The sequence below is a fragment of the Nelumbo nucifera genome, chromosome 2, assembly GCF_055504915.1.
Source record: "Nelumbo nucifera cultivar China Antique chromosome 2, China Antique-T2T, whole genome shotgun sequence".
NCBI lineage: Eukaryota > Viridiplantae > Streptophyta > Magnoliopsida > Proteales > Nelumbonaceae > Nelumbo > Nelumbo nucifera.
The window spans coordinates 97,377,776-97,449,864 of NC_142650.1; the positions used below are offsets into that span (position 1 = coordinate 97,377,776).

Below are 72,089 nucleotides of genomic sequence, written 5' to 3' on the forward strand. Positions count from 1 at the left end.
TGATCTTCCCATTTTCGAAAATGAGAAAGAATGGCTGACAGAGAGATGACATTGAGGGAGTTGACTGCACCGATTATGAACCAACAGCCCTTATGTATAACATATCCCACACTTGATGTAGCTTTTGAACTGAAATCTGTTTTCATACAACTATTGCCTATATTTCATGGTTTTCCAGGTGAGGACCCTCATAAGCATCTAAAGGAATTCCATTTCGTCTGTTTGAGCATAAAGCACCAAGGTATGACCGAGGACCAGGTAAAACTCATAGCCTTTCCATTTACTTTACGAGATAAAGCAAAGGATTGGTTGTATATTCTTCTTCCTAGTTCAATACACACATGGGATGAGATGAATAGGATATTTTTGGATAAATATTTTCCTGCATCCCAGGCTGCTAACATAAGAAAAGAAATATGTGGAGTTCGGCAATTTGGTGGTGAGACACTATATGAATATTGGGAAAGATTTAAACAACTTGTTGCTAGCTGTCCACACCACCAAATACCCGAACAACTGTTAATCCAATACTTCTATGAAGGGCTCCAGCCCATGGATAGAAGTATGGTCGATGCAGCCAGTGGAGGAGCTCTAGTAAACAAGACACCTGAAGTGGCCAGGGAATTAATTTCCAACATGGCCGAAAATTCATAGCAGTTCGGTGCAAGGACAGATGGTACCATTAGACGAGTTAATGAGGTAAGCAATGTTAATTTAGAAAATCAGATTTCAGATTTAACTGCTTTGGTTAGGTAACTCGCTGCAGGACAATTACAAACAACCAGGGTGTGTGGTATCTGTTCGATCCCTGGACATCCTACGGACATGTGTCCATCACTACAGGATGGATCGATGCAGCAAGTAAGTGTCGTAGGAGGATTCCCGGGCCAGCCCCAATGAAAGTATGATCCCTACTCCAATTACTACAATCCGGGGTGGAGAGATCATCCAAATCTAAGCTAAGGGAACCAAGGAGGACAGCAAAAATATCAGCCCCACTTTTTCAATCGACAGCCCCAGTTTTCAACACCCATCATAGCGCAAGGCCAACCCCCAAATTCAGGTATGTAATTAGATGATATAATCAAGGCTCTAGCTACTAATACTCAGCAATTTCAGCAGGAAACAAGAGCCAGCATTCAGAATTTGGGGAACCAAATCAGCCAACTTGCCATTTCCATTAGCAAGTTGGAGGCGCAGAGCTCGGGGAAACTACCCTCACAAATGGTAGTTAACCCAAAAGAGAATGCAAGTGCGGTGGTGTTGAGAAGTGGAAGAGAGTTGCAGCCCAACCAAGCTCACCATCGAAGGCAGCCAAGGAAGAAGAAAGACAAGGGTCAAACGACAGCCCCAATGAGGTAAAATCTGACCCCCTCTCCCTAAAGTTACTAATGCTGTTGTACCACCTTTTCCTAGCAGGTTAGAAAAGTCTAACAAAGAGGAATATGAGAAAGAAGTGCTAGAAACCTTTAGGAAGGTGGAGATCAACATTCCTTTGTTAGATGCAATAAAACAAATCCCGAAAAATTCAATATTTTTGAAGGAATTATGCACTAACAAGAGAAGGCTGCGAATTGATGAAAAGGTAAGAGTTGGAGAGAACGTTTCAGCCGTGATCAAGAGGACCCTACCAAAAAAACATGCTGATCCAGGTATGTTTACTCTACCTTGTGTGATTGGCAATAAACAAATCGAGCGTTCCATGCTGGACTTAGGTGCATCTATTAATGTCATGCCATACTCGATTTACTGTGCATTGAGACTAGGTCCTTAGAAGGAGACTAGAGTTGTTATTCAATTAGCTGACCGTTCTAATGCCTACCCATAAGGGATTGTTGAGGATGTATTGGTGCAGGTTAACGATTTAATCTTTCCAGCTGATTTTTACATCCTGAAGATGGAGGAGGACACAACCATGAGTTCAGCCCCACTTCTATTAGGAAGGCCATTAATGAAAACGGACAAAACCAAAATAGATGTGGATGAGGGTACCCTCTCCGTCGAATTCGACGGAGAGATTGTAAAATTTAATATTTTTGAAGCAATAAAATATCCTAGTGAATGTCATTCGATCTGCTCTATTGATACCATTGATTTGATTGTGCAAGAAGTCTTTGGAGAGGAGGACATGGATGATGAACTGGAATACAAGGCACAATCGAACAGGGAAGAGGAGTTCGATGCATCCTGTGATACTCCGGAACCGGAACAAGAGGTAAGTACTTCTGATATTCCATCGAAAATTTCACACACAAAATTGATGCCTTCTGTTTTGTAGGCTCCGGAGTTGGAACTGAAGACCCTACCTGATCATCTAAAATATGCATACTTGGGCGAAAAAGAGACACTGCCCGTGATCATTGCAAAAGGGTTGACTGAGGAGCAAGAGGAGAGGCTCATCAAAGTCCTAAAGGACTATAAGGCGGCGATTGGCTAGACCCTAGCCGACATAAAGGGGGTCAGCCCCTCGACTTGCATGCATAGGATCCTTTTGGAAGATGGTGCCAAACCGGTTAGAGAACCACAAAGAAAACTTAACCCGGTAATGAAAGAGGTAGTAATGAAAGAAGTGCTTAAACTATTAGATGAAGGGATAATTTATCCAATTTCAGACAGTAAATGGGTAAGTCCTATTCATGTTGTACCTAAGAAAACTGTGATTACTGTAGTAAAAAATCAAAATAATGAACTAATTCCCATGAGGGTACAAGGTGGCTGGCGAATGGTAATAGATTTTTGAAAACTTAACCTGGCCACTCGAAAGGACCATTTTCCCCTACCCTTCATCGATCAGATGCTAAAGTGATTAGCAGGTAAGGTTTTTTTCTGTTTTCTCGATGGGTTCTCAGGATATTATCATATTGTTATTGCGTAGGAGGACCAAGAGAAAACAACATTCACTTGCCCATTTGGCACCTTTTCAAAAATGCATGATGAGTATATTTTCTGCTTTTATTGAAAAATGCATTGAAGTGTTCATGGATGATTTTACTGTTTATGGTGATTCGTTTGATGACTGCCTAAATAGTTTAAGTAAAATTCTAAATATGTGTGTGGAAACAAATCTTGTCTTAAACTATGAAAAATGTCATTTTATGGTGAGGGAAGGCATTGTGTTGGGACATGTAATTTCAGCTAGAGGAATAGAGGTCGACAAGGCCAAAATTGATTTGATTGTGAGCTTACCCTACCCTACAAATGTTAGGAAGGTTCGTTCTTTTCTTGGACATGCAGGCTTTTATCGCAGGTTCATCAAAGATTTTTCAAAAATTGCCCTGCCATTGTCCAATTTGCTGCAAAAGGATGTGCCTTTCGATTTTGGTGATGAGTGCAATGAAGCATTTGACAAGCTTAAGAATTTATTAACAATTGCACCCATTATTCAACCACCCGATTGGAACTTGCCCTTCGAGATCATGACGGATGCAAGCAACTATGCAGTAGGGGCTGTTCTATGTCAACGAATAGATGGGAAGAGCCACATCATTTACTACGCTTCCAAAATGTTGAATGCTGCCCAAAGCAACTACACAATTACTGAAAAGGAGCTACTAGCTATTGTGTTTGCTTTAGACAAATTTACATCATATTTGCTTGGCTCTAAAGTACTTGTATTTTCTAACCATGCAGCTTTGAAATACCTACTAGCGAAGAAGGAGTCAAAACCGAGGCTGATAAGGTGGATACTCTTGCTCCAAGAGTTTGATTTAGAGATCAAGGACCAAAAGGGAGCTGAAAACTCGGGGGCGGATCACCTAAGTAGGTGGGTGAAAGATGAGAACTCCTCACCCATCTGTGAGTTGTTTCCTGATGAGCAGTTGTTTCACAAAGAGGTATGGTTCCATGGTATGTTGATATTGTGAACTACTTGGTCACCGGATTCTTGCCTAATGACCTTAGCAAATCCATGAAGAACAAAATCAAGTATGAGGCAAAATATTATGTATGGGATGAACCCTATCTATGGAAATTTTGTTCTGATCAAATGATTAGGAGGTGTGTCCCTGAGGAAGAGCAGATGTCGATTCTAATTTTTTGTCATAATTATGCTTGTGGTGGCCATTTTGGGCCAAGGAGGACTGCTCGAAAAGTCTTGGATAGTGGGCTGTATTGGACAATCCTATTTAGAGATGCATACTTGTTTTGTAAAAATTGTGAAAGATGTCAGCAAACAGGTACACCATCTCGTAGGAATGAGATGCCCCAAACCCCCATTCTTATATGTGAAATATTTGATGTTTGGGGTATTGATTTCATGGGACCCTTTCCTCCCTCTTGTGGTTTTTCTTATATACTTTTGGCAGTCGATTATGTCTCAAAATGGGTGGAAGCCAAAGCCACCAAGACTGATGATTCTAAATGTGTTGTAGGATTTATCAAGTCTAACATCTTCGGTAGGTTTGGCATTCCTCGAGCCATCATAAGCGATCAAGGGACCCACCTTTGCAATAGAACCGTCGAAGCCTTGTTGAGAAGGTATGGGGTGCATCACCAAATCGCCACTGCCTATCACCCGCAGACTAACAGGCAAACTGAAATTTCCAATAGAGAGGTAAAATCCATCTTGGAAAAGACAGTGAATCCGGGAAGGAAGGATTGGAGCCTACGTCTAGATGATGCTCTCTGGGCATATCGAACAACTTACAAGACCCCAATAGTTATGTCCCCTTACAAGTTAATTTTTGGCAAATCTTGCCACTTGCCAGTCAAAATTGAACATAGGGCCTATTGGGCAATCAAGCGATGCAACATGAATATGGAAGAAGCAGGGAAGGAAAGGAAGCTCCAGTTGCAAAAGCTGGAAGAGTTGAGTTAGAGGCATATGAAAATTCAAGAATCTATAAAGAAAAGACCAAATTATTCCATGACAATGTACTCTTAAGAAAACAATTTAAAATTGGACAAAAGGTCTTATTGTACAATTCTCGACTCCAACTCATGCCAGGTAAGATGCGTTCCAGGTGGATGGGTCCACTTATTGTGAATAATGTATTTCCTTATGGTGCAGTAGAGATCAAAAGTCTAGACGGTAGACATCTCGTTGGGCATCGATTGAAGTTGTTCCACGAGGATGCAAATGTCTCCTCTACGGTAGACATCTCGTTGGACATTCATCGGTATTCATTGGATTAAAGGAGTAGAGGAGAACGTCGAGCATAACAACGTTAAACAATTGCGCTTGTGGGACCCATTGTATTTAGTTAGTTTTGTTATTTTGTTTGGTTTTGATTTTTGTGTTTAGCAGGAACCCAACAATACGAACAGGGAAGTACCCCCAAATCCTTCTACTTCATGCATAATCACATACATTGGGGACAATGTATAAGTTAAGTGTGGGGGGATTAGGGAAACCTGATGGAAATTTGTGATAACCCTAGCATGCTTTGATCATCACTTCTTAACCTTACCTTTTAAAATTTTTGCTCCCTGGAAGCTTATTCTTGAACGATTTCAACTTATCAGGAATCATGTGCCTAGGCGGAATAGATAGGATAGGATGCAAGTATGACTAACTGAATCTCTCTTGGCTGCATATGGTACCTCATTATTTTAATCGATCAATAGGTAAGATGCATAAGGGTTTGATTGATTTTCACATAATTATCTATCAAACATGGTAAGTTTATTCTAGAACTTGTTGTGTTAGGCATATTGAGATCACGATCAATAAATCCATGGATCAAGCGGCGAGACCCTATGATTCTTATCCAAAAAAAAAGAGAGAGGGAAATATTTCGTGACTAATGTGAGATGGAGCATAAAATGCACTCACATCTAGAAGCGAAGGGAAAATGTGAGATGGAGCATAAAATGCACTCACATTTAGAAGCGAAAGGAAAGGGTGAGATGAAGAATAAAATGCACTCACCCTAGAACCCCAACCCCATTCTCACCTTCAGATCCTTGGAATTCATACTAAGTGGTGGAGATGTGATGCATAGCAAGCTTATGGCAATAACACACCTTGTTTTGACCTAAGAAACAAGAAAGATAATTGAATCTGGCTGAATTGGTTTGTTAAAGCAATGGGTACTTGTTCAGTCCAAGAAGGTTCAGCCGGTGGAAGGCTTGTTTCCTTGACTATCGATTTAACCTGGGACCATGAGGAATGGTGATTTGCAATCACTCTTGGACAAGAAAAAGGGGAGAAAGAGATGAAAGGGGGAAGGTTACCAAGACTGGACTGAAGCATGCAATGGACCAGGCCTCGTATAGAGAAGAAGAAAAGAAATTCAATAATTAGTTTTTCTTGTTTTGCTTGAGTTTTGCTTTGCCCGAGGACTGGCAAAGTTTAAGTGTGGGGGGATTTGATGAGACTAAAAAGAACCCTATTTTTATCCCATAATTTTCATATTTTTACATTACTTTAGCACTTAAATGGACTAATTACTCTTGTATTTCGATTCAGAGCAATAAAGAAGGCAATTGGAAGAAAACAAGGCAAATCGGGTGATTTTTCACAGTTTCGGCGACAGCCAGTAATCTGGGCATAACTCTCAATTCCAGACTCCGAATTAGACAATTCAAGAAGCTTTAGAAAGATGAAAGAAAGGCCCACAACTTTTATGTTTTGGGTTTTGGCAGATTCGGTCCGCATCGAGTACGAAACCAGGCCTGAAATTGAAGTAAGTTTGTAGCCAGACCCATTTCACAGTTGAAGCCCAACTCGCAGAAGAACCTGGAAGCAGCCCAAGTTATCAGAGAAGCCCAACTTGGATGCAAGAGCCTAGAGTCCTAATTCGAATGTAACCTCCAAGGAGGGAGAGAGTCTTATTAGATCTGAATTTTGAATGTAATCCTATAAAGATAAAAAGGTTGGGAATTAGATAAGAGATATGATAGGATTAGTTCAAAGAATATCAGGACTCCCTGAAGATAAGATGATCTCCTAGAAGGAGTTGAAAAACAGCCCTCTCCTTTGGCTATATAAAGAGGGGGGCGGACCAGCTCTAGCATCATTCACCCCAAGATCCAAGAGATCACCAAGCAACTCAAGCTACCAAGAGAGCAGTTCGGCCATAGAGAAGAAACGCATGGAGGGTTCGAAGATCATGAGCAGCTAAACTTCTCTTTTCTGGTTCAAGGGGGGAGCAGCTAAATTGAATGTACTTAATTTCAGTTCTAATTCAAGTATTCATTGATTCTGGTGCATATTTTCATTGGATGTTAATGTTAATTAGTCTGACAAACTGAATTAATGTTGATTTTCCTATTGCTATCCATGATTTCGGTGATCCGTAATTGTCACGAATAGTGGTACAAGTAGCAATTAGGTTAATATCTTTTTGGGTCAATTGTTCATGACAGCCTTTGACCAATGTATTGACATGGTTTAACCTAAAAGGAATCGATGGAACAAGATGCAATAATTGCAGCTATCTCAATTATTGTTGTTTTGGTTTAACTGTTTTCACAAATCTTAATGCCATTACTGGTTAATATGGAACGCTATCACACCCAGTTGAGTAGTGATAAGTATTGATCGAATGCTGGGTTTGATCAGTTGTATTAGGAAAACACAATGTTTATTATGGCTATCCTAATAAATCTAAGGTTAAATGCTTGAATTGCAAGATTTCCTGGGATACCTATGATCGATGGCCAATTGGCAAAACCGAACCCCTGAACCAGAATTCAGTAAGGCTGATTTCTCTTGTTTGCTTGCTATTTCTTCTTTTAATTTCAGTATTTAATTTTCCCACTCAGTAATATTATCCATTTGGCTAAGAGACTACTGTTAGGTTGGAGAGAGAGTGACATTCTTGTAATTTATAAGGAGAGAGAGAGAGAGAGATGGCAGGAGAGAGAGAAAGAGATGGCATTCTTGTAATTTGTAAGAAAAAGAGAGAATTGGTAGTGGCATTCTTGTAATTTCTAAGAAAAAAGGCAAAAAATACTGTTAGATTCCATTTCCCTCATCGTAGACCTTCTTACATACACATTTCAACTTAATATATTTATATAGATATAGATATGATGACTATAATTACAATGCAAACTACAAGGGGTGTTTTAGTTAATATTGTGTAAAGTACAAGGGGTGCCTTAATAAATGACACATAATTTAAATAAAAACAAGCATTTGGTTTAATAATTTAAGTAGAACTAATGGCCGTAGTTAATACATTATTTGAATTTAAATTGTGAGACAATGGGAATTATTGAGCTGATTTAGTCATAGTAAATCATTGGACTGATCCACATGCCAACCATTTGACCTATCCGGTTGGATTGATCAACCCTATTAGTTGGCTTATAAACTGGCTGGTTGAATCATTGATCCATTTGATTCAATCAGTGGGTCATAGATTAGATATTTGATTTTTTTTTCTATATCTTAGTCATTTCCATCATTAATAAAAATAATTCTTTTTTATCAAAATTTTGTTTAATATATGAGGCAAAATCTATGGTGCATTCTATGAAAATTGCTACAACATAATGTGTAGACATGAATAAACCAATGATAAAGTGACATATGATATATAGTGACATCTTTAATATTGTTAAAGTCTTTAATAGTAAGAACATTTTGTGAAACATAAACATATAGATTGTGTAACATGAAACAATGAAAAGTAAATAGATTATGTGATGTTTTTAACATGATTGGTTGAAATTTTGATTTTAACAGCTAGCTAATATTCAAAATGTACTATAGGTGGACTCTTAATATGATGAGTATATAATATTAGAGATATTCCCATTTTTTTCTTATAAATTTATTGAAAAAATTATGTTTTTTTGTATTTTATATACTTTTACATTTTTATTATTTAATTGTGATATCAGGGACTCATTTGACTTAAATGGTTAAATCATGGATTTATCTCCCAAATAGGAATGTTGTGTTCTATTTCCAAGTCTAATGGATACCCCAACCCAATCCATTCAGGTCATCTAATAGGTAATTCAACCGATGTCCAACCCACTAAGTAAATGTGCAAGTTATAAATGATTGGGTTGAGTGGAGCACATGGGTTAGGTCAGAAATTGCTATTAGTAATGTGATAATCTTGATGTCTATTGTCTATTCTCAACAATAAACATGCATACCAAAGTTCAAAATATCAGCATTGCATATTTTATTGGTTGAAAATTAAATCAATATTAAATTGATACGTATCACTATATGCCTTGGATATACATGGATATGGATATGATGAAAGATATGGGTGCATTTAGATACATTCAGGGAAACTCCCGTGAATCTCACAAATAAATCAATAAAACTAAATCTAATGTTAAACCCAACCCACTCTTTATATGTATTTAGCTTTATTGATTTATTTGTGAGATTTTGTTCTCACAAATAAAACTGAAAGAACGAGAGAATTAGTAAAAACTAGATTTGAAAGTTAGAGTAAAACCCAACCCACTTTATGTATTTATTTTTTTAAAGGTGATTTAGTTAGACAATTAGACACCCCTTTTGGTTTCATGTATTTACTATACCCTCTAGTTTGCATTTTACTAAAAACACCCCCTATAGTTTTTAACCACTTTACTTGACTGACCTTCCATTAGGAACCATTTATATTCCGTCACATGACCACTTAAAACGAGTGAAAAATGTGAAAGGGCATGGGACCAATGTTTTTTATTCTAAAAAATACCCTCAATAGTTCTCATATCATGCACATTCCTTGCCTTCTCTGAACCAAACCATAATTTGGGGGGATTGTTTTGTTTCCTAGGAGGTTGACATGGAATTACTAGGGTTTCTTTTAATAATAAAAAAAAGTCATGTATCCATGCCCCTTACTGGTTTTAAAAAGATTTATGACCATTCTAAGACAAAAATACAAAAGGTTCCTAAGGGAAGGTTGATTAAGTAAAGTAGTTGTAAAATGTAGGGGGTGTTTTAGTAAAATGCAAAGTAGGGTGTAAGTTTTAGAAATACATGAAACAATAGGGGTATTTACCTAAATGACTCTTTTAAAATGGATCTTTTCCTTAGAAAAGTGGCATCTTAATTTTTTAAGAAATGGTCTCCAAAAAGGGGATATTTTCTACTCTTAATAAATATAAGTTTTCTTCCTCAAACATGTTTTTACCCACTATATAAAAAAAAAAAAAAGTGAGAGTAATTAAGTTTGTCTCACAAAAAAGTACTAACTTTAAACACATAGTTAACAATAGAAAAAAGAGTATCCACTCCAAATTAACATTAGGCACACGGCTACGTATAAATATACACTCCAAATGATGCAGGGCCCATATTAATCTTTGTAATTTTTAATTCAAATAAAAGTCATTATAAAGACTTCTAAATTAGAAATTAAAACTGATTCAATTATTTAAATTAAATAAAAATTAAAATCAGATATAATTATAAGATAATTAAGGAATATCAAAAAATGATATTATTGTCAAAAAAGGAAAAAACAGAAACAAATAGATAGATAGATAAATAGATAGATATAGTTCCCCATACTTAGTATGGGGGTCATACTAGGAGGCTAGTTGCATGTAACCTATATGCATAATAGAAGGATGAAAGATGGGAGGTTAGTAGTCCTCTCACCATAGAACTCACATGTACCTCCTGCTCTCCTCCTTTCTCACATATGTGCATATTTATTTTTAAATTAAATCATTAAAAATATAATAAGTCAAAATTAAAACCCTCATGGGTCTTCATTGTCTCTCATAAAATCCACATTTACTCTCTAATAAGATCATTCTTAAATCTCTCTCTCTCTCTCTCTCTCTCTCTCTCTCACACACACACTCACACTTCTTAATAATCAATGGTTATCACATCTCCCCTCCCCATTAAATCCCTCTTTTTCTCTTAAATCTCTCCTGATCTTTTTTCTCTCTAATAAAGTAGGGATGTAAATTAGATGGATTGGGTTAGGTTAAGAGCCAACTCTAAATATGAACCCTAGCTTGGACCCAAACTAATGTCAAAATCCAATTTTTTTCCCACCCAATACTTAAGGTGAACCAATCTTTTACTTCTATAAAAGTCTAAAGAAACCATTGCCACTTTCGATGGGTTATCAGGTTTTTCTCTCTCAATATTGAAATTGTTTTTTTGAACTTGGTTATTGAACTTATTCTAAGCACTTTTTTTTTTTTTTTGCTTACAACTAGCCAAAGAACCTAGTAAAGGATTAAATTTGAAGCTCAATAACTAAAGAAGAAAAGAAATTTTTTTTTCTACTATTTTATGTGTGAAGAACTAATTTACCGAATCATTGTTACTTCATTTTCCGTTAGGCTGCGTTTGGTAGAGGTATGAAATTGAACCGGGGTAAACTTTACACCCCGGTTCGATTTTGCAGGCATTTGGTAATTTTACCGTTTAATTACATCGATTATCGATGTAATATCTATCTCTTCTCCTCTCTTCTTCTCTCTCGCTCGCTCGCTCTCTCTCTCTCTTCTTCTTCTTCCTCTCTTTTTTTTTTTCTCTTTCCGTCACTACTGCTGCAACCAGTTGCAGCTGCAGATCTGAACCCACCTACGTTCTCCATGGAAACCGGCTTTCCGGTGAAGGAGACAGCACCACCACGTCCGCGACCGCAGAGGAGCTCAAGATTGCTTTTTGGAAGTTGCATCCGTGCCAAATCGTCGAGGATCCTCGCAAGATGACCATGGAAGGAATCCGGTTTGGGAACAGAGGCAGAACCTCTGCTTGCTATTGCTTGAGAACGCATAACTAGTTAATGTTGATAGATGAAAAATGAGAGAGTGACATTTTTCCTAATTTCGCTTTTCCTTCCTGTTTTTATCTCCTTCGCTTGGGCTTTGGGAGGGGATTGTGTCATTGTATATTGGGCCCTCTTTCTCTGTGTTATTTCTTATCCCTTTCTCACACAAATTTTCCATTGCGTGTGGGTTTGAACTTTGCTCGCCGTTGGGTAGGTTTTCGCTTACCTGCTACTGTCGGCGGACGCAGCGGGAACGGCATTGTCCCGGACCTTGAGAGGAGGAGACACATGTACGGCTACAAGCTCATTTTGTGTTCAATCTGATATATCGATCGCCTTGGGATTCACTGGCTTCCTTTTCCGGGTGAGGTGGCATTATCGGCCGGAGGAATCGATTGGAGGGCGGAGGCAGTTCCATGGAGCGAAGGAGTTGTTTCTGCGGCATACCTGAATAAGTTTCAAGGTTTTCATAGAAGCAGAACGGTTCAGCAGAAGCTTCATCACTGGCTCCGGCAACCATCCGAAGACGAAATTTGTTTTGTTTCTGCTAGTTGATGTTTAGAATGAGTATTTTGTTGTGCTGATTGAATTGTCTGTTTAATTTGGTCATACGACACTGAGGAAGACCGCCCAATAACGGGTGGAATTTTACCTGGATGGGGTGTTATCCAAACACCTACAAAAGCGAAACGTATAATTTACCTTGATCCCCCCAAACGTGATCAATACGGGGCCAACAACCAATTCCCATTTTAAGCTCTCATCAAACCGGTTCCCATTTTACATTAGGTGTAAATTTGCTTTTACACCCCAAGCAAACATAGCCTTAAAAATACATTTTTGAATAGCATCTCACAAAAACCTCCTTCTCTTCTTATTTCTCACACATGTGGTTGTTTATTTTTAAACTAAATGATTAAAAATGTAATAATTCAAAATAAAAACTCTCTTAAGTCTCAATTTTCTGTAATAAAATTGATCATTACTCTCTTTAATAAGATTATTGTTAAAACTCTCTCTCTCTCTCTCACGACCCCTTTTTTATCTCAATAAATTAGATGAATTAGGTTAGGTTAAGTGCCAATCAATGACTAAACCCAAATTGAGACGAAAAACCTAAATTTATCAATCAAAACCTAACTTCTATTAAGCAATGGGGTTGATAGTAAGAAATAAGGAGAAACCCTCTTGTCTTAGGGGTTGGATAAATGAGAGAGTAGGCCTTTGGGGTCAGAGAAGTAAGAAAGATAGCATAGAAATAGTTTTATGAATGTAGATAAAGTAGGAATTTTTGAAATTGGAAGGAAGCTAAGAAGAGGTGACTAATGAATATTCATATTGTTTGAGTAACCTTGATCTACTTCAGTAGAAAATGTTCTCATTATCATTTCCTTTATGGCATATTCTTTTAGTAATATGGGATGATTCTGACAAGGAATAATTTACAGGATAATGTATTTGTATTCCTAATCCCTTAATCAGTATGATTCAAGAGATTGGATAAATGAGAGCGAAAGATGTTTCACAAAAGCCCGTCTAGCTCAGTCGGTAGAGCGCAAGGCTCTTAACCTTGTGGTCGTGGGTTCGAGCCCCACGGTGGGCGAATGTATTATTTACCTAACCTTCAAAAGTTTTTTATTTTATTTTTGTCTCAAAGCCCTTGGCCCATTAAATTTCAAACTTGGGCCCAACGCTAATCATGAATGAGAGAATGACTCTGCATCTTTGATGCTTCTTGGGGGTATTTATTGTTTTGCCAAAGCATTGAGGCAATACGAAGGAGCCCAAAAATTTAGAAATAGAGCTGATCTTTAGTGCTCCATGGCCCATGGGAGTAGGGCTATCAATGGAGTTGTCCCTGGTCCGATAAGAAAATTCACAAACCCAGTTCTTCTGAGTCTTAATTATCAAGACCAAAATTAACCCTATAACAAATCGAGTTGGCAAGTTGTTTGGCTGGATTTGGCAGATTTACTTAAGACTGGGGATCAAATTTCACTGTCACCGGGTTTGGGGGAATGGGTATGTGGGTCAGGCCCCTTGTGTAGACCCATGAAAAAACAATTAGGCTAATTGGTAGGGATGATCAGCCCAACCTGGCCCAGCCCAGTAAGACCAACACCCTGTGCTGTTGGAAGTCTACTTGGGCATGACACATGGTTATCATGTTGTGGGGGTAAAAGAGTAATTTCCCTCAAATATTCGTTTGACAAAAAAGGCAAGCAGGGGACTGAATGGGTGGGGTTTTAAGTGTAGTGAGTGATGTTGAAGAAGCTCCCCAACAGCCAAAGATTTCTAAATATTTGTAGTGGTGATGGTGTGCAGATGGTCAGCTGATGTGCTGCTACAACGAATTAGACCAACTTCAAGATATTAGCTCTGCCAAAAAATAACTGTGGCCATGTTTGTTTGCATTGTAATTTTATTTGCTCTAGTGCAAAAACACAGGAGTGCAAATTTTGGTTTACTCCTGTTTAAAGCTCCTGAAAGGATGTTAACGGTAGTCCGTCTACTTCAAAGGGGACAAAAGACCTGTGATTGCAAAATTGCAACAAGTAATTTATTCAGCTGATGATCCAAAGAGTGACTTACACGGTTATATAAGACTCTCCCACTGAATCCATCAACATGCAAGCCCACTAATAGAAATGTTACATTTTGTTTCAGTGTAGATGAAGGCATGAAGCAAAATAAACTATACAAACATTTAAAGCAAAAGCTAACCGGAACTTGCACTCTTCTGATTTACATTTCATGCATTTGTATTAATGCAATTTCATTTACACTGCAAATAGAGTTCAACAATCAAGAAAGGCACTGAACATCATCTAGAGATCGGATATAGAAGTAGAAATTTGACACTTTAAATAAAGATATATTCAATTTCCAATTTTCCATAACAAGACCGCCCTCCCAAAATCCCGGATAGCTCAGCCTGGGACCAAAAATTAGGTAATGGCAAGTAAAACAACCAAAAACAAACTAGGGAAAATAAAACAGAAAAATCAAACATTTCTGGAGTAATCGAACTAAGCAAACCAAGCAGTTTAGATATAAATATCCTCGAAGCCATTTGATGATGTCTCCTTAAACAACCTATAGGCTATAGCGAGCCAAGGAGTCATTGCTTGGTGCACTCTAATGGTAAAAATAATATCTCATATTATAATGAGAACGGAAGCTCCAGTATGAGAGTGGTCAATCTAGAAAAAGCTTCTTAGACCCCTAAAAGATATCAATGCAAAGATTAGAAAGAGATTTCTGCTCCAAAACCTAAAGTTTTATTTTTTATTTTTTCTTTGAAAAAAAAAAAACTAAGGTTTTATTTAAGTAAATTTTCATTTTGTTCCACCTCAAAATTTTATTAATTTTCTGATTTTATTTATCAAAATCTCCACCTATAATGCAACACCCCTTGTCTTTTGATAAATTCCCTGAAGAAATTTGCATGTTATTTACTTATTTTTGAAATGGGTGGGCAGGGTTGAGGACGATGATATAGGGCTATTATGAAATCACTCCAGATTTTTGCTAGAAAGAAGATATGTACAATGGCCCAATAAAACACAATCGAGAGTGAACATGCATATATATGTTGGAACATGAGATAACTGAACAAAAGTGTTTTTCCGTCATAAAATAGTACACAAGACAAATCCCAACTGATACCAGATATCAAATTATGAAAGCATAATGAGGCAATTTTACATCAAACTGCTAAAGAAAAGCAGGATTTCTTCCATCTCTTAAAGATCATTCTACTATGTTACAATAGAAGGCTTTAATGTGCGGTGAAATCCCAGGATTCCTCAACCATCCTCCAAACACAAGAGACAAAAACCCATTTGAAAATTGCCATTACCTCTCAACTTGTACCCATCCAACCCCACACAACATTAGAACAGGTTTAAACCCTGTTAGGAAATTGCTCACAATGTTATTTGCAGGCCCTTCACTTTATAAATGGCACGCCAGATGGAACCCTTTTAGCATACTCCTCGTACTCAGATCCAAAAAACTGCCTTAAGAAATACTCCTCATATCTGTTTTCTTTAAGATAAGGAAGCTTCAGGGTGTAAGAAACTTGTATAATTGCTGGAATACTGCATTATGTGTTCAAGTAAAGGAGATGAGTTACTTCCAAGTTCCAACCAAACACTAATGTCAATACAGTCCATGGGGATTCAATGGCACAAAGTAAAGCATGAAACGAGTTGGATACTTGGATCGCTGATCCATCCAAATTCAGACTCGTATACAGATGGGGAAATAGACCTGGATGTGGATTTGGATCCTTAAAAGGAATCTGCATATATGACCACATTGACCAGACTCGTTATGACTTGATCCTCACCGCCAAATTCAGACCAGAGTTTATTTTGGAATACGAGTCTTTTGAGAATCCAAACCTGTATGGGGATGGATCCAGATCCAGATCCAGATCTTGGGTCAAGCTAGGGTTGTCAACGTGTTGGATCTGGTTCGGAACAGCCTGTACCAGTCCTGTCCCAATTATTAATCAGGACAAAAACATAGACCCAGAATGTCCCGATAAGTGATCGAGTCTAACCCTATTAGACCCAATTATACTGACAGCTATAATTATTTAAATAAATTACCTAAAACTTGGTTTTTTATAATACAATCTTAATAAAACTGACAGTAAAATAACAAATTATTCATGTATTAATAAATCAAATGTTTTTAATCAAAATTATCTTATATATTATCTATCATTTTTACACTTACAAACATAAAATAGAATAAAAATTACAAAAAAATTAGGAAATTTTTATATATTATTAACAAAATAACCGGTTCGGATCTGAGTCGGTTTGGAACAAACAAGAGACAGAATCAATATAATTGGTTCAGTTGGTTCAGGTCTGTCAGTTTCGAGTAGAACCAACCCATTGACAGCCCTAGGTCAAGCTGCTATATATTGTAACAACTACCAAGAGAACCTTAAATCCAAGCAAAACAATGAAAAAGCTTAGAAAACAAGTGGCAATACAGTCTGTAATAATGAAACCAGAAATAACTTCCTGAAATACTTCCTTGGCAGGAAGTCAGAGAGGTTTCGGATTTAGAACAAATAGGTCAAAGTATGATAGAAGCAAAGAGAACTCACATTAAAGGAACCTTAGGCCCTCTTAACCCTGTCAGAAGTGTCATAATCCCTTTTACTAAACAAAGCAAAAAGAGGCTCTGTCAATATTATTACTAATGAAAAATGCAAGTCATAGAAGATATCAGTTTGTTAAAATATCAAAAAAAAAAAAAATTCTAAGCCCACATAGATAACTAATGGTACTAGAATGTATTTTGAAAGAAATCAATGCACTTGGACAGTTAGACTACTATAGCTTTTCTCTAGGTTTTTATTTATACTTATAAAAGAAGCACTAGAGACACCCATCACAAATCGACAAAATGTAAATAGGATTTTATGTGCAAAAAATACATGGACTATGGGAATGTTATATCTTGCACTGTGATTTAAAGCCTCCAGAGATGCTAGTATGGGCCTCAGGAATTATTCATGGATTTCTTCTTTTCTTATAGCATAACATATTGATTTATTTAGCTTTCTTGAAGAATACCATAGGGAGAAACAGATACAGAAGAGGAAGAAGTAAATCTCAAATTGTGACTGGGTTGATCGGCTGCTGGGTTCAATGTTCTCTAGTGTCCTCTCAATGTTTTGCAGTTGAGGAATAGGCGGAATGGTTTATCCTTTGGAGGTTGGGAGTTTGGTGGTGGGCTATGCGGTTTTATTGCCACATGGGGTTTCATTTTGTATAGCAGCAATATATAGGGTTGTCAGCATTTTCTTCTCCTTTTGCTTGCTGCTCACTGCTCAGATGTTTAGGTTTCTTGCTTGATTGGCTGGGGCTTTATTTCTTCAATAAATTGTTTTTCATTTACTATAAAAAATAATGAACAGTGGATACGGTATCCGTGTTGAGAAGAAGCGCCACGTAACCAGTGCAAAAGCAACAATGCATAAGGGATTGCAAAGCATTATCTGACTACCAGTTGCCCAGATGAAAAAGCCACAATATCCTGGATGACGGATAAATCTGGTAAGAAATGAAATGTGCAGACATATATAAAAATCATTGTTGAAAATAATGTAAAATAAGATTATTCATTCAACAATAACTGGCAAAAAGTTGAACATATCCCAAAATGTTGAAAAAATATACTAAAATGAAATTAAAGAACAGGAAAAAAAAGATCCTCCAAACTGACAAGACAAGAATTAGTTTCAATCTAGTAGAATACCATGTATTTGCATCAAGAAAATCTCTCTGCATATCTGTTCATGATTTTGTGAGTCAACAACAATTATCATACCAGGCAGGATAATGTCAACAATGAAGGTAACAACCAATTAGATAAATACAAATAAGTCTGATGGGATATTGTTGTTTATGTTCCATGTTTCAGAAAACTCTCCAAATCCCTCTCCTCTATTAATAATTTAGATTATGTATGGATAAGTTTCAAGATTTGTGCTTTTGCAGAACTCCACCAGTGTGAGCTTTGCTTGTCTTACACTGCCAGTCCCAAGCCTAGATAGAGGTTGGCAGCTGGAACTAAATTGAGGTGATTACTGACATGGTGGTTCATTGGATAAAATCAGTGGACCTATTCGATGATGTTCCTACCGTGGTTCTGCTGAATAGTTGGAAGGAAGTGGCAGATTCAGCTCCAAGCAGAAATGGCTCTCTTAATGGAATCCACCATGTTCTGGTTTCATTAAGCTGAATTCTGATGGCAGTAGTGAAGGCAACCCTGGGCCTTCAAGGATTGGAGTTATCAGGACAATGCAATGAATAAGACAAAACAGGAAATTGCTAAAAATTTGAACAATTAAATAACAAAGTATGAGCTTATTTGGAAGATAATTGATAGGAGGTAGAATGATCAAATGCACTGATATTTGCATGTTGCAGCTTATTCTCTTAATCCACAATTCCAATATGAATCCAACCGTCTTAACCATCCACACATCAAACTTGGCTTGTTAAGCTACATAGAGAAATTAACTCCAGATCCAAAGGAAAGGGAAAATGCTGGTCTTCAATTAGATGCATTTTGAAAAGCATTTAAAATTTTTGAAAAAAAAAAGTGGCAATTTCTACAAGAAAGAATAGGGACCCTGGCATGTTATAATTCTTTAAGTCTCAAGAGTTTTGACCATTATATTTGTTTTTTTTTTTCTAGTAAGTTACATTTTCTAACTTATCATTTTTTCACAGTTGATTGGTGGTTAGCATATGATGATGAAAATCGAGAGTTGACTAGGCTTGCTGTGAAAGTGTTGAGTCTCACATGTAGTTCATCTGGTTGTGAACAAAATTGGAACTCTTTTCACCAAGTAACTGGTGGTTAGTATATGTGAGACTCATGCTATGTTAAAGATTGATTCTATATTAATGAATTTATAAATTTTAATTTATGATTTTGTGGCTTGTAAAAGAATAGATCCACACTAAAAGAAGGAACCGCCTACAACAAAAGAGACTCATTAGTATATATTTTGTACAATCTCAAGTTGAGACGAAGAGAAGCAAGAGAAAAACTATAGAAGATCCACTTTGTTTAGATGACATAGAATCTGATAATGAGTGGATAACTGAAAATGATGCATCAAATGCTCAAGAGCAACTTCATACTTTTGAATCACTACTTCATGATGTTGGGATTGATCAAGATTTTATTGATGAGGTGATGGACTTATTGGTTATATAAGACACAACTTCTGGTTTATGGATTTTGGATGTTTGTATCCTCTTCTCTATTATTTTATCTTGGTTTTCATATATTACTTTTATCATCTATAAGCTGTAACAATTTTTCTTTTTATTCTTTGAGGCTTATGCCTCACTATGCCTTGAGGCTTAGACATCACCTTTTGGGGCCATAGCACCTCAACTACGCCTTTAGTCTTTTAAAATCTTGCCCATGAATACAACTCAAGCTACAAGAACCATCTCTTAGTCCAACCAGTGACCACCTAAGACTCATCATAAACCTCCACGCTCTATAAACCAATGAATACATCTTTAAAAGCAATGCCATAGTCTGAGCTCTGACAGGATCACAAATACTAACCAGAGTAAATGCACAAGTTGAAAATAAACCAAACGTTAAGTCTAGCAGTGTTACAAGGTTTAAGGCTGCATAAACTACTCAAGGGATGTTTGGTTGGAGGAATCAATTTGTTAATTCCAATTTTTAGATTTTCTACATCAGCTGGTTCCCCAAATCACGTGAAAAGTCCTCTTTGGTAAGACTGATTCCTTAAAAATCAGTGGAGTTGGTTAGTCCAGTTTTTGGTGCTTTGAATTGATTCCTAACAGGGAACTGACATGTCCATGCCAATAATTTACAAACCAATAATGCTGTGACAGTTCCATATTTTTTTGAGAAACTGTTTCATCAGCATTATTTCTACCAAATATATTTTCATGAAGAAATCAGTATTCTGCAAACCCCAAAAAATCAGAGATTCTTGAGGAAATGTATTGATAAATCAATTCTTCCAACCAAACACCCACTTGATTCCAGAAATCTGATTATGGAAGGGGACTCCAAATTTGTAATAAGCAGGCTAAGGGACAAGAGAAAAGCTTCTTGGCTTTACAGACTCGTCATGTGAGAGATCATGCATCTATCTGCAGAACTGGGTGTTTAAGTTCAATTGGGTGCAAAGAACAGCAATCTGTTAACAATAAAGTTCAATGGGCTGACTCAATGACAAAATCATTGGGGGAATAGGACACCCTTTATTTTGATAGATAGGTGAATAGGGCACCATTGTTTTGGGAAAACATGCCACAGTGATGTACACAAAGTAAACTTTTCAGAGTTGGACAGCTTAGTCTAGTCCAAAATAATATCTGAACATGCTATTCTTTTATTCTTGCCAATAAAACCTCAACCGTATTTGGTGGGATGCCCTCATCAGCATGAGTCAGCAATTGGCACTCTGTTGATTAGCCACAAAATTAACAGGGATCTATCAATGGGGATAAAAGGGAGGTGTCATCTGGCGATACCAGAGAGGTGGCTGATAATTTGGTTGTTGCTGCCTGTGCAGTGATACTTCTGAGCAGACCTCGAAATTCCAGTACGATTTGGGCGGGAACAGTAAGGGATGTAATATATTTAGATCGCATGGAAAAAAATTGGAGACAGTGGATTCTCAAGACCAGTGTTCTAAAAGGCGTGGGAGGCATACACCAGGAGGCACGACTCCAAGTGAGGCACCCCAAACGCCCTGAGGCTCATATGCTTTTTTCATGAGGCGTATGCCTCATGCACACCTCATGTAAAAGGACAGGAAAAAAAAAAGAAAAAAGAAAGAAAAAAAGGAAAGGAAGGAAAGGAAAGGAAAGGAAAAGAAAGGGAAGGGAAAGAAAAAGAAAAAAAGAGAAGAAAAAAAAAAGAGAAAAAGAAAGAAAAGATAAGGGTAAAGAAAATGGGTCGGAGGCTAAGCCCCCAGACCCCTTGGCCACCCCCAGCCCCCCTTTTAACTAGTGCTATGCATCTTCATTCTTCTTAATATAAAAGATTTTTATTAAAAATAAAGAAAAATGAGATTCTTCTGCATCTTCTTCCTCCTCATCCCCCCTCCTCTTAAGGAGGCGTATGTTCAGGAGGCTTACACCTCTTACGTTCTGAACTATGCCTCACACCTCAAGGTAGTGGAATGCCTAGCATCACGCATCCGCATTTTAAAACATTGCTCAAGACATTTGCAAGATTGATGGGTGGGATTGATGCACAAAACATTGGAGTCATTTCTTGAAGATTCAGCAAGAAAATATTGGTATTAGACTATTAGTAAAAGGATAGAGGGGAATAAGAGTAACTAGCTATTAGTACACAGTGTCGGTCAAACTGAAAAATATGGAGGATGGCTTCACCTGGGTGCTAACAAATGTTTAGGGGTGTTGTCATCTATTCCGCATTCATAAAAAGAAAAAAACAAAAACAAAAACAAATGTTTAGGGGTGGCAAATGGGTGGATTGGGTTGGGATGGGTATGGGTTGACCAACCTACCCATAATGACCCTCTAACCCATTTGCCACCCATATTTATTGATGTTAGTGGGTGACAACCCTCCCTGACTCACCCATATTACCCACTAATCCAAATTGGACATTTTTTTATCAATATTTTTTTTCTCCATCTCAAATGCTTAAAAACACAGAAATACATATTTCAACTAAGAAAACATAAAACATGTTAAAAAAATATTTTTCAAATAAACAAAAAATGCATAAAAACACTGAAAATGATAAATATATTTCATGTAAAACATCAGAAATTACAGAAAAAATAAAATATAATAAAAAATTTAAATGAAAGTATCATTTTACATAAAAACAGAAATTGTAAAAAACATAGAAAATTGCAGAAGAATAAAATATACAAAAAATGCAGAAATTCAGAAAAATATAAAAATTGCAGAAAATAGAAGAAATTATAAAATACAAAAAAAATATATAGAAAAACACAAAATTACAAATAAATAACAAAAAATACAGGAAAATGTATAAATTGTTAAAAACAGAAATTTCAAAAAAATAACAGATTATTAAAACACTGGAAATTCTAGAAAAATATGAAAATGCAAAAAACAATATAGGAAAAAATCAAAAAATATAAATATTGCAAGAAATTGAAAGAAAATGGAAAACCAAAAGCACCAAAATTCCAACAACCAGTATAAATTAAACAGGAAAAAATAAATTTTAAAAGAATATCAAAAATATTATCATACCTGTTCAATTGCAAAAAATTGAATTGGTCTTGTGTACGCCAGTAACAGCTACCCGTGATCGGATCTCTTGGTGAAAACTAGGACGAGTCAATGAGATCTGGAGGTGGAGCCCTAACCCTACAGTACCAAAGCATCATTGATCCAAGGGTTTCCTTCCCAAAGGCCTTCATTGGCAACAGAACCCTCGAAACAGCAAATGCCCTAAGGATCCCATGACAAGTGTCGTTTGTTGCGAGTCTACAACCAAACCCATGTCAATTGTTGTAGACTACAACCAAAGCCTCAGTGATGCTCAGCCCCAAGATAGAACCAGCAGCAAAGGGAATGAAAGAAGAAAATAGAAGCAGTTTGCCAGCACCTGAGAGAACAGAGGAAAGAATAGAGGCGGCAAGCTCTTTTGGTGGCAAGGAGTGTTACTGCACCAGCTTCTAGTGGTGAAGAAGAAAAACAAATGAAATTTTCAAACCTCAATCATCATCCTCTCCCAACTCTCTCCTTCCATCCGTCTTTCGAGCTATTCGAACCCTAAACCCTTTTTCCCCTCAGTTTTCGAGCCTCACTCTACAGCATGTTATGACACATGGGTACCCTTGACCAACCCACCCTGACCCTTTTTTACTTGACCCTTCGTCGCACTTGTAAGTTGTAACCCATCTAGCGATGTCATTGTCTTCTCCTGCTTCACCTTCCCATTCCAGAACACCACTTCCAATTCCAAAGCCACCCACACCTTGCTTCAAAGACCATCAGCATATAGATCTAAGCATCTTGGAATAGCCTTTGGCTTGACTCCAACAATCCTCATGCTTAGCACTCTCAAGTTACATTTGTTGTAGGAAAGCAAGCCACCTTCTTTTGCCACCACAATCTTCTCTAGTATAGATTTCTGCCACAGATTGAACGACAGCTCCAGCAGATTCAGATGAAGGCATCCACCATGAATCCTCATCAAGTTGCATGATGAAGACCATTTATCAATTAACACAGCTCCTTCCCCACATCCAGTATAGCTTTCCTTTCATTAAACAGTATGAGAACTGCTGTATCTTTGATACCCCCAACTTCTTTGTTGCATCTTCTAAAGTTCTTTTCCAATCCTTCATTTTTATCCAGTTACAACTAGCCTCTGCTCCCAATCTCCTTTCTCCCCATTTAACAAGATTTTTAGTTCCAATGCAGACAGCAACTGTCACAGAGTCCCTATTCTCGCATTGTTCTTCAAGCCCCAATCTCTCTAATATCTTCCTTCTTTCCATCAAATCCCCCTTCTTACCAATAACTTCTACTACTTCTGTTTCCTTCATTGAGCTGTTCTTTTTCAACCAGCTTTTCCTAACCACTTTGTGAAGTTCATTTGCAACTCTTATCCACCCTTCCAGGTTTTTGCCTTCTGGGATTATGATCATTTGCGTCTTCCCTTTCTTGAATCTTTCTTCTAACGACACAAACCAACCTTTTAAGTCCCTCCTTGCTGCACAATATTTCTTAGTCAAGTATCTGAAGGTGTCTTTCCAATCCACTCCCCAACTTACATGCACAGCATCATCCAGAAAACTTCAAAACCAGAAAGCTGCCTCCCCCACTAGGAGAACTGTACCTTTCCTGCCCTCTCGAACCTTGACTGTAGTCTCCTGATGATACATCTCCTCCAACAGAAACTCCTTCGTTTCCACCTTGATGAAGCTCCTCCAACCCCTTGTTGGTGAGAACTTCCCTTCCAACTTTTTCTTTGCTTCCTTTTCCTTCTCACATATTTAACATACACTCATTTCATAGTAGCCTATTAAAATGCACATGTCAACTTATTATAGCCACACTCCAATTGGCTAATATTTATTAATCTACTTTGTTTCCATGTTTGCACATTTTCTCTCTATAATAATGTCCCCCATACCTAACAAACAAAATTACACACCAAAGCTGACATTTAAAATCCTACTCTGGTTGAAAATTTTCATCACATTCATTCAACCCCTTCATTTCTAATCGATCTTTCCTATTAGTTTTAAAACTTTTTGTAGCTCCCCTTCTGTGAACAAATTGCTTTTATTTGCTAGAAATAAACACACAAAAAAACCATGGTACTAGGCCACTTTTTATGTTCTTTTCTCTTCTTTTTTTTGGGGGCATCAATGTTACTAGGTTATCTTATGATTTCCCCATTCTAGGGTCTGTCTCAATTCTGACAATACATAATTGATATTTTTACATTCTTACATTTAAAGAAAGCATGGTTCAGAACTTAAAGAAATGAAACCTGATTCTTTCACCTACACAGGACATAGCACCTAGGTATCCTGAGGCCAGCCAAGTCCAGTTCACCCAGCTTAGTCCAGCTCCTGCCAGTGGGGTTTGGTTCCTTAAAGTATGATCCCTACAACAGCTTGCTCTATATTAGCTGAAAAACTATATAATTCCTGATATACTTGTTATAGACTAGTGCCTCTGTAATAAAAGACTAATGTTTGTCCATGTTGAGCTTTATTTATTTTTATCAGTAAAAATGTATTTTATTAAAATTCAGATTATAAGCAGTTTATACAACTTGGTGATGGGATTGTTGATCCCTTTTAATCACTCTATTCTACCCCTCATTACAGTGCAGCCCAAAATAATTGCTGTCTCAATGCCCCCTGTTTTGCTAATCCATCAGCTAGCCCATTTGCACTTCTTTGGACCCATTTAAATTCAGCCTCAACCTCCTTTGTAATCTTCTCCACTTCCCTAATCACATGTTTAAACGTCCATGGGGTATGGCTGCTATTTGTTACCCATGAAATTATTACTTTTGAGTCTCCTTCCCCACTTCAACATGTCTACATCCTAGTTGTTTGGCTAGCTTTAACCCTTATAATAATGCCAATAGTTCAGCCTTCAGCAAGTTTCCATTGCCAATCGGTCCTGAGAACATGGTCTGAAGTAGCACAATTTTTGAGAGTAAGAGATATAGTAAGGCTGGAGTGGAAGCCACCAGAAGGCAATAAAGTAAAGCTGAATTTTGATGGGTGCTACTTCAAAAATTGTGCTATCCAAGGGTTTTACCCAATGGGCTACTTTCACCTTGATACTATCAATCACTTCCTCTATTGTTCTACTTTTTTCCAAGAAAATTCTGTTGTTCCTCTCTTCCCATGTTACCCAACAAATTGCTGCCTTTGTTGCTTTCCACATTACCATCCCTCCTTTCTTTCGTTGTCTCAAGAAATCATGGTTGAAGAGTCCTACCACATTTTGAGGGGGAACCCACTTGCAGCCAAAGAGAGTACAAAAGAATTCCCAAATTCGATGCACAAAAGAATAGGATATCATTAAATGAAAGGGTCTCACCACTTTCCTTACACAATGAACACACATGAGGAGATAGGCAAATATGTGGCCTTCTTTTCTGCAGCGTATCACAAGTGTTTACCTTACCAAAGAATATTTCCCAACAGAAGGTTTGGATCTTCGGGGGAATAGGCTTACACCAAATTTCTTTCACAGGGAAAATCCCACCTAGAAGGTTGGGGGAAGCAAGTACTTTGAAGAAAGAGGAGCAAGAAAAGAGGCCGTCTGGAGAGCCTACCCAGATTCTAAAGACTTCCAACAAAGGGTCCAAGTGGATTTGCCCTAGGGGGTCCAGCAATCAGATTAAAGATTTACACTCATTTTCCCTTAATCCCCTTCTAAAGCCCAAATTCCAATTCACACTGTTTGGAAACAATGATCCTAACATGGATATAGCTTCCCCCTTAAGGTTAGATAGCGCAAAGAGATCAGGGAATTGGTCTTTCAGTGGGGTTTCCCCTACCCAAAACGAAATTCTAGTACCTTGTCCCACATCAAACCGGATGGAATTGAGGAAAGTAGGGTAGATTTCATGAATTGCTTTCCTAGGAGAAGCTGAAGAACTGTGAGGGAAAACTTTTGCATCGCAACCATTTCCAGGCACCCCATGAATGCTCTCTACCACTTTGTGCCACAATTTGTCACCCTTAAAGGGAAACCTCCAAAGCCACTTACCTAGTAGAGTTGTGTTCCTTAAAAGGATGTTCCCAATTCCTAAACCCCCTTGTTCCTTAGGTTTACTAACCTGATCCCACTTGATCAAGTGATCCTTCCCTTCCCCTCCTGGGTCCCAAAGGAAATCTCTCATATACTTCTCTAGGCACCTTGCTACCTTGGAAGGGATTCTGAAAGGAAATAGGTGGGGAGGTTTGCTAGAGTGGCTCTAATCAAGGTTATTCTTCCACCCAAAGAAATGTAATTCCTCTTCCAAGGGCTAACTTCCTATCAAACCTTTCTAAAACTGGTTTCCAAAACCCAACTGACCTAGGTAACTAATAGGCCAGCTTCTGATCTCACACCCCAAGATCTCTGCAAATCTCATTAGTTCTCCTTCCTCTAAATTGATATTGACCCCTACAATTCCACTTTTGGTCCAATTTATCCTTAGCCCTGTTACTCCCATAAAATTATTCAGCAGCCCCCTAAAATTTTCCACCACTTCCTCATTGTTTCCTTCACAAAAAAATATGGTGTCATCTGCAAATTGGAGATGGGTAACAATCACTCAATTTCTACCTACCCTCCAATCTCTAATAAGGCCTTGAGCATTAGCTTTTGCCACCATTCTACTTAACACTTCTGCCACTAGGGTAAACAAGAATGGGGATAGAGGGTCACCTTGCCTAATTCCTCTCCTGGCCGGGAAGAAATCCTTTGTTGTACCATTAATTAGAATTTAGTAATGAGATGAACTTAAACATCCTTTGATCCAAGCCCTCCATTTATCTCCAAATCCCAGTCTTTCTAATACTTTTAGAAGGACTTCCCAATTAACTAGGTTGTAGGCTTTTTCTAGATCTACCTTACAAACCAGCCCCTTTTCTCTACCCTTTTTTCTTTCCCCAACGCATTCATTAGCCACTAAGATTTAATCCACAATTTGCCTTCCTTCTACAAAAGCTCCTTGGAAAGGAGAGATGATCGAGGGTAACACCTTTTTTAGTCTTTCTGCTAAGACCTTTGACAGAATTTTGTAAACACTCCCAATGAGACTTATTGGTCTAAAGTCTTTAGGAGTTTTGGCCTCCCTCTTCTTTGGAATCAAAGTGATAAATGTGGCATTTGATCCGTCCATGTTGGGCTTTTTCATCGAACGTTGAAACTGAATTTCATTATTACCATGTCAATATGTGACAATGAAATCTTTGTGCAAACCTTCAATGCCCAGAAAACCCCAATAAATTTTCAATGAAATCTTCATCGCCCAGTCAAAACTTCTAAAACCCAATAGATCAGCTTCTGGGATCCTCAAATTAAAACACCAATGCACTTTACTCATAAACTAACTTTGAGCCGCAACTTAATGACAAAGTTGAATTATTGTGTAAAGACAAAAGAAGCTACTCTCCACACCAGTGTTACAAAAGTAAACATGTGCAGGAAGCTTGTGATGCCCCATTAAACAGGTCAAGAACCATTTATTTCAAACAAGACCAAGTACTAAATGCATTCCAATCTACAAATAGGCACCATCTAGGCCGCCCAGGTTTTGCAATGCTTGGCCACCCAAAAGAGTGTAGATCTCACAATTGGGAAGAACCAGTACACTTCTCTACACCCATCTCCATGGTGGAACCACGTTGCATGCATAACTGTCAAGGCAATGCCTAAGTGGGCACCTAGGTGAAAAGATGCCTATGGAGGGTCACCTCACTTGAGTGCCTAGCTATTTTCCACATGGCACTATATTCTTATATTTTTTAGTTATTGAGATTATAATAATAAAATAGATATTTTTTTGATAAGCAACAAATTTTATTGGTTAAAGATAAGTAAGATTGCAAAGGTACTGGATAGGTGCCCAGACACCCATATTTTCAATAACAGCAATTACAGTTCAGCGCAAAACAAGTGTCTCAATACATTCCCTGTTTAGTCATATAATCTGCCATTCTGTTTGTTGATTACTTGATCTCCTAACTCAGTTGAAGGTAGTCCCCACTTCCTTGGATAAAAACTGAATTTCCTTTATTGTCTGCCTATAAGCTCATGCTCCTGGAATACTGCTGTTCAACCAAGAAATAACAACTTTAGCATGTCCCTCCACCTCCAAAGTTTGATTCCAAGTTTCTTAGCTATCCTCAGTCCTTGCAGAAGCACCAATACTTCCGCTTTAACAGAATCGTTAATTCCAATGGGGCCTGAATTGAAAACAGAGATTTGATAGTACCTGTTGAATCTCTAATTACACCTCCAATATCTGCCGGTCTTGGGTTGCCTAGAGATCTACCATCAAAGTTAAATAAAATAGACATTATTACACTAAGTTATTCATTTTGTAAGTTTATATACTAGTTTCTTTTCATTACTTTCTTATTTGTTAGGTTTTCAATCAAGACATGTGTTGGTGCATGCTGTCTTGAACTCTTGAACCCTTGAACACTTCAAAACTTAAACCGATAAGCAATGATGAACTTAAAATTTTGTCCAATCAACACATTCGCCTCTTTGGGTACTGGGATGTATGGCACTTTGTCATTCTTGTATATATATTTCATTTTTTTCAAACCAATGAAGTTACCTGTTACCAATCAAAAAATAGTTGATTTTCTATGTTTAATATGAAGTTCATTTTTTATGAAGGTCATTGATAATTACTAGTGAAAGATGATTGCTGGTTGCTATGAAACCTAGGTAATTGCCTAGTCAACTAGGCAATAAGGTGCCCAGTGCCCCCTATGACCTAGCCTAGCATTGGCACCTTGAAAACTATGGCTGCATGTGCAAAATGTGTACAGTATAGGCAATGAACATGGATTCTATCAGTGCCTATTTCAGTCTGTGTTCCTTATCTAGTTCTAAGGTTAGATTACTGATGATGAGGAGGATCCTTTCAAGAAGACAACATAATCACTGAGCTCTATAAAATTCTTTTAAGCTGTTGCAGTAAAATAGAGTTCCATGATCAATATGCAGTTACCTAACCCATTTTGTATAATACTTGCCTGTAAATTCCATGAGTAACCAGCATATGATGTTCTTCATGATATTTCCTGATCATATGTGTAAAGGCATGTCCAGCTGTTATAATTGCAGTTTTTCGTATTATCTCTCCTAATAGCACCATCACAAGGCCCAAGTTGCTTATCCACCAAAGTTCCTTGAGTCCAGGGAAGAAAGCAATCTCAAGCATGTATTCCAACAATGAGAAGCTCAATGCTATAACATAATTTTTGCTGATCAGAAGTGCTGCAATTGGATCAAGAAATATTTTCTTACTCAAATAGTAAGTAGCCAGAAACCCCACTATTAAACATAGTTGAATGAAAGTGCAACAATATAATCTGAAGGACTGTTTAATAACAGCTGAAGTTGCTGAACTGAACAAGTTATTGCTTTGTCTTATAGTGGACAAAATAACTAAGTAATAAAATATTCAAGGGCATAGTAATCTATCCAAATTTAGCATCAGTCGTTAAGGAATAAGCTTCTCAGTTCATCTACTTCAGCCGTTATTAAACAGCCCCTGAGAACTTCAACAAAACATATAAAGACAGAAAAAAATAAAATCTTCTACAATGTTAAGCCTATTTAGATGGTTTGTCCCCCTTGAGGTTCACAATTTAAGATTTTTTGCAGTAAGCCTCAGTCCAAAAAATAATGCCTAAAAGTTGTAAGTAAATCCTGAAATGGTATAAAATTGACCAATTTTGAGATAAAATATCAAGGAAATAATTGAGAAGAAATAGAATATTGGAAAGTTTATTATGGTAAAAGTAAAATTAATACATTGGATAATCTATAAAAGAAGTGGCCTCTTCTTTGTTTGTCTCCAAACTGGTGTGTTCTCTGCAAAGCTAATGGGGAGAGTTGTTAACACCTTCTAATCTCCTGTCCTTTTACTACAAATCTCTTTATTTGGATGTAGGTGGACTTTACCTTTGAAGTTACATAGGTTTTTGATCCTTCTACTTTCAGATGGACAAAAAGGAGGGGCAAAATTGCAACAAGAGTGAGATATATTGGGTAAAACAGTGGATTTATTCTCACAATTTTCATTTTGATGATATTTGGAGAAATTGGGCATCAATGGCTAATAGATCTTCAAATGAGAGGATCATCTGATGAGAAAGTAGAGGAAAGTGGCCGACTCTGCTCCATTAAGAGTTGTTGTTAGACCTTCCTGGACCCCCTCCTACCAATGGATTTATCAAGCCGAATTTTGATGGCAGTAGCGAGGGCAATCCTGAACCTTCAAGTATTGGAGGTGTTTTCAAAGATGAGGATGGTTTCATTAGGGCTCTTTTCTCAGGCCCTATTGGAGTGGGTAACTCGTTGAGAGCAAAAATTTATGCTGTGATGGAAAGAACTCAGAAGGCCAAGGAATTAAATATTTCTAAGCTAACAATTGAAGGGGACTCAAAGCTTGTTATTGGATGGCTTCAAAAAAGGTGGAGATAGGCTGGTGGGATTACATAAATGAAAAAAGGGAGTTCAAGTACCTGACACAAGGCATGGAAATTCAGCTGCATTGGACTAAGAGAGATGCTAATTGTTTGGCTGATATTCTGACCAAGCAAGGGGTGGGAAGAAGCAATTTTTTTTCGGGCTATGTTAGTATGTTGTAATTTTTGTTTTACCTTTTGAGGGGAGCTAAGAAAGTTTATCTCCCCTCTTCTCTTTGTAGTTTCTTGAATCATATTTAATGAATCCCATTCAGTTATTGATCAAAAAAGAGGAGAGGATCATCTCCAATTGGTCACCTCCTGAGGATGATTTTATTACACTTAATTTTGATGGAAGCAATCAGGGCAACCCAGGCCCTTCAGGTATACGGGGTGCTTTTAGAGATAAAGAAGGAAGTGTAGTGGCTCTGTTCTCAGGTCCAGCAGATGTGGGGAACTTGATCAGCGCTAAGTGCCTTGCTGCTCTTCAAGGAGTATAGCAAGCAAGGCAGATGAATTTTGATAAATAGTCATTGAAGGGGATGGCAAGTTGGTGACTGGCTGGCTGAGGAACATGGAGTTAGTAATCTAAACTTATAGGGAGGAGATAAAGAGATTCAAATGGCTTGCCAGTAAATATGACTTTAAGACTACAGTGGCAAAGAGGATTGGCTAACATGGCAGATACTCTAGCCAAGCAAGGGGTTTCTAGGGAGCAATGTTGTAATCTGTTGTTGCTTTTTTTGAGAGGTTGCACCTTGCACCTCTCTGTGGATCCTTGTAACCTTGATGATTTTCTTTTTTTTTTTTTTGATAAATGAACCTTGATGATTTTCTTAATAAAGTATTTCGTTATAACTATCAAAAAAATAAAAAATAGAATGTTCAGAGAAATTTTAAACAATATTAAGACAAATTTTAATTGCACAGGATATTTAGCATTAGAAAAGCATAATAAGTTCAACAAATTTTGGGAGCAAAACTACTTGTTAATCATTATATACAGATTATAACAGTAAATTCTTCACCCAGTTTCTAGCTATCAAAACTATCCAATGAAAAAAACGTTGTTTCTTTTTTTTTCCGGAAAGTATTGACAAGAACAAATTAGTATATAGAACAAGAAAGGATAGGAAGGAGAAATCCTATAATCTTCACATTAAGGAGGAAAATCAGATCTGAGATGGGATAAAGAACAAAAAAGTAGAAGAGTTTCAGATCTGAAATATAGAAGAATAGATCACACCTTTCAGATCTGGGAGGAAAATGATAATTCAAATTCTTATTCCATAATCAAGTTTTTGATCAAGAAAATTTGGACCATTTCTCAATTTGTGCATGTCATCCTTGCACAGGGGCCATGCACAAGTCCTCTACTAGCTATAATCAAGTTCTCTACCAGCCAAATTTACAAAAGCACATATTTCTCTCAAACGCCTCTCCAAGTTTGGAAATACCACGCTCCACCATCTTCAACAAATCGGGAGAAAAGTTTGAAGACAAAGCCAAGTTTGAAAGATTGGTACTAGGACCATCACGGTCTTTCTGATCATTTTTAGTAAGTTGTTTTATTTCTAGCCTTGCAGATAAAGTTTGAGTTGGGGGGAAAATGCACCAGCCATCTACAGTTATTCAGAGTTTTGAGCTTGCAAGATAGAAAGAAGAGTTACTTATAGTATAAAATTCACATGCAACTTTGGATGTATCTCTACCAACCAAGAAATTAACATTTGCAGAAATGGAGTAGCACCTCAGGGCACTATTCTATAACCGCAATGAAAAGTTCAAGACCAAACATCAATGGAAGGCATAATTGGCTCCTTTAGAAGGCTTTTAATTAAAGAATCTTAATGATACTTTAGGAAATTTTCATGTTTCACTAGAACAATTTGATAAAGGTGGAACATGGTCAATGGATTCACCATAATCACTCTTCAAGGCAAGGGTGCTTCCAAAGGGAGTGGAATGATATGCTTTATATCTAGTTACTATATCCAATTTCTATTTCATTGCTCTAGTTAGAAAAGAAGAGAATTTATTAGGATAATGCATCTTTTTTTTTTTTGATAAATAGATAGAACCTTTTATTAATTTGGAAATATTACCACATACAAGCAGCCCTCGGAAAGGCGCAAGCTGCAATATCTCCACTAAAGAAGAAAACAAAAGCAATAAGTTACAGTTGTGCCCAATACAAAACTTCCCTATCTAACCCTTGCTTGGCTAGACAGTCTGCCATAGCATTTGCTGATCTTCCCACCCATTATATTCTTAGGTCCATGTTTCTTGTCAGCACCTTAAACTTTTTAATTTCATTCCTGAAGCACCAAACTACTGACTTTGGGTCCTGCAACCAGCTTATTACAACCTTTGAGTCACCTCCAACTATTAGTTGTTCCACCCCTAATTGAACAGAAAACGGTACACCTTGCAGGGCAGCAAACAATTCCGCTCTAGTAGAGTCTCCCACTCCTAAAGGACCTGAGAAGATAAGTATCGCATTCCCAACTTCATTCTTCAATACCCCACCTAACCCAAAAGGGCCTGGGTTTCCTAGACTGCTTCCATCAAAATTCAACTTCAAGAAGCCTGTAGGAGGTGATGACCAGCTTGTTCTCACTTTAATCTTGGAAGAGGAACAACTTGCCACTGCTGCCCAATTCCTCCAAATGTCATTAAAGGAGAATTGGTGGAACAAGTCCAAAGATTTCAGCCAATGAATCACCCTAACCAAGACACAGTCCTTAATCTCTTAAAGGTTCTTCCTTTCCTTCTCCAAAAAAGTTCTAACATTCCTTTCTTCCCAAATTGTCCATATTAATGCAGCTCTTGCACACCTCCACATGATTTTACCCCTTTTTTGCTGCCAAACAAAAGTAGAGGGATCAAAAAGCAATCTTAAATATGCTGGCAAGTTCCAATTGCTCCCAAACAAAGAAAGAAGCCAATTCCATAACTCTGGAATAAAGGAACAAGAAATTAGCAAATGATAACAGTCCTCACCAAAATCTTAGGGGGAACAGGTCTGCGCCAAACTTCCTTAACAGGGAAGCCCTGCTGAGGGTTAAGGACTGCACCAAAATCTTAGGATATGCATCTTATCATATTACGGTGCTTCCAAGGGATGGAATGATATGCCCTCTATACGGTTTATATATTCACTTTCTATTTTGATTATTCCATTTAGAAAATTAGCAAATTTACTAGAAAACAAATGTTATCATGTTAGGCAACTTATTTCCTACTGTAACTTCATTCCAAATCCTATCCTTTATGGTTTATCCACTTATCCATCTTAACATTCACATTTTTCCAACATTCATTTTCTAACACGTTGTTTATTGACTGCTCAACACTCAGCAGTTTAACAACAACAAATTCAAGCAAAGCCTCAGAGTACTAAAGATTTAAGCAAAAAAATTAGAACAACAAAAACTGAATCGAGAGATGCAAAAATGAAGAGTACGTACAGGAAAGGGTTACACTTGATCTTCCGTGAAAGAAAATCGCCAGAATATACTCTGTAGTGTGAAAGAAAACAACTGCCGCAAAGAACTGGGACAATTGCCTCAAAGCCGTGTGACTGACGAAGGCCGTCACCATTTTTAACTGTACGAAAGCTACTAACTTATCTACGCTATGCAGCCTTAACTGAAATTCTTGGGTTCTGAAAGAAACCCCAACAAGATTCTTACGAGCTAATTCTAGGGTTTCTTTCACCAGCATGAAAAGACAAAATATCAATCAATGGGCACCGAATCTTCTATTTCTCCCAAATTACATCACAAAGGGCTAACGCAAAATGATGAAAATAGAAAATCTTAATAAATTCAGTTAGAAATGAACTGTGAGGTAAGACTATAACTTGAAGAAATTGTAGGGAGGGAACCAAACACATATATACCCCACAACAACAGCATCCCATAAAATTCTTCACATTGGGTTATAAGCAAATTCGTTCCTATGATACAATAAAGTCTTGGACGAGAATCTGCAACCAGCAAAATTGAAGAGTCTTTGAAAAACCTTTTATAAGACAGTAGCAGATCAAACTTAGAGAGACAAGAGAGAATTCAAAAACTTGTGTGCACAAAAGTTTGATTTATGCTACTTAAATAATTTCTGAAGGGTTATGGAGTAGAGGAAAGTACTGGTTCAAGAAAGGCTCCTTGAATAGTCACAATTTCAAATATTATGACTATTAAAAAGGTAGTTAACAGTTAATGACTGTTAACTTTGAATTGTGCCTTTTGATCACACCTGATCGAATCGTGACCGTTGATGTTTCAACAGTCAGCCTTGCACCAAAAGTGCGAGCAAAGTGCACCTCTGAAGCACCCCATTATGCCATGCACACACGTGTGTGCATGCATTGCGCGGTAAATGTGGGTAGGATTCTTGTGTTTAGGAGATCTGAATTCCTTCATGAAACCCTCCAAAACGATCATTGGGAGTATGAAATTGGAGCGTATTTGACATTGGGAACATGGAGCATTACATACCTATGAGTTCCAATGTACACTTCAGTAGAATGAAAAGAATGAAATCAATGTACAAGGCTATCTAGCTAGACTCAAATGCTACGAAAACTATAATAGCACGTGATGAAATGATCTTTCTTTTATCATTTCATGCGTGAGAGTGAGAGAGAGAGAGACCTGTTATGTATGAAGTAAAAACAACCATTAGAAACCCAAGAAACATCAGCGCAGTAGGCAAAGAAGGAATGTTAAACCATGCTGCATAGCACGTAGCCATTAAGAGAAACTAGTAAAGAAAACCCAAAAATCGTTTGTTACAATGTGTCCTAAAAGAATTGATGTCCCTTTATAAGGAGAGACCATATGAGCTTGCTTCCTCTTCAATACACAATTTGGAATTAATTAATTCATTTGTCACAATGGGTCTTAAAAGATTCTGAGACAAAAAATAATAAAATCTAATGTAACTAGTCATATAAAAATGGAAATTATGTGATGAGACAAAAATCTGATGTACCCAACTTTGAAACTTTCATTAGTTAATTTAAGCACTTAGTTAAATGTAATTAACCATGACAACTTAGTAAATTGTACTTCACAACATTAGTTAAGTAATTAAAAATAACAAAGTAAACAATAAAATTATTCAATAATTAATAAATGGAATAACTTTTAACCAATGGATTAAAAATTCAATTTAAAAATCCAATTAGATTAATTTGAAAATAACAAAAAAAACTATTGATTTTAAAAATAACATTTTGATTTAAAACCATCTGAAAATAATACAAATTTAAAAAATAATAAAAAAAACTAAGAATGGGCTTTGTTTTGCTTGTCAAAGCCCATGTATTTCAAATAATGATTAATAAAAATTAAATTTTATTTAAATTTGTATTTAAAAAATAATAAAAATACTAAGAATTAATATAAATTTTTTTCTGAAAATAATAAAATTGAATAAATAATAATAAAAATCAATACAAATTTATAAGACAATACATAAACCTAAAAATTATGCTTGAGGATGAATTCAGTTAATTGAGAATGTTATAAGACTCATTCTTCCTAAATTTTTGCTTAACAAAACACGGATTCTTTCTAGTTAGCAACCTATTATTTGCCAAGAGAGCAATATTTATTTGAATTGACTGAGATTGACTTGACTCAATTGAAAATGTCATATAAATTTGATAAAATATTATACATTTATACTTGGTGGGTGTCGGCTTGCTTGGCCTGGACCCAACCCACACTACGTGCAGGCTTGCTGCATGTCCGTGCCAAAAATATGCTGCCCAGGCCTGAAAATTTGCGGGCCAGAGAGGATCATATCTGGTTGAGATCTTTACCTTTTATTCGTGGAATAATTAATCAGCCAACAACCTCCGTATGAAGTTGTTGCACATATTGATTATTGGGTGTATCAAGTTGACTAAAAGATAAAAACAGCAGGGCACAGTTTGCATTTGTACTTCTTCCCAAATGAGTCTAGTTTACAAAGAATATAAATATATTGATGACTTTTTATAGTGATCATTGATTTTTGAAAATAATGATAGGTGGAAGAGTGTAAAGTTTTATATTGATAAAACTGATGTAGTTTTTATATTGATTATCGATTTAAAACTTTAAAGCTGATGAGATTTTATATCAATTATTGACGTAGAACTACACTCTATCAAACACACATAAAACTAAATCGGAGTATAATTTTACGTCAATAATAACTACATCAAACCAATGTAAATTTTACATCGATTCTTGATTTATATTACATCCAAATGCAGCCTAAACAAAAATAGCAAGAGTATGTATGTAAAAGGAGAAGGGAGACAAGAATTACCAAGTAAACTTTATTAAGTTACGATTTATGCCAAATTCTAGTATGTGGAAAAACATATATATCAGCACCCAGTTCCACATTAATTCTTCTGACACTCAGCCTAATTAAAATCACCGCGATCGAAAGTTATTACTACAATAAATCTATTATACAGTAGTCAGGCAACAGTCCCCGTCTTTCAAATACGTGGCATTCTAAAGTGATTTAGTGTAATAAGAAAATCTATTATAATAATAATTATACTCAATAATTAAATACTGATTATTAATAAGGATATAAGAAGATAATCATCACCATTATAAATTAAAAACAATATTAATCTTTAATTAAATAATTAAGTAAATATTACATTTTGATTTATATTTAAATTTTTATTGTAAAAATTTTGACTATAATAATTATTACGATAGTAAAATCATTAATTAAATACTTAATAATAACAAGAATAATTAATTAATTAAATATCATAATACAATTAATTTTTAAAAAATAAAGAAATAATAATAAAAAGTTAGATAGATTTTGCTTAAACAAAATAAAAATTATCAAAAAATACTAGCCCTGTACTATAGTATGGGGTCATTCTCTTGTAAAAGGCATTAAAGACTGCGGTGGCAAGCCTTAAATTGCAACCATAGCAACCATGATCCTTCTAACATACCAGTGGGGTGACACTTCGACTGTTCAAGACAATTTTTGAATCATTGTTGATCCAAATGGTCGGATCAATCGGTCCAAAAACCATCGTGGGCAACCGGTTCTGTTTCATCTCTGACCACTATGGATGAAGTAATAAGATAAAATGATAGATTTGTTACAAAAATCCCAACAAACTCATAACCCTTGTAACCTTTAGGGTTTGTTCATTTTTTGGATTTTAAGAGGGGAAAGTTGGTCAATGGGATTTTGGTCCCCATTGACCATGGATTCCGGCTTTAGTCAGGGCAAAGCCTGTTTCGGCAACCTTTTATTTCATGGGATATATTCGCAATGTAAGGTTGCGTGGGGCTGTTTGAACGGTGCAAGCACCAACTTGCCCTGATAGAAGCTGAACTCTTGACCAAGAAGCCTATGTTCCTTTTTCAGATTTATGTGGGGACGGGGGAAAAATTTAGTTTCTTGAGTACATACCCATCTCATAGGTGAGTAAATAACTTTCCCACTTTATGGAAAGTTGCCAACACTTGGATGGGAGAAAAAAGTGCCCCTTTTATATAATAATTGATCTTTATGGCTAAAATGGTCACTGTCTTATTTACCTAGGAAATAAAAGAACATAGAAAACACACACTTGAATAAGTGTATTTACCCGGATAAGTGCATTTCAACACTATGGAGAACACTCACACTAATAATATATTTGGTCTGCATGAATTGGAGACAAAATCATGGACACGACAATCGAGAATCATCACCGCAATGCGATCAAGAATCTCGTCTCAGCTCGATCAGTAAAAAAAAAGGTCGTGGTGGCAAGCTTTAAATTCCAACCATAGCAACCATGATCCTACTAACATGCCAATGGGGTGACACTTCACAGTTCAAGGCATATCTTACCCAAATGAAAAAACAAAAAAGTTCGAGGCATAGTTTTTGAATCACGATCGGTTCAGAAACCATTAGGCAACCGGTTCTGTTTCATCCCTGACCACTGTAGGTGAAGTAATAAGATAAAATGATAGAAGGTGTCTATTAGTTTGATTGAGAAGATCGACGTGATGGAGTGCACATCCTTCTTGATGTTAATCCGTATCGGGCTGATAAGTGAGACCGGTATGTGTGTCGTGCTGATCTTTTCGGGCTTTCATTTATTTTCGAGTTCTTTACTTGGTAACTAACTTGGTGTTTGTCTTGTGCGGGTGTCGAAATGGTTTGAAGCGAGTGAAGGAAGGTGGGAATCCATCATATGGATGGCCGAACCATGCTAAATGGCTGGGCAAAATTTCAAAAATTTTCTTTCAACCTTTTGAATATCATATTCCTAGTTTTAGAAAAACTACATTTTTTCTAGGATCGATCTTGCACTGAAACTGGATCAGATTTGAATCCAAACAAGAGGGAGATGTATACCTGATACGGATTCCACAAATGTAGCTCCCAAGGTGGTAGTTCACGCCCAAATCAAATCCCAAAATCAGCTTCCACTAAAGATGGCATAGCTTGAAGTTGAAGCCAATTCAACAAAGCAGTTTTCAGCAAAACTGCAATCCAACTCCTTGGATCGAACTAGGGAGGTGAGCATGAATTTTCTCTGTATTTTTCTTGCAAAAATTAGAGAGAGAACTGATCAAGATCAGTCCCAAATACTGAGACCGAATTAGGGTTTCTTGGGCAGCAAGAGGAGAAGAGAGGGTTGAAAATGCAGAGTGATCTGGAGCATTTTGATATCTTCTTCTCTTAACCTTTAAGGAGCACCATCAAATTATGAGCTTTTATCCAAATCTTTATTTGGATCTAGACTCTATCATAAGATAGGTCTTATCCCCTTAAGAGAATGGGTGCTCCATACCCATATCCAAACCTATATTTGCCCATGTTACATGACAACTTAAGCAGTCATGTGACATCTTGATTAATCATATTAATCATGGGCTTTAGACCCATTAGATGTATGACTCACGACCCAAGAGTGTTGTTGACCTATTTAGGTTTAATTTGTATGGTGTGGCCACATGGGTTCGGCCCAACCTCTATGAAAAGGCCTGGCCGAATTCACTGTTGAATGCAGTGAACCCCTGAGCACATCACTATGGGATCAAAGTGGGCCCAACATTTACACTTAAATGATCATTGAATCCAGCCATCCTATGAAGACCCAAGGATAATGGACTTAAGTATGATATAGCCCACCAGGTAATCAACCCTTAATGGTCTCTTACAACTAATCTCTCAGTCCACAATGATCAAACACTGCCTAATAAGAAAGGACCTCTCCCCTGACTGCAAGGTGTAGTGTCATATTCTCTACTCAAACGGGTCCCAGGAATTAAAACCTTTTACAAACATTTTTCTTAAAAGATAATATATATATATATATATCATATAAAAATATTTTGCAAAACAAATATCAAACACAGTTGAAATCCACTACAGGCAGTTTAGGTTTCCATCAGAGAGAGTGCAATCCCGATCATTCACTTTATCTGACAAAGGGGCCGATCCTATCACTATGATCACCCACTCAAGTGAATTCTCAAATTGCCCCAACATACCTAGGTTTTGACCACCAAAGGAGCGTGTGTTAAGCATTTACACACAATTTTTTCAAATCACTCATGTCTCTCTCAAAATGATCTGCTACTATCTCACAAAAGGTTTCTTCAGAGACTGAGTGGGGGAAAATAACATTATAAAGACAGTGTCACCAAACGCACCTCATAGCTTCTCCTCCAAGTTTCAGTGACCCCATTTTTCCAACAAGTTTAGAATGTTATTCTGCAATGGGAGGCAGAAGCAAGCATGACTTCAATCAAGATGATGAACCAAGATCTTGTTCGACTTAACCAGTTCGATGGAGAAAATTTCAATCGATGACAAAACAAGATGATATTCTTTTTGACCACATTGAAATTATACTTTCTCCTAGATCCGAATCTACAACCACTTCATGAACCCACTAATAAAGACTTAGAAAAGCTAAACAAAGAAAGGGCAAAACGAGAAGATGATTCACTTCTATGCTGAGGACATATACTGATTGCTTTATCAGACCGGCTCTACAACATCTACAAGGAACTTACATCTCCAAAAGAAACCTGGAAGGCTTTGGAGTTTAAATACAAGGTGCAAGAAGTAGGTATGAATAAGTATCTTATCATAGAATACTTTGACTTCACCATGAACGACCATAAACCCATATGCAAGTTCATGAACTATAGGTGATAGTCAATAAAATTTGATCCCTTGATATCATCTTTCTTGAATCTATCCAAGTGGGAACAATAATTGCCAAACTTCCACCATCTTGGAAGGATTATAGGAAGAAACTTCTGCACAAGGCTGAAGAGCTTACCTTGGAGCAAATTCGGCAACACCTTCATATTGAAGAAAAGTCTCGGATTAGAGACAATAGGGATAAGACCGTGGCCGGTATGCTGAACTCTAAGGTTAATTTTGTGGAAAATTGACCGAGTAAGACCAATTCGACATTACAAGTAAAGAAGAAGGACAAGACTTCAAGAAGAGCAACAATAAGAAAGGATCTTGCTATGTTTGTGGAAAGAAGGGGCACTACACCCTAGTCTGCCAACATCGGAAGGGTGGAACCAAGCCCGCAAGCATGGTGGAAGACAATCTAGTGGCCATGATTACTGAACTCAATATGACAGAATTGTTTTCTGGATTATTATTTGATTTAGGCACCACAGTCCATGTTTGCAAGGACAAGTCCTTATTCAAGACATATGAAGAAGTGACTGATGGCCAAGAGGTACTGATGGAAAACCAAACATGTGACAAAGTTGTTGGAAGATGCAACGTGGAATTAAACTTCACCTCTACAAAGACACTGACTCTCTTGAATGTTCTCAATATTCATGACATTAGAAAGAACTTGGTCTCAGTAAATCTTGTCTGTAAGAGGGGATTCAAAGTTGTCTTTGAATTTAACAAACTAATCATATCCAAGAATGGGATATTTCTTGGAAAGGGATATGATTGTAATGGTATGTTCAAATTGAGTATTAATGAAGGAAAATGTTCTGCTTATATTATTGACTCTTTCTCTTTATGGCGTGCTAGATTAGCATACTTGAATTTTAAATCCATAAAAACATGAGTAAACTTGGTTTAGTTGTAAACTTGGTTTAGTTGCTTATAAGAATGAATTAAATGAAAAATGTGAGATATGTCTAAAATCTAAAATGGCCAAGAAACATTTCCCAAGTGTTGAGAGAAATTCTCAACTTTTAGAACTAATTCATTCTGACATCTATGAACTTAGCGATGTATTAACTAGAAGAGGTAAGAGATATTCCATAACCTTTATTAATGATTTTTTAAAGTACACCTATGTCTACCTTATGAGAATTAAGGATGAAGCCTTTGACATGTTTAAACTATACAAAATTAAAGTTGAAAATCAATTGGAAAAGAAAATTAAAAATATTAGAAGTGATAGGGGTGCTGAGCACTTTAAGAATAAGTTTAATTCTTTCTATGAAGAATTTGGAATAGTATATCAAAGTTCTGCTCCCTATGCTCCTTAACAGAATGGCCTGGCCAAAAGGAAAAATAGAACACTTGCAGAAAAGATAAACTTTATGCTAATAAAAGGTAATGTACCCTTAAACCTATGGGGGGAAGCACTCCTAATAGTCTGTCATTTACATAACAGAATTGTTTCTAGAGTTAATAATAAGTGTCCATATGAAATATGGACAGGAAGAAAGCCTAACTTAGCAAACCTAAAAGTGTGGGTGTGCTTAGCATATTACAGAGTTCGAGACAAAAAAAAACCAAGTTAGAAGAGAAACTCATATCTCAATACCCATTGGTAATAATGAGACTGAAAGAAGAAATGATGCAACTATAATACCTACTCTAGAACCTAGAAATAGTCAAAGACAAAGAATAGAGAAACACTTACAATGATCAAATGTAAATGGGTGTTTAGAAGAAAATACAACACTGATAGAATTGTACAAACTTTTAAGGTTAGATTGGTTGCTAAAGGATTTAGTCAGAATGAATGTATTGACTACTTTGACACCTATGCACCAGTCGCTAGAGCAACATCTATTAGAACACTTATAGCACAAGCAATCCATTTATCACTTATTTGTTCATCAAATAGATGTTAAATCTGCTTTCTTAAATGGTGATTTAAATGAAGAAGTCTATATGGAATAACCAGAGGGATTTGTTTTTTTTTGGAAATGAGAAGAAAGTTTGTAAACTGGTTAAATCACTGTATGGTTTAAAACAAGCACCCAAACAATGGCATGAGAAATTTGATTCTTGCATTCTAGCTTTTGGTTTTAAACATAATAGTGCTGATAAATGCATTACTTAAAGTTTACTGAAAATTATGGTGTAATTGTATTTCTTTATGTTGATGACATGCTTATTGTGGGTACTAATATGGTTGGGATAAATGAAACTAAAAAATACTTTTCCTCTGTCTTCATGATGAAAGATTTAGGAGAAGTAGATACCATCTTAGAAATAAAAGTTAAAAAGCATAGTAGGGGTTATGCATTAAGCCAATCACATTATATTGAGAGAATATTTGAGAAATTTAAGTATTTAGGATTTAAAGAATATAGCAAACCATATGATTCTAGTATAAAGCTAGTAGAAAATTCTGGTAGAGCAATTACACAACTTGATTATGCTACTGTAGTAGGAAGTCTAATTTATGCCAAGCTTTGTTATAGACCTATTATTGCATTTGTAGTAAGTAAACTTAGTCGGTTTACAAGTAATCCTTGTATAGAGCATTAGAAAGCAATTGGAAGAGTTCTTGGATACCCCAAAAGAACCTTGGAATTTGGCTTATTTTATTATAATTATCCAGTTGTACTAGAAGGGTACACTGATGCAAGTTGGATTACTGGTAATGGAGATAACAAGTCTACATCTAGAAGGATTTTTGTCATTGGTGGGGGTGCCATCTCTTGGGCATCCAAGAGAAAAACTTGTATATCTCACTCGACCATAGAATCCAAATTCATAGCCTTGGCGTCTGCTGGAAAAGATGTTGAGTGGATTAGGAATTTATTATTAGATATAAAACTTTGGCTTAGTTCTATGCCTCCAATTTCCATTTACTTTGATAGCAAGGCAACTCTGTCGAGAACCTATAGTTGTACCTACAATGGTAAGTCCATATAAGTCTGAGACATGAATTTATTAGGCAACTGATTCAAGATGGAGTCATCACTATAACTTATGTGAGGTCAAGTAAAAACTTGGATGATCCTCTTACCAAAGGTTTGCTTAGAGAATTGGTAAGAACGACAACTAAAGAGATGGGATTAAAACCCTTTACTTGGTCACTTGTAATGGTAACCCAACATGAACTGAAAAAACATCAGTATTGGGTTTAATGGGTAACAACAAGTTACAACAATGTGACTGTTAGCATTGACATTGAAAAATTTTCCATCGCAACATAAACAGTGTTGTCCATTATGAAGAGATGTTGAGTTAAATTCTTAATGAAGTTTTGAAATGTGTCAAATAACGGAACACATAGTGGAACTTCACCTATGTGAACATAGAAGTAGTGCCGCTTCTCATGAGAGTTTGGGTTTGCTCTCGGGATTGTTCATGAAATTAGGAAAGAAGCACATTGCCATAACACATAACAATGCTAAGCATAACTTGAAACCCTTACAGAGACTAGACATTTTTGTGTGTATGTGTATCTCCGATCTGTCTTGAGAGTAATTGGTTTATGGTCTTACCACCAATAACTTTGGCAAGGCTCTAAGATATTTGTAGTAATAATAAGTTTAAGTTGTGAAAAACCTTTTACATGAATAACTTTATTATAGTAGTTTGGACCGAAAGGGACCTATGTAATTGATCAATCAAAATGGGGGATTGTTGGATTTTAATCTCATTAGAGATAAAATCTAATCGGGTTTGATTGATCAATTACATGAAAAGCACACCTGCCCACATGTCTTGAAAAATAGCTTTTACTTCTTGTTAAAACTAGTTTTTAACCTATCCCACATTGGAAAATTACAAGACTTGTTTTGAGTTTTTAAATAGGAGTTTATTTACACTCCTTAGATATAAAGAGGAAAGTATGGCGGCTTGCTACTGCGCAATACACGCAGCTGCGAAGGGTGACTTGCTCGCACTTCACACGCACCAACGAAAGGCGACTTTGACTTTTGGTGTGAAACTGACCGTTGATGTTTTCAATGGCCATGATTCGATCAGGTGTGATCAAGCGGCACAATTCAAAGTTAACGGTCATTAACTGTTAACTACCTATTTAACAATCACAATGTTTGAAATTGTGATTGTTCAAAGAGCCTTTTCTGAACCAGCACCTTTTTCTGCTCCATAACTCTTCAAAAATTATTTAAGGAGCGTGAATCAAGCATTTACACACACAAGTTTTCGAAATCACTCCTGTCTCTCTCAGTTTGATCTATTGCTATCTAACATAAGGTTTTTTCGGAGACCCTTCAACTTTGCTAGTTGCAGACTCTCGCCCAAGGCTCTGTTGTATATTGGGAACGGATTTGCCTGAAACCCAACAGCAAACTCAATGGAGCTGAGTGGGGGCAAATAACGTTCTAAAGACAATGTCTTTAGACGCACCTTAGAGCTTCTCCACCAACCTTAGAGCTTCTCTTCCAAGTTTTAGTGACCCCATTTTTCCAATAGGAGGTGCACTTAAGTAGTTTGTCGTAAGCATACATCTCTAATGAAGGGCAAAAGAAAGGACGGGGATGAAGAATACATACCATACCATAGAGATCATAGGGTGACGAGGAGGGGCATGTTTTTGAGTTCATGTGGGGGAAGCATTGTTTATGAATGACAACTAGCCTTGGAGCTAAAGCTCATCAATGAAATTGGTACCACCATTATAGAAAGGAGAAGCCAACGTAGTAGCTAACATAGATGTTGTGGGCGGAGGAGAACCCATGACCATGTTGTTGATGCCATTTATTCCCGCCGAGTAGGAGGTAGAGGAGTTGGAACTAGGACTTACAAGGTCGGTCTTGGTTGGGGATATCTAAGAAGGCAGAAGCAGTCTAAGGCGACGATAGTGAGGGTGATGTTTGCATAAAGAGGGAATAAGCAAGGTTGAAGCTGTCATCATTTATCCGCGAAGAAGGATCCTGTCTAAAATCGAAGGAGTTGGAGCTGTTGCAAAGAATGGAGATGGAGACAAAGGCATGGATGGTGTCGACAATATTTTAATAAAAATAAGGGTAAAATAGGTATTTAAAAAAAATACATTAAGTTGGATTTTCTATTTAAAAGGGAGGTAATTGCATATTTTATAAAAAGTATAGGGGAGGATTTTGTTAAAGTGAAACTATAAGGGAGATTTTTATGATTATTAGAAAACTCAAGGGAGGTTTTTGTATTTTACCCTGGACGTGGTTCTCACCATTACAAACTCAAATTACTTACAAAGACAATGAATGAAGTTTCACATACCAAAGGTAGAAGAAGATGAGAAGATAAAAAGTTGTTCTCCCATATATGATTAAAGGAAACTTACTATCCAGGCCAAATTTAAATACATGATGCCCATATTCAACACCATGTTTTGTTGGTAAAAGGGGTCACAAATTTTGGAGAAGCTCTAAGGCGTATCTAAAGACACTGTCTTTAGAACGTTATTTCCCCCCAACTCAGTTTCACTGAGTTTGTTGTTGGATTATAGGAAAATTCGTTCTCAGGATACAACAAAGTTTTAGGTGAGAAATTGCAACTAGCAAAATTAAAGAATCTTTGAACAAACCTTTCTGTGAGGCAATATCAAATTAGACTAAGAGAGATAGTGAGGACTGATAGGAAAACTTTTATGTAACTCAACTTGGTTTACAACCTTTAAATAAAATCTAGAGAATCATCTCAAAGAGGGACGTGTTGGTTTGAAGGGTTTCTTTGTACAGTCATGATTTCAAACTTGGTGACTTTTCTCACTTAGTTAAGGTTAGTAATCATTAATATTTAAATTTTGTCATTTGATCACACCCAATCAAGTCATGACTATTAGATCAACTTAAAACGTCAACAGTCATATTTGATCCTTCAAACCAAACACACCCTTATGTGCTGCTCATCTTGTGATTTTGAAATGTCGCAAATTCTATAATCTATGATTTGCAATTTTGTAAATTGCACATGTTGTGATTTTACAAATCATAAAGTCTATGAGTTGCAATTTTGCAAAATCACAATCTTTGCGATTTGTGATTTCACAAAACTTATAGTCTGCGATCTATGATTAAGATAAATAAATAGAAAAATAACCAAACCCATTTTTTGGTTTACTGACAGATTAAGTTTATTGATAGAATAACTTTTATTAGAAACTAGGGAAACTAATGCAAATACATTAGTTGGACATCGCACCACTTGTTATAAGTGACCTACTGTTAATTTAAACTAGTGAATGACCCCGTACTACATTATGGAATCAATACTTTTAATTTATATTTATTAACATTTTAAATAATTATTAAACTTTCAAAAAATATTTATTTTAAAAAATAGTTTTTCAATAATTATTAGAATATGGATAATTTTCTTTTGTTATGATACTTAGAGGGTGAATGATTAAGTGAGATTGCAAGAATGTAGGCACAAGTGGTTGTGGATAACCAGTTTTGCATTTTCTACATTTTTTTAGGAATGGATTGAAAATGGTAGTAGTGGGTTGTGGGCTTTGGTAGCAACTTCTCATAAAATGCCATGTGTCTAGCTTTCCAGAAAAATGGGAAGGCCATGTATCTAAATGGTAAGGAGCTTTAGCCAGGTAGTGGGTTATGGGTTTTAGTAGAAATTTCTCAGAAATTGCCATGTGTCTAGCTTTCTAGAAAATGAGAAGGCCACTTGTCTGAATGGTGGTAGTGGGCTCTGGGTTTTAACAACAACTTCTCATAAAACGTCATGTGTCTAAATTTGAAAAAGCCACGTGTCTTTGTGGTCGGGCTGTAGCCTGAAATCCTTCCTTTAATATCTATTTATCTATCTATCTATGTATATATATATATATATATATATTAGATGAGTAACCATCATACGAGTACGTAGTAGTAGTGCAATGGGGTATTAACTTGAGTCTTTAGGACAATTGTTAATTTAAGTGACCTATTATTAATTTAATTCAAGTACATTGAGTCTTTAGCACAACTATTTCCTTCAAATATAAACACCGCCCTCAAAATTCTCAATGTAGAAAGACCATTTGATAATACATGTTATGACCTTCCAGTGCATCTTGTTAGTACAACCTACATTGCAATAATACTCTTGTGATGCTTCATGGCATCCTAGCCTCTTATGGTAGGATCATCATGGTCTTGTGAACGGGTTTCCTCCTATTGGAGGGAGATTCAAAATTTCAAGAATCTCTCATCCCTCCCTTGTGCTCCTTTAATTTTGTTTTTTCCTTTTCCCACCTTTGAATGCATGGGAAGATTCCTTGTCTCACATTTATCGTGAAAGGAGTTGATTTTGAGTATATCTACAGATTTGCTCTCTCTATGGGTAGGCGCCCATAGGAGGAAAGCACTATAGATATTACCATGCATGTGAGGGGATTGGGGATGCATTTCACATGCACGCGCCGAACCAAGCCGGGCCGGGTCGGGTGGCGTCGTGTATACGGATTAAACTTTTTGACTTTTAAATTTCAAATTTATTTTTTAAAACATTTTCTTGTCTGTTTGTGTCTCTTCGAACAGGTGCATTATTCTAAATATGCCTCTATTTGAAAGGACACTTCTGTATCCGTTTGGGTGACTGAGAACACTCTATAAAAGGAGTGTTGGTCGACCCAAAAACACACACCAGTGCACAGTATTCTCTGTCAATCTTTCTTCTCTAAGCATCCATCTGAGCATTATTCTTTGTGGTTCGCAGAGGCCTGGTAAGCGAATGCATGCCTACCAGTGGCCTGTGGGCTGTTTTATCTTGGTGACTAATTTGCAATCACCTGGCTGCATGGTAGGGGATAAATGCGGTTTTAAGGAGAATAACCAAGTGGCACGACTCAACCCTCCTCTCTGCAAGTTCTCGGTTTCACAGTTCTACAACGCTACAGATTCACAAGTTCTCAGTTTGGAAAACAATTACTGATAAGTTTCATCTGTCTTCTTTACTAATTTCAACACCTCATTTCTAATTGCAACCCTAGAACTTCTCCCATATGCATGGCTCATATTTTTGTTCCATGACCTTGTTCCCTGACCGTGCCCCAATGACATTCTTTAACCTTGCCCGACAATTAAATTGGTGTTCTCTCTCATACCTTCTCTCAAACAATTGAATTCAGAACAACAATTAATGGATTAATTGGATATTATTGTAGTGGTATCTTCTGGTTAAGAAAATTAAATTCATGGATTCTAAGAGGTTTTAAAACGCAGAGGTGGACTTCAGCCTACAAATCGGCTGGATATTGCGGTGGTAATTTAATTCTAGATATTGTAATAGAACCAGTTTCTCTGTTTTTGCACTTCTGCCAGATACCATTTTGCCATGACAAAAAGCTTGCGGGACTGATTATAGTTCCTCTCAAACCAATGAACCGAATTGTGGTAGAATTCAAGTTATAAAAGTAATATAAAAGAGGGACTTTATCTCCATGCCTTCGAGTTACATGAAAGCGGAGGTGGTTTATTGGTTAAAACCAAAAAATTAGACTACTCACCAACCTCTTTCTAGGCCAACATCCAAGACCTTACGCCCCTTACATAGAGATGAAACACCCTTTACACGAGTCCGGATCCGCTGACCACAACACATTGCTGGCCACGCTCATCCAGCCATACATATGGAATGTACATTGGTTGTGTTTTTGTCACCGATATTATAGACGTGCAGCTGGACGAGTGTGGCCAGTAATGTGTTCTGGTCAGCAGATCTGAACTCCCTTTACACCTATCTCTCAATGTAGGTCTGTCAACGGGTTGGGCCATGTAGAATCAGCCCTGAATCAATTATTCATCGGAACAAAATCATAGACTCAGAATCGTCCCAATTAATAATAACTTAAATTTTAAATTTTGATAACATAATCTTAATAAAAATTATAGAAAAGTACTAAATTATTTATAATTTTAGAAATTAAACATTTTTAATTAATATTGTCTTAATTATTATTTATCAAATTTACCATTTCAAAGTTAAAATATGATAAAATTATAAGAAAATCAAAAAAATATTATATATTTAATAAAATAACCTATTCTAGGTCTGAATTAGTTTTGGACACACAAGAACCTAAATCAATATATATATGTATATATATAGATCCATTTTCTTGTAGTGATTTTTGTGATTGAATTTGGTGGATAGACATTTTTAAATGCTCTAAATTTGATGGAAAAATCATATTTTTGATTAGTGGCATGGATTAAAAGATTGGTTCAGATCAAGATTTTGGCTTATGGCTCACTAATTAATGTGAAAGATAAAAATGAAATCTTACTTGTTTTGGATGGAAATTCAAGAATTTAAGGACAAGTAGGTTATTTTGAGGATTTTGGACTTAACGAAAGATAATGAGAGGTGCTTGGTTGCTTGGGCTATAACTTCTTGTGTGATTTAATCATAAATGTCAAATTGGAGTCATGGTTGATTGGACGATTAAACAAGAGAATTTTGAGTTAAAATTTTGTGTGTGAACATGGACTGTGATGAGGAGTCAAATGAATGGTTAAAATCTGAAAAAGAATTTATTGATCTTGGTTGTCTAATTCTATTCATCCAAGGCCATTAGAAACGAAGTCTTAGCATTTTTATGATTTATTGTTGTAGATTCATGGTGGGATTTTGGGGTTTGATCGTATATTTATATCCTTAAGGAAATTGATGTGTCAGATTTGATTTTAGGGAGTTAAGGTTTGAACATTGTGTTGATCGAGACCATTGGACGTGTAACTAACTTATAGTTTCCTTTGTCTAACGATCATGTTTGATTTAAAGCCTATGTTGTGCCAGATGTTAAGGATCAACTATAAAGTTGAACATGTACAGATACAAATTAAAATCAAGATTTTGCACAGAACATATTTGCATTTACACTCTTCCCAAATTCAGTCTAATCACTCCTTTTTAGTGCCTTTCAACAGACCAATATATTGAACCATTTGTATCGATGGTACAGAATAGCATGATTATCATCTAATTAAAGTTAGTTAAAGATTATTATCTAAAACTCAAGTTCACTTTTCTATCATTCTTTAAGTTAACCTAACTTTCGATCTGATACCCCAAAGTAGAGCTGGCAATTGGCTTCTAATCAGGTCAAGATACTTTAGGGTCAATTTCAGGTCGGCTTGGGTCAACAAATGTTTAAATGTTCAAGTTAAGGTTGACCCATGGGTTAATTTGAGTCAACACTACAAATATCTAAAATTTCAAAAACTAAAGAACACAAATACATGAAAAATGCTAAAATTAAAGAAATTAATCTTAAAATTCCAAATTTAAAAGAAAAAACTTGAAAATTGAAAAAAAAAATCAAGGAATTAACAACAAAAAATAAAGACTAAAGAGTCAAAACTTATAACAACACATAAATAGTCCCTGTTAGACCTGACAATCGGGTTAGCAGGTTTACCAAAATTTACAGGGTGTTTGATACTTTGATTGATCAAAGATCTTATGGTGTGGTGTCTTTCTGTCAACATAAATTTTTCCTTATTTATAATATATATATATATATACATTCTGTTAAGTCAACGTTATTTAGCATAATAGAATTGGTGCACATGTGCCATTTTTATTTTTTAATGACAAAACTAACCTTAACCAACCAGTCTACTCTATTAACTAATTTTTATGCCACAATAAAAATACCTCTGACTTATTTCTATCCCTTATTTCATTGCATAAAATCAGAAAAATTGAATACAATTTCAGATAATAACCCTAATTAACCACAGTCCACAGACATGTGATTGTTTAGGGAATAATATTATTTCATCAGAGTATTTATTGTCCTCGTGGAAGGATACAAGCATGCATGAGGAAATAAACTTATTCAACAAGATGAAAAATGCGTAGCATGTACAGCAGGACCGACCTCTTAGGAAAGTTTGATGTGATACTTGGGCAGTTTGTTTGGAAAGAAAAGCCCAAAATGTTTCTCCCTCTCATCTTTATCCTTCTGGTTCTCATCAAACATTGCAAACAAGTAAGTCTCAATAGTCTTTCCAGGCCTTTTGGGAGTAGCCTTTCCTGAGTTCACATGTTGAATCAGGTTGGAGTAGTACTTCTGTGCATTTTCTGTGGTTGATATGGAGTCACCTGCGTTTGGCCAACCAGTTTCAGATACAACAATCTCCAAAGAGGACCCTCCCTCCTTCTCAAGAGCATAATAGAAACCATCAAGCATGGCATCGAAAAGGTTCTGGTATCCGATTTCATTCACTGTTGGGGATGTAAAGAAGACGTATTCAGACGGAATCTGAGCTTGATTGCTCAGATAAGCGAAGAAGGGATACACATTAGCAAGCAGTGGTGCTTGTTTCTCGAGCAAGAAGGCAACGATTTCCCGCATGAATGGCCGAATTTGAGAATTGAACACGGAATTCCGAGGTGGGTAGGTTGCAGAAATGTGCCCAGAGAAAACTGCAGTTGACACCTTGATTTGGTCTTGTAAACCAGCGGTTTCAAGCGCCCTGTAAATGTTCTTCATTGCAGGCAGGACATACTCCCACTCGGCCATGGTCACTTCATTGCCAACTGCAATATACCTGAATCTGATATCATTTCTGCTGGCATTCACATATTTATAGACCCAGGAAAAGGATGGTGTAGGGTCGTTTGATGCGATGTTTTTAAGTTCCCCATTTGGGATGCCTAGCATGAGTTCAATGTTGGAGCCCTTAAGAGCTTGTAGGATATCATCCCTTGGAAAATAAAGTCTCATCCTTTCTATGTTGTTTCTTGTATAGAGATCCACAACTTCATTTGCGGGTGGTAAGTCGTCGCCTAAAACTCCGTAGCAAACGCCAATAGCTTGTGCAGCTGCATTATAGTTCAGATCAGGTACGTAAGATTGTTGATTATAAAAGTAAAGCTAATTAAGTACAAATTGAATGCTCTATGGCCAATACCATCTTAAGACATGACCCTTACAGACTTAAGAATGCTCATATATTGTAGCCATTCCTACCACTGATGAAAGATTTTTCCTTCAGCTGGTATCATGTTTTTCCCGCCGGCAGTATAGATTTTTCCATATGGCTCAGTTTGCAAAGAGTGCAAAAACGAGGTAAGGTGCTGCTGATGTGTGAAAACATTGCTGCCACGTAGGATGTTTTCTGGAGCAATAACAACGTTTTCTTTTGGAACCAATGCTCTAGGAAATGTTTTCAGCACTGGTGCCTATTATCCAGTGTCGCATCATGTCCCTGTTGGCAGCAATGAGCTGCAGCTCCAGGAAACGCCAAATCCGGCGTTGCTCCAAGTTATGCCTTCTTAATTTCCATGGCATAGCTTGAAACACCATTTTTTATGGAAAAATGGTTCTAAACAAGTGCCCGTTTCCTAGAGCACCATTTTTTCGGATGTGGCGCTGATGTGACGCCATTTCTTGGAGCAACCACAATGATGCCAAACAGAAGCAAGGTTTACAAGTACTGTATATAAGGTTTTTGCATTTAACATATTTGTATTTGCACTCTTCCAAAACTGAGCCCATATATTTATTCCATTGCTTGCATTTTCATTCAGTGTAAACACTCCAACTGAAGCAATACCAAATGATACACTCCAACTGAATTAATAGTAATTGATATGTGGCTCAATTGGTTTTCGAGCAAGGAGTGGGATAGTTTACCCTCTTGTATAGCCCAATGAACCAAAAACTATAAAAAAAATACGAAGTGGGAATAAGCCCAACCCAACAAATCAACCAAATCTAACATAGTGAATCAAGGGACTGTTTGGGAGGAGCTCACATTTCCGCCCCACAAGGAGCCGTCCCATAACATCCCACAGCACATCCCCGTTGTGTATTAGGAAAATCTCCCGATGACATCATTGGGACTGGTACTATACACGGCGGGGATGTGCTGTGAGGCGTTGTGGGGCAGCTCCTGGTGGGGCGGAGATGTGATCTCGTTTGGGAGGCCTTTTGCAATGATTGAGTTCCATTGACCAAGTCACTTCAGAGAAACTACTTAAGATAGTTTCTCCAAAAAGTCAAATTTTCAGCTCATATATAAGCTTATTTTTGGCTTTCTAGTTTACAGCTTTCCAGGTTAATCAGCACATATACATTGAGAAGATTAACATCTCTACCCACAAGAACCCTATCCACACCTATCCACGCTTTACTACAGCTGGTACATTGAGAACATTTCTCACACGTGTTTGCATGTTACCACCATTCATGGGGAGATGTACCCAATGTACAGCTGTAATGTCATGTAGGTAGATGTGGGTAGGATTCTTGTGTTTAGGAGATCTGAATTCTTCATAAAAGCCCTCCAAAACGATCATTGGGAGTATGGTGTTGGAATTGGAGCGTATTTGACATTGGGAACAAGGAGCATTACATACCTATGAGTTCCAATGTACACTTCAGTAGAATGAAAAGAATGAAATCAATGTAGAAGGCTATCTAGCTAGACTCAAATGCTACGAAAACTATAATAGCACGTGATGAAATGATCTTTCTTCTATAATTTCATGCGTGAGAGTGAGAGAGAGAGAGAGACCTGTTATGTATGAAGTAGAAACAACCATTAGAAGCCCAAGAAATAGCAGTGCAGTAGGCAAAGAAGGAATACTTGCTGCATAGCACGTAGCCATTAAGAGAAACTAGTAAAGAAAACCCAAAAATCGTTTGTTACAATGTGTCCTAAAAGAATTGATGTCCCTTTATAAGGAGAGACCATATGAGCTTGCTTCCTCTTCAATACACAATTTGGAATTAATTAATTCATTTGTTACAATGGGTCTTAAAAGATTCTGAGACAAAAAATAATAAAATCTTATGCAACTAGTCATATAAAAATGGAAATTATGTGATGTACCCAACTTTGAAACTTTGAAACTTTCATTAGTTAATTTAAGCACTTAGTTAAATGTAATTAACCATGTCAACTTAGTAAATTGTACTTCACAACATTAGTTAAGTAATTAAAAATAACAAAGTAAACAATAAAACTATTCAATAATTAATAAATGGAATAACTTTTAACCAATGGATTAAAAATTCAATTTCAAAATCCAATTAGATTAATTTAAAAATAAAAATAACAAAAAAACCCATTGATTTTAAGAATAACATTTTAATTTAAAACCATCTGAAAATAGTACAAAATTAAAAAATAATAAAAAAACTAAGAATGGGCTTTGTTTTGCTTGTCAAAACCCATGTATTTCAAATAATGATTAATAAAAATTAAATTTTATTTAAAAAATAATAAAAAAATACTAAGAATTAATATAAATTTTTCTAAAAATAATAAAATTTAATAAATAATAATAAAAATCAATACAAATTTATAAGATAATACATAAACCTAAAAATTATGCTTGAGGATGAATTCAGTTAATTAAGAATGTTATAAGACTCATTCTTCCTAAATTTTTGCTTAACAAAACACGGATTCTTTCTAGTTAGCAACCTATTATTTGCCAAGAGAGCAATATTTATTGAGACCTACTATGGTCTCATTTACCCACTTTCTTTTCTTTTCTTTAACCCATTTTTTTTTTTCTTTTTGATAAGCCATTTAAGAAGTTCATTTCCGGTGTCCACTTATTTAAAGGGAGTCTTCAGAAATGCCAAAGCTATTAGTCAATGAATATATTTTTACAAAGATAATTATATTAATAAGAGAGAGAATCATTTAATGGATTGTGAGGTAGTTGTTGAGGGAACAGTTTGGCTTGCACAACCATCTAAAAGCCGAATAACTTGGTTGGTTGATTAAGAAATCAAATTGTTAATAATTATAGGGTTATTATCTAAAACTGACCTTCATTTTTTCTCATTTGACTTAAACTCACCCTGGCTTTGGAAATCTATGGAGAAATGGCAGAGATCTGCAGCCGTTAGTAAATTGGACGATTTTTTGCAAAATTACCATTTTAACTCAAAAGACGACCCTTCTCACTTGCTCGACAGTGACATGAGGGAGTATTAGATTAAGTCTGGGTGAGTTTAAGGCAATTGAAAGAAAGTGAAAGGGAGTATTAGACAATTACCTTAAGTTGTATTATAGGCTTGTATGGTGGTTGGTGACGTTGACTTTTTTTTTTTTTTTTCTTTTATAAAAGCCCATAGACAATTCCAATTCCATTCAGCTGATCATACAATTACATAATGAAATTACCAAGTAATTGGACGATCGAGAGAAAGGAAAGCCACAAGGGAAGGCGTGAAATGACTTCTTCAATTTGCAGTTATTATTCGGACTTTCGGAGACACCACGCTGGCAAAAGGCAAATAGCTAGCTTGCCATCAGTAGAAGATTAATTGTAACCTTAAGCATCGCCTAGTATTTGGAGAGGTAGAACTCTACCAATGAGCATGACAATTGCGCATTGGGAACAATTTATGAGTAGCAGATCCCGAGTGGTCCTAAACCATTATTCAAACCTATAGCTTCCCCTAGAGTGGGGGAACGAAAGGGGATGGGTAGGGGTGTAAATGGATCGAATTCGAATCGGATCAGGCGATACTTAAATTCGAATCTGATTAAATATTCGAATATTCGAATATTTGATTCAAATTCCTTTATTTAATTATTTTAGATACGTAATAAATATATAAAATAAATATTTTATTAATATAAAGTATATAAATATATAAATTATTTATATAACTTAATTATTATATATAAACTATATAAAATATTTCATATATTATATAAGAATTAAATAATTGGTCAAATTCAGATATTAATTGAATCGAATCAAGTCATATCTGAATTCGAATCCGATTAACTATTCGGTAAGAATAGGACATCTGAATTCGACCAATTAAATATTTGAATTATCCGAATTCGATTCGATTATGTCGAATATCGAATTCGAAATCGGATTTTCAAATACCGTTGACAACCCTAGGAATGGGTACAACAGATGCCAAGATGAAAGTATTGTGATGCTTAGTACAATCAAAGCAACAGTAGCATGTGATATCCCCCAGGGATGTAAAAAGACTGGGTACATTCCAATTCCAATTTGATCTGATACTATCAACCATAGATTTAATTCGACCAAATATTATAAACATTGATTTGAACCTGAATTTGAATGTCAAATATCTGAATCTGATCTGATCTGATTTAATTTAAAAAATATATATATTAAAAAGAAAACAAAATTTAACAATTTATATAAAGAATAACAAAAAATATAAATATTTTGTAACTGTTTCCATTATATATAAGTTTTTATAACAAAATAAATAATATAAAAATTTTCAAAAATGCAATATAAACATATTTATAAATAAATAAATAACACACACATATATAGGATTAGATCCTTTCGAATCAGATAGAGCATGATCCGAATTCAATCCAATTTTTAATTACATCTTATTATCCTATCTGATCCAAAAGTTCAAAAAGAGGATGTCCAAGTCCAACAAAAATAGGATCAGATTTTGGATTAAGTCGGATCATAGTCCGATCCATTTGCACCCCTATTGATTCAGTCACAACATCAACATTTATGTTTACATGATCTCCACGAGGACAACACCATCTAGTCAACTGCATTGAGAACGAGGCTATAAGAGAGTTTTCCACTTCCAGACTTGAGTGAATAGAGTATAATCCATGTAGGGATGTGATTTTGCAATTATCATTTCCAGGTCAAACATCTTTCTAGAAAGAGGTGCTCATTTCAAGCCTACCACATATGCCTAAGGACAATCACTCCTCTAATCAAACGACTGTTTTAAAAAATCAAACCAGAATTAAAACCGCCCACCAACCTTTGCGTTAATGGTTCGACTGTCTGGTTTGAATGAATAACCTGTTATAATTTTTAAAGATAAAATATTAAAAATTTAATTAACATAAAAGACAGTCAAAATTATTGTCTCGATCAAACGGATCGATGGTTTGACCGTTCAGGTTAGTGGGATTCTAGGTTAGGTGTAAAACACCATTAGTTGACTGGATGGTTTTCGGTCCAATTACGACTGTCACATTGATAATGAATAAATGTGTTGTACTCATTTTGGTTCAGTCTAATTACGAATACATGTGTTGACTACAACCTAATTTTATATATTTAGTTTATTTAAATATTTTAAATATTTAAGTAATATTTACAACATATTAAAATATTTAATAATTAATATATTAAAACAAATAAAATAGAAATAGATAATATGGAAAAATCATTATTTTATAATATAATTAGTAGTAATTTATTATTTTTGTTGCTGTTAAGGTCCTCAACTACACCCAGGGAAATGGAAACGAATTCATTGATGAAGGCCTAGTTGATTTCTGTGCAGATGGGTTCAAACGAGCTCTTGTTTATGAGTTCCTCCCAAATGAGTCCTTAGAAAAATCTATCTTCTCAAAGGATGTTAAATTGCTAATAACCCCTCCCTTGATTGGGAAAAACTTTAGAATATTGCAATTGGTATAGCCAAAGGAATAGAATATCTCCATCAGGGTTGTGATCAACGTATCTGGCCTGGACTTTGATATCAAGCCCCATAACATCTTGTTAGACCATAACTTCAATACAAAGATCTCTGATTTCGGTCTGGCAAAGTTGTGCTCCAAGGATAAAAGTATTGTATCCATGACTACTGCCAGAGGGACCATGGGATATATTGCACCTGAAGTGTTCTCTAGAAACTTTGGACATGTGTCCTATAAATCAGATGTTTATAGTTTTGAAATGTTGTATCTAGAAATGGTTGGGGGAAGAAAGAATATTGATACAACAGTAGAGAAAGCCAGTCATGTTTTCTTGAATGGATATTGTTGTTGTCAAGGATGGGGTTGAGGGCAATAAAATAAATTTTTTGTCGTTCGAGACTGATGACTTTAAATATGAGTAGGAGAAGAGCACACGTCAGAGGCCTCGAGTGTTATCTCAGGGGATCGAGGAGATTCCGATGGACAAGTCAGTCAGGACTCAGAGCTTAGTCCTTAAGAGCTCAGACGAGATCTCTCGAGAGTAGCAATGTAAGACAGCAAGAATGAGCAACCAGGTCGGATATTATAACCTTAGTTTTGGCCAGTCAACATAGACTTGTTTCCTTGCAAATAAACTTTGTAAATCAAGCATTGCAATGCCTTAGAGGCTTATCATTCTAACTTTTCGTATATTATATGTTATTTTATCAATTTATAATCTTTAATTAATTTTATTCTTAAGCTTCGAGGTTTAGGCATTGCAATGCCTTGAGGGTTAGGTTTCACCTTTTTGGGTCATTACACTTAAACTATGCCTTTAGCCTTTTAAAACCCTAATTATGTGTGCGGATCAAGTAAAGGCTTTCATAGAAATAAATAAATAAATGGTAAATACAAACATATGATTTGATAGATTTAATTATATGGTTGCCGTTGATTTTGCTTTAGAAACATAGGACAAAATAACAATAATAATGTCCGAATTATTACAAAAAATTGATAATTTACTTCCAAAAATTATCAACATAATTATTTCCATTTATTTTCTTTAATAACATTAATTAATAATAACAACATTAATTAATATTATTTTAATGAATAATAATTATATAATTATCAACATAATTATTTTTAAATTTTAAAACTTTTAAATTTTTCAATAATTATTAAGAAAATGTGAAAATTTTCAGTGTAATTAACAATGATAATTTTCTCGTAATTATGAAATAAAAATAGTGATTATTATGTTTAATAGTAATAATAATCATAGTAATTTAGTAGTGTATATTAAAACAAAGATGGCCATGTCATTATTATTATTATGATCATTTAACAATAATATCAATAATTTGTTATTCTTATTATTCAAAATAATTGTTTTGAATAGTTTCTAATAATTAAATAATAATTGATAATAATAATATTTTGAATAATAATAATAATAATAATAAGATCGGGCAGGGGTTAGCCAACCATGAACCTGATTTGGGTTAAATAATCAAAACTCTATCCTAAGACGACCTACAATCAATTAATAAGGATAGAAATAAATCATAAAATATAAGGTTAGGGGTTAGAAGTTAGACCAAACTACATGTGTGGGATATTATAACCCAATGCGCTGGGTCATCCAAACGTGCACTTAGTCTGGGTTAAATAATCAAAACTCTAAGCTAACTGGACAACCTAATAAGCCTGACCCCAATGTAATCATGTAGGGGTGAGTTAAGTCGAATTTATCATTTTACTTGACCCATTGACATCCCTGTACAAGATTAGTCACTCTTATGAGAGTTTTAATTTGGAATGTCGATCGAACGACCAAGCATAAATAAAAATTATAATATTTGAGTTGATTTAGATTGACTTAGCTCAATTGAAAATGACCAACCAGAAAGTGACCATTGCTTTTTTGAAATTAGTGATGGATAGAAGAATGTAAAATTTTATATTGATAAAACCGATGTAGTTTTTACATTGATTATCGATTTAAAACTTTAAAACTGATGAGATTTTATATCAACTATCGATATAAAATTACACTCCATCATACACACATAAAACTGAATTGTAGTATAGTTTTACGTCGATAATAATTACACCAAACCAATGCAAATTTTACATTGGTTCTTGATTTATATGACAACCAAATTCAGCCTAAACAAAAATAACAAGATCTATATATAGTGTAAAAGGAGAAGGGACACAATAATTACCGAGTAAACTTTATTAAGTTAAGATTTATGCTAAATTCTAGTATGTGGAAAAGCATATGTATCAGCACCCAGTTCCACATTAATTCTTCTGTCACTCAGCCTAATTAAAACCATTGATTTGGTACTTGGGCCGTTTATCTGGGGAGAATAGCCAGAAATGTTTGTCCCACTCATTTCCAGGCTTCAAGCTCTCATCGAACATTTCAAACAAGTAGGTTTCAATAGGCTTTCCAGGCCTCCTGGGAGTGCCTCTTCCTGAGTTCACATGTCGAATCAGGTTTGGGTAGTATGTTTGTGCATATTCAGTGGTCGATATATTGTTACCTGCACTTGGCCAACCACTTTCAGACACCACAACCTCCAACGATGATCCACCCTCCTTCTCAAGAGCATAGTTGAAAGCATCCACGAGGGCATCGAGAAGGTTCTGGTAGCCAAATCTATTAACTGAAGAGGAAGTGAACAAGGCAAACTCAGGCGTGAGATCTGGTTGTTCATTGTAGAACAATGTGTAGAAGGGATACACATTAGCAAGTAATGGTGCCCGTTTCTCGACCAGAAAGGAAATGATCTCTCGCATGTATGACAGAACTTTGGAATGGAAAACGGAATCCCATGGTGGGTAGGTCTTTGGTATGTCCAAATCCGCTGAGAAAACAACAGTTGACACTTTGATCTGGTTCGGTAACCCGACTGATTCAAGTGCAGCGTAGATGTTTCTCATGGCGGGGAGGATATACTGGAAATCACTGAAATGGTTGAGACTCACTTCATTGCCAACTGCGATATACTTGAATTTGACGTCGTCCTTGTAGGGAATGACATGTTCATTGGTCCAGGCAGATGCAGCACTACGGTCGCTGGATGCCATCTCTCTAAGCTGCTCGTTTGGGACGCCTACCATGAGCTCAATGTTGGAGCCTCTGAGAGCCTGGAGGATTTCTTTGTAGGGTGCGTAAATTCTCATCCTCGGAATGTTGTTTCTTTTGTAAAGATCGACTACTTCAGTTTCGAGTGGCGCGTTCTTGGTATTTCCCGACCCTCCGTAGCAGACGCCGATATTTTGTGCACCTGCAATATAATTGATCCAGCGATTGAGTCTCTTAATCGTCTGATCATTGTAAATTTAGTTTTTATAATCCAAATTAAATCTCTCTCTCTCCAACCTCAATAACAGCAAAGCACAGAAGGGTTTCATTTTTCTTTGTTGTTTTGGTATCTTTGAACATTAGAAGGTTAGATAGATTGATTCTGCTACACACGAGCTGCTTTAGAATTTGGAGACTTCCCGACAAAGTATGAAGTCTCTGCACTGGCTTTTAAGGTACGAGACTATAGCATCTCGTTCCTAAACAGTCTTGACAATGATCTCAGTCAATGCAAATAATTAATCTATGCCAACAGAAATATTAGTGAAACTTACTTTTTGCTGGCTCTAGACCTCGATTCTAGGTCTTCTGTCCACCAGAATTCTGCCCATGTCTACCCACAACACATTATCCCATGAATTGGGAACATCTCCCCCTGCATAATAGCATAGGAGATGAGATATTCTTCATGTGTGACTGCAATGTTATGCGTGGGTAAAAGTGGGTAGAGTTTGCCTGGGTAGGAGATTGGGACTCTTAATTCGACAATATATTCAAAGACATTATTGTCAAAACATTTGTACAGAATGAAGCAAAAACTTAGACTCAGTTTGAAAGAAGTACAAATACAAATATATAGAGTACAAAACCTTGTATTTTGTATTATAAGGGGACACAGTACCATTCTTATTGATGCTTAAATTCAATAACAGCTTGACTTTGAAATTTCCACGGCCACTGTGTGGCACATATAGCAGCCCACCCTCAACCTTTTGGATGGGATATCCTTATAACGTTCTTGGTTTCTACTTCTACCCAGCTTTAGCGGAGCTCTATGGTAAAATATACATCCAAATTAAGGTTAACAACGGTGAGATTGACGTACTCTGGAAGGAGATTAACATATGTCAGGGAGTTCAAAATCCAAATGTCATGCATATTTTCTTTTGTAGGCTTGTGATTTCATGTGTATTCACCATAGTTTTGCCATGTAAAAATAAGATAAAACAAGTACTGTTGAACCTAAAGTAAAAGAAACTACATTTATCCTGAAACAGAGTAGATTTGCTCTTTTGTGGTAGCCATAGTCTTTTTAGGGATTCAAAAAACCAATTTTTTTCTTCTTTTTTTCTTCCTGAAATCTATGCTTTAATTCATAGTTCTTTACATCTTCTATTCAATAGGCAAGATATAAGAAATCCTTATAATTAATTAATATATGAAGCATATCGAAGCTCCATCTAAACTCACTTCCAGCACAAAACTCATCCCAATGGCCAATACTGGCTTTGATACTTTGAACCTTCAAGGCAGGCGGGCCCTATCTCAGCCCCACTTCATTGCTCCATTAATCTAGGCTTATTATCGCAGAAATCATAGCTTGGTTTATCATTATGGCATTTTTAGGGCAGGGTCCGGTTAGACTATGGGACATTGCCAAATGTTTAATATTGTTCTAATTAATAAATAGAGCTATAAACAGTAATTTAAATACTTGATGTATTTGTTACCTCAACTAACATATAAATAGAATGTAATGCTTCGATTATTTCAATTTGGTTCCTGCTAGGTAATTTGTTGAATGAGTACAAATACAAATATATGCACAGTGCAAATATAGGGGATATTTGAAACTGTGGTCGTTTTTAAAAAAATGGTGCAACATTGGATCAACATGGGCATTTCAACAAATGCCCTCGTATCTCATTGTTTGATTCAGATGATTATTAAAAAATCGGGCATGCCTTGAAAATCGAGACCCCACTGGTGCATCGGTGAACCATTTTCCCCAACGGTTGACTGATGTATATCTTATGTGGTACTTACCTGTCAATACATACATAAAAAATAGTGATACAAATCACCTTACCAAGCAGCATAGTGTTACTCACTGCCAACGTGGCAGAAGCATTTTTTTTGTAAAAAACAGGTTTTGGAATCATGGGCGTTTTTTTCTTGAATATCAATCCCAAAAAGCGCCCATGCTTCCAAACACCATGATATACAGTGCATACAAGGTTTTGCATTCGACATAAAGAGGCAGAAAAGGCTGTGGGGTGTTTCTATAGTTTCTCTGCTCAAGTCAAGTCAATCGTTGGTACAAAAAAAAGAAAAAAGAAAAACAAATGAAGTGACAAAAAAGTCAGGTCAATCGGTTGCATCTCCTTGCCTATTGGACGGGCTGACGGGGACCTCCAAAGACTTTCATATATATAGTGATCCAGTCAAGTCATCTCCTGAATGCAAGTCAATAAAGACAATTCCTAATCCCAGTGATTCCAATGGCATGGAGGAACAATCTGACTCTTACCCGCCAAGCGTGGAAAGTGAAAATTTTCTCATTTATGCACTCATAAGGAAAGTGGAAACACATTGAACAATTATTTGATGATGGACAGGATGCGAATGAACAAACGTGCTAGAATGCAGAATGAAAGTTCATCTGTGGTTTAATTGATCTCGGTTTTCTTGAACGCCTTGATAGAGGACTCTGCTGCACTTCTTGGCTTGAAAATTTCCCTCACACTCATGTAAAGCACCTGAGAAGAAATGATTATCTGCTCGTTGCAATAGAAAAAAATTTAGATTTGAAGCAGCCTGGACTAAGATATCTGATTTCAATACTGATGAAGCGCGATCTGACTGCTCCCTAGTGGAGGTGATCTGGCTTCTAGTAAACGGCGGAATAGGCCGATCTACAAAAGAAGAATCAGAGAACCCAGGGTTATTTGCTTGGCGAGATCGCTCCGATGTTTAAGTTAGTATACTTGGTTGCGGGCTGAAAAGCTTTAGAGTGTAGAGGGCTAGAGAGCAGAGAAATCACGCGTACCTTGGGTCTCGGGGGTAGAGCCTTTATATAGTGGAGTCCTCGTGGGTTTCGCGGAGCGGTTCTAGGATTCTCATCACAATGAGATTCGTTTCCGCGTTAATGGGGGATAACTGATAGGGCTTATCAATTCCACCCGAACCGGGTGGGGAGGATATAAGGCTTACCGTTACGAGGCGTGATCCTATGAGGCTAGGGATTTGATGGCTAGATCTTCGGGGTTGCCATGTAATGGTCTGCCAGTATTACCCGAGCTACTACTCTTTAGATCCGACCTGGGGTGAATGCCGAAGTGCCTTGGGACTGTGGTGGTCTTGATGCGACCTTACACCGAGGTGAACTCGTCCTGAGGTGGTTTGATTATCCCAGCTCAATCTGTTGCGGACTTGGCATATCGGGCTGAGCTGTCATCTTACTAGTTAGGTCGTATCCACGTGTCCCCGCTTTACTACGACGGGCCAAATCACCCTTCATCAATTGCCCCCCACTCCTTGAGCCAGGGGTCCCAACCCAGTGCGGGGAGTTCATGACGAGCCAAGTCGATTTGGCCCGAGGTCCAGGCAGCTTGTCGGACGAATTGCTGGTCGGACCAGTTCGGCCACCTGGCTCGACCAGGAACAACCCAGGTCGCGTCTGGTCTACGCGCAGACGTCACGCGATCTATAAACTCCGCGGATGTCAAAAAACACACTAAATCGATTTCAACCTCGGGGTCGCGTAGCCGATTTTCCTAGGAGCCATTGGATTGTTTTTGATAGCTATAAATATATAACTCTAGCAAGTGCACTAGTTATCAAGTAGTATAATAATATCGTTTCCACGGGGATTTAACAAAATAAGTATTAGAATCATAGTCTTCCCTAATTATTTGGACAGTCGAAATTTAGATTTAAGGAAACAAGAACTACTGAAAATAAAAACTGGAACAAAGAAAAGTAAAAACAAGGGTGATCACTAATCGAATATGCAAATGATGGAATCGCTAGGACTTTTGGTCCACCTAACCAATGCAATGAATATTGATGGGTCCAGTTATCCAAGACTAATTGTTATTCCCATAAGTTGAGATTTTCACAAATTTATTTAATATTCTCTCTCGAGATATACTAAACCTACACTCATCAGGTAACCCTTTGATCTCTCGAGTAGAGCTCTCAAGATGGAAGTACATTAAGTCCAAGAAAACCATTAAATTCAGATGAATCATGTATATATATCTCTATATACCATTCAATTCACACTATGAATTATTCTGTCAGTTATGTGAATTCCTCTCTCAATTCATTCACATAACCCAAATCAATTAAGAGGTGGCCAAGCTCTTAATTGCATTAAGCACAATAATTCATAGACTATATGGAAATCACAATCTTGGATAAATCAAGAAAATAAAAATATATTCATTAATATGGTTAGGCTTTCCATAGCCCTAGCAAGAAACAAATCAGTTCATGATGAAAGAATTAAAACAAAGGGGAAGAAAGAACTCTTGAATTCGGCCATGGTGTTGATATCTCCTCTTCTTGAAGTTTTTTGAATTCTTGAACCTTTCTTGAACCCTTCTTGACTGATTGCTCATTGTTTCGTGATTCAAATCAGAAGTTGAATGATTGAATGATTCAGTTATCAAGTGATCAAGTGATACCTAAAGCTGGTCCGCCCCCTCCTTTATATAGATTAAAAGGGAGGGGGTGGTCTCCTACTTTCTCTTGAAGTTGATCTTTACAAGAAATAGAAAGTTCTATCCTAATTCTAATCCTATCTTTTTATCTCTTGACTCAATCCTTTTATCACTCTAAGATTACATCAAGAATTTAAATCTAGAAGGATTCTTCTTAGTTTCTTGTTCTTGGATTCGTAATAGACCTCCTCTGCGAATTGGGCATCAGTTAAGCTTTTCTGTGAGTTGGGCTTCAGCTGCGGAGACGTTCCTGTGAAATTGCAGCGACTTCGGGCCCAGATTTGACTTTGATGCAGGCCTAATCTACGAAAGCCCAAAACATGAAAGTTGTGGCATTTGCTCTTATCTTTCCAGTGGATCTTGAATCAGCCCATTCGGAGTTCGGATACGCGGGTTAGGCCCAGATTACCGAACAATGTCGTAACTGTGAAAAATCATCCGATTTGTCTTTCTTTGCTCCTGATGCCTTCTTTCATGCCCTGAACAGAAATATGAGTCTAATTAGGTGCTAATTCAGTATAAGAGACAGAATAATTAGGGATAAAATATGATAAATTCTACTCTCATCAAATCCCCCACACTTAAACTCTTGCCCGTCCTCGGGCAAGACAAAACTCAAGCAAGAAATAAAGCAAGAAAAAAAGTAACTTTCCTACCGATTTTTAAACTCAACTCTCCTTCCTCTTTCTCCACAAATATTATAGGTTAACTATTGCAAACCATTAAATCAACACAACCAAGTTATACTCAACTCATCTATCAGCCAATCCAATTTTTCCTTCTGCAAACCAGGTAGTAAATCAGGGAAAACCTCTTTTTTTTTTGTTTTTTTTCTGGGAGTGAGTGCATTTTATGCTCCGTCTCACTTTTGGATCACTCGGCCAGTAGGTGCATTTTATTCTCCATCCTACTATTGAATTTGCTGGATAGTAGGTGCATTTTATGCTCCATCCTACTATTGAATTGCTTGGTTGGTAGGTGCATTTTATGCTCCATCCTACAATTGAATTACTTGGTTGGTAGGTGCATTTTATGCTCCATCCTACCAAAAATATTCACCCTATTACTTAAACCCGAATTTAGGACTAGCTTAATTGGAAATGGCTTCAGATAGGTTGTGTACTTCCTAATTGTACCTCATTACAAGATTCACAAAAATTTTCCTAGAGCATTGTTTCAATTGATTTCAAAAAAGTTGAGGTTTTGAATTTTTTTTTTAAATGCAAAAAACATGACCTAAATCAAATTTTGAAACACCACCTAAATTCTAACCTAATCCTAAATCCCCTCCCCCACACTTAAAACTTACATTGTCCCCAATGTGAGGTTAAATGCAAAGAAATGGCAAAAAAAACTAAAGTAGAAATGTAAGAACAAAAAGAAAAAGCAAACTTCCCTATTATAAGTCAGCTCCTCTAACTCTCGTGGTTTTAGCTTTCGGTGTGCTCCCCTTCCATCCATCATGGGTGGGTTTAAATATGGAATAGGAACTTGCAAAACAGAGGGTAACAATCTCTTATTAGAAATCAACAACATATTATAATGAACCTTACCTTGTCTTGGCTTGCACCCTTCCTGGCCAGCCTTCAAATTGTTCAAAACCTCCTTAACTTCCTCATCCAATTTAGCTTTCAAGACTCTTTCAGCGTAGGGGAGAGGAAGTTTAATAGCATATGAACTTAGTTTAGGAGTACTCCCTTTGATCTCCTTTTGCAGATCGGCCACATCAGCTTCCTTATCATCCTTCTGGGGTTCGCCAACTGTCTTCCCACTTCCTAAAGCTATGGCATTTACTTGCTCTCTTGGATTCTTCTCCATATTGTTGGGCAGCCATTCCTCTTTACTTTCCGACAACATATGCACAATCTGCCCCATTTGAACTTCTAAGTTCTTAATCGATGCTTCATGGCTTTGGAATTTTGCTTCAGTAGCATTGATGAACTTAGAAATCATCTCCTCCAAATTACTCTTTTTTTCCTGTGGGGGCGGCTGTTGTTGGAATCCCATGGGTGCCTTTTGTTGATTGTTGTTCAATGAAATGTTTGGATGATCCCTCCACCCTGGGTTGTATGTGTTTGAGTAGGAGTTGAAATTTGGCCTACCAGCATGAGAGATAAAACTAGCATTCTCATATGAAGTAAAAGGACTACCTAATGGACAATAAGAATTAGTATGTCCTATTTGACCACGGAAATCACATGGGATGCTAGATAATGTATTTATTGCTGCAATATTAAGAGTATCAAGTTTCTTATTCAGATTAGCAAGTTGAGCCGATAGAGCAGCAAAGGAATCGATATGGTGTACTCCCCTTTGATTGGTTCGATCATTACTCCCTTGGTAGCTGTTTGACACCATCTCTTCTACTAGGTCATAGGCTTCCTCTGGTGTTCTTCTCATGATAGTGCCACCTGTGGCTACATCAATAATAGATCGATTAGGGGGGGTAATGCCATTATAAAAGGTCTGATTTTGATACCAAACTGGTATTCCATGATGAGGATACTCCCTAAGCATCTCTTTAAATAAAGAAGGGTTCTTTCTATTTCAGGATCAAATCTTGCTAGTCCTTCTCTTCTAGTGTGTCATGCACTAGTAAATCTGAACCAACATGAATTTGAATAAATAAAAAATAATAACAAAAATAAAAATAAATAAAAATAAAATCAAATCAAAATAATAACAGAAAAAAGTCCAAATTAATCAAGGTTAACAAGTTCTAATATTATTTTAGGATTAAATCCCCGGCAACGGCGCCAAAAACTTGATAGCTATAAATATATAACTCTAGCAAGTGCACTAGTTATCAAGTAGTATAATAATATCGTTGTTAGACAGTTTTGTATGCCCTTAGCTTCAATCAAGAATGATGTACTTTATGAGTTTATTGTAAATGAATAAAAGTGCATATTTGATTCATGTTCCCTTGGTATGTTTCTGTGTAATACCCTTAAACTGGACACTTAATGAGACTCGTGTTAGTTTAGAATGTTCACAGCCAGTGGATCGGTCTGGGGAGACCTATCCTCACAAGGCTGACACTGTGGTGCCACCAAGTCGGTTGGGGTGGCCTGTCTCAGCTGCCAGGGTGAGACCCTAGGCACATACAGTGTAGGATTAATAGAACCTTTGAACCAGACCAGATTTTAGTATTGCTCTGGACCTTGGAGATAGATAGGCAAAACTGGAAAGTTATACCTAACCCCTAGACTCGATTATGATACTACACTAGATGTCGGATTGGGCTGTTTTTGATATACCAATCAGTGAGATCCTTAGCGAGGGTCAAAACCTGGGTATGTTGGGACAGTCCGAGAATTCATTTGAGTGGGTGATTATAGTGAAAGGATCAGTCCCTTTGTCGGACAAAGGTAATGATCGGGGATGCACTCTCTCTGATGGAAACCAAGACTACCGACAACCGATTTCAATTGTTGAGATTTTGTTTTGCAAAATATATTTATATAAAGATATATATATATATATATATATATATATATATATATATATGTGTTATGGTTTCGAAATGGTTTGCAAAAAGGTTTTAATTCTCGGGATCCATATAAGTAGAGAGTGCAACACTGTTCCTCGCAGCTGAGGGAGAGGTTCTCTCTTGTCGGGCAGTGTATGATCATTATGGGCTGAGAGGTTAAGTGTAAGACCATTGAGGATAGTACCTGATGGGCTAATCTTGCATCTGCCCACAGTCCCTGGGTGTTACAAGGTAGTTTGGCCCAGGGACCACTTAGGGTAAGTGTTGGGCCCATAGAACCCATAAGATGGGATTCAGGGGGTGCACTATCCATAACAGTGTATTCGGCCAGGCCTTGTAACCAAGGCTGGGCTAAACCCATGTGGCTGATGTGTAGATCAATGTTTGGGTCCCACGCCATATAAGGAAGCCCAACTGGGCAGCAGTTTGGAAGACTAAGTGAGTACATAACCTTAAATGGGCCTTAAGCCCATTTCGAACTGGGCTGATTTGATCAGTCAATTAAAGGGGGCGAATTCTGAGATGGATCAGTTGATAGGATTGGGCCTAGACCCTATCCACTTAGAGAGTCCAAGATCTAAATGAGATTTAGATCATTTAGAGCTGGAAACCTCATAATTAGATTAGGAGATGGCTGATCTGATCTGCAGATAAGATAAGGGTTATCCCTTATCACTTAAAGGGACTTCTAACCCAAATATGATTTGGATTAGCAACTCCTATTGAGATTATGAAATGATCCCTTTAGGATTATAAAAGAAGAAAGGGGTGAATATAGTTAGAGATTGATGTTCAATTCTCTTGAGAGCTGAAAATCACAAGAAGAGAGATTTCTGCACCCTGCGAATTCTCTCTTGCCGCCTCCTTCTTGCCGCTGCCATCACCTTCAGTTCGATCTCCAGTTCTTGGGAGAAATCAAGATCTGATCTTGATTCCAATCTTTTGGGAAAAGATTGGTTGGAGCTGTACCCACAAGCCATCCAGTTGATTCTTGCGAAGGGTCAAGTACTTTTGGAAGAACATTGTTGATTCTGCTCCATCCTTCACTGCGCCATCTTCAATGGGAGCAGATTTTGGATCCTTCCTTGGGTGTGAACACCTCCATTGGGAGATACTATTTTTCCGTATCAGGTATATCCTCCCTTCTACTCCTTTTGGTTCCGATCTGATTTGGTTAATGGTTCAAGATTGATCATTGAAAATATGTTTTCTAAAAAAAAAGGGAATTCGATTCCCTACAAAGATGAGAGAAATTTTTTTGAAATTTGTCCAGTCCTTTCTGCAAGACTTGGATGTCCATGAGATGGATATCCCATCCCTTCAATGGTTTCAGAACCATTGTTCAAATCTTGAATCAATTTAATTCAGATCTGAACCTGCGCAAATGGGCAGAAGGTGTTCTACCCGATTTGCGCAGATATGGGTTTTGGAAATTTATTCCCAAAATTAATGGGCAAATAGTCTGAAATTAATTTTATATAAATCTGATTCTTGTTTAGAATAGTTCTTTATGATTTTCTTGATTTATGGGCTGTTCGTACAAGAGAAGATCGAATTCTTGGTTTGCGTAGGGAACCTGCAAGATTTGTAGTTTCTTGATTTATTCATTACATTTGGTCTGTAAATAATTTTTTTTTTTATTTTTAGACTCAATGTATTAGGTATTCGATCTGATGTAATCAGAATAGAAATTAGGTTTTCTATTTTATTTATTATTGGATCGAAGATGGCGGTGCAAGGAAGGAGATTTCGCAGATGGGACATTCGCTACCTGTGATTTATAGTTTATGAAACTGCATTCTGTGATCTAACCTCTGTGTTGCAGGATGGATTGTACGAACGGCCCTGGATTGACTGGTTCTTGTTTTCTTTTATCAGTTCTTTAATTTCTGATTATTTTCTTGAATTAGAGATTTAATTAAAGATCAAACCCTAGACCCATTCGAAACAAGATTGGCTCAAATTGTTTGGACCGAATCTAGGGTTTATTCAAGGATGAAAGTCAGCCCTAATTTTCCCACAAATGGGCCTAAGGATTGATGTTTAATTAAATGGTTAATTCGGCCCAACCTGTAAGGCCCAGTTTTAAACTGTTAAAACTGCCAAAATCCCACTTCAAAGGAACAAGCTATATGGGCCGAAATGGGTAACCCTGATTCAGCCCATATACCTAGATGATATTAATTGTTAATTTTATGAATTAAAATGGGCTTCAAATGGGCTATTACAGATAATTAATTGATTGGATCAATTCCTCCCTACATGTGATG

General features: G+C 36.6%; 2 protein-coding genes, 1 non-coding gene and 1 pseudogene across 7 annotated transcripts; 1 reads left to right on the forward strand and 3 right to left on the reverse strand.

Annotated features, from left to right (window-relative positions):
- The first annotated feature begins 13,193 nt into the window (after positions 1-13,193).
- Positions 13,194-13,266, forward strand: TRNAK-CUU (transfer RNA lysine (anticodon CUU)). The gene has a single exon. It is a non-coding gene; the product is annotated as a tRNA-Lys (tRNA).
- A 1,957-nt stretch (positions 13,267-15,223) lies between these two features.
- Positions 15,224-34,946, reverse strand: LOC148802587 (protein-S-isoprenylcysteine O-methyltransferase B-like). Of its 4 annotated transcripts, none has more exons than XM_088899120.1 (4): positions 34,368-34,916; positions 29,458-29,701; positions 17,618-17,746; positions 15,224-15,706 (listed from the first exon to the last, which is right to left on the reverse strand). In XM_088899120.1, the coding sequence occupies exons 1-4, from the start codon at positions 34,621-34,623 to the stop codon at positions 15,616-15,618; spliced, it is 720 nt and encodes a 239-aa protein (XP_088755246.1). In that variant the 5' UTR covers positions 34,624-34,916; the 3' UTR covers positions 15,224-15,615. The 4 variants fall into 4 exon arrangements, with proteins under 4 accessions (XP_088755246.1, XP_088755249.1, XP_088755247.1 ...); XM_088899123.1 differs by lacking the exons at positions 15,224-15,706; positions 17,618-17,746 and adding exons at positions 15,713-16,849; positions 18,338-18,470 and having other exon boundaries at positions 34,368-34,942; XM_088899121.1 differs by lacking the exon at positions 15,224-15,706 and adding an exon at positions 18,338-18,470 and having other exon boundaries at positions 17,612-17,746; positions 34,368-34,946.
- Positions 34,947-51,744: 16,798 nt separating this feature from the next.
- On the reverse strand, positions 51,745-54,735 carry LOC148802588 (glucan endo-1,3-beta-glucosidase, acidic-like). The gene is made up of 2 exons (XM_088899289.1): positions 54,609-54,735; positions 51,745-52,911 (listed from the first exon to the last, which is right to left on the reverse strand). Exons 1-2 carry the CDS (start codon positions 54,700-54,702, stop codon positions 51,968-51,970), a joined length of 1,038 nt encoding a protein of 345 aa, XP_088755415.1. The 5' UTR covers positions 54,703-54,735; the 3' UTR covers positions 51,745-51,967.
- Positions 54,736-60,739: 6,004 nt separating this feature from the next.
- Positions 60,740-62,473, reverse strand: LOC148802589 (glucan endo-1,3-beta-glucosidase, acidic pseudogene; annotated as a pseudogene). Its single transcript, XR_016083043.1, has 2 exons — positions 62,154-62,473; positions 60,740-61,801 (listed from the first exon to the last, which is right to left on the reverse strand). The product of XR_016083043.1 is annotated as a glucan endo-1,3-beta-glucosidase, acidic pseudogene (transcript).
- Positions 62,474-72,089: the final 9,616 nt, after the last annotated feature.

Coding starts and splice junctions, on each gene's coding strand:
- LOC148802587 (XM_088899120.1), bottom strand. CDS start 34,623: ATGCTGGTGAAAGAAACCCTAGAATTAGCTCGTAAGAATCTTGTTGGG. Junction 29,702..34,367: donor ATCAAGTGTAACCCTTTCCT/GTACGTACTCTT, acceptor ATCCAATTGCAG/CACTTCTGATCAGCAAAAAT. Junction 15,707..17,617: donor TTCTTCTCAACACGGATACC/GTATCCACTGTT, acceptor TAAAGAAAACAG/ATATGAGGAGTATTTCTTAA.
- LOC148802588 (XM_088899289.1), bottom strand. CDS start 54,702: ATGGCTACGTGCTATGCAGCAAGTATTCCTTCTTTGCCTACTGCACTG. Junction 52,912..54,608: donor TTCTACTTCATACATAACAG/GTCTCTCTCTCT, acceptor ACTATAATGCAG/CTGCACAAGCTATTGGCGTT.